This window comes from Astatotilapia calliptera, chromosome 9, assembly GCF_964374335.1.
Source record: "Astatotilapia calliptera chromosome 9, fAstCal68.1, whole genome shotgun sequence".
NCBI classification, from domain to species: Eukaryota; Metazoa; Chordata; class Actinopteri; order Cichliformes; family Cichlidae; genus Astatotilapia; species Astatotilapia calliptera.
In genome coordinates this window covers 3,168,015-3,240,103 of record NC_137430.1, presented here as the reverse complement: position 1 = coordinate 3,240,103, position 72,089 = coordinate 3,168,015, and the positions used below count along the sequence as shown (strand labels likewise).

General features: G+C 42.4%; 1 protein-coding gene and 2 long non-coding RNA genes across 4 annotated transcripts; 2 read left to right on the top strand and 1 right to left on the bottom strand.

Moving 5' to 3' along the window:
• Positions 1–34,777: 34,777 nt before the first annotated feature.
• On the top strand, positions 34,778–35,904 carry LOC113029738 (uncharacterized). Of its 2 annotated transcripts, none has more exons than XR_013911397.1 (3): positions 34,778–35,170; positions 35,256–35,419; positions 35,536–35,904. It is a non-coding gene; the product is annotated as an uncharacterized LOC113029738 (long non-coding RNA). The 2 variants fall into 2 exon arrangements; XR_003273486.2 differs by having other exon boundaries at positions 34,781–35,182; positions 35,311–35,419.
• A 6,968-nt stretch (positions 35,905–42,872) lies between these two features.
• On the bottom strand, positions 42,873–46,511 carry LOC113029842 (uncharacterized). The gene is made up of 3 exons (XM_080306307.1): positions 45,171–46,511; positions 43,981–44,857; positions 42,873–43,629 (listed from the first exon to the last, which is right to left on the bottom strand). Exon 1 carries the CDS (start codon positions 46,441–46,443, stop codon positions 45,925–45,927), a length of 519 nt encoding a protein of 172 aa, XP_080162433.1. The 5' UTR covers positions 46,444–46,511; the 3' UTR covers positions 42,873–43,629; positions 43,981–44,857; positions 45,171–45,924.
• A 13,783-nt stretch (positions 46,512–60,294) lies between these two features.
• Positions 60,295–61,473, top strand: LOC145431021 (uncharacterized). The gene is made up of 2 exons (XR_013911398.1): positions 60,295–60,625; positions 61,225–61,473. It is a non-coding gene; the product is annotated as an uncharacterized LOC145431021 (long non-coding RNA).
• The last annotated feature ends 10,616 nt before the right edge of the window (positions 61,474–72,089 follow it).

Below are 72,089 nucleotides of genomic sequence, written 5' to 3'. Positions count from 1 at the left end.
TGTGAAGAAACTGGCCTCACATGGCCAAAAGCACTTCCCCTCGTGCCATAGTGCGTATGCGCCAACCAGCGTGCAGCCTGTTACAGTTGCTCCTGCTTTTCTCTTCGTTTAGCTCTTTTTTCTTACGTATTCTTTTTTTTCTGACTTGTATTTTCCTCCGTTTTCTATCTCTTACTCAATCATGTGGATTGAGAGAGTTTTTGTTCTTCTGGTGGCCGTGGAACTGTTACTTTTATCATGGAACGGGACCGCGGCACATCTCCTACACGCACGGACTGTTTACTCCAGAGATCAGCTGATCGCCCTGATGCCGGCTCGCTGGCCAGGCCCGCAGAAGTACCAGCTGAAATTTGGAGGAAAACACATCGGGGATGCAGAGGTCAAGGACAGAAGAGAAGAAAAAAGGTGACGGTGAGACAGCGGAGGCTCGAAGCGAGGAGGAGGTTTAAACCGTGTCTGCCGTCTATCGTGATGGGAAAAATGTGCGATCGTTGGCAATTAAAATCGACGAGCTCTCAGCACTGGTACGGAGTCAGAGGGAATACCGAGAGTGTAGCCTGATGTGTTTCACCGAATCATGGCTGCACCAGGACATTCCCGATGAGAATGCTTCCGTGGAAGGCTTCCACACTGTTCGGGCGGACAGGGACAGCATCGCTAGCGGTAAGCGTAAAGGAGGTGGGCTTGCTGTTTTAGTTAACAACCGGTGGTGTAACCCTGCCAACATAACAATCAAAGAAAGGATTTGTGGCCGGACACTGAACTGTGTGCTGTTGGACTCAGGCCGTATTATTTACCCAGGGAATTCTCTCACGTCATCTTGGTGGCTGTTTATGTTCCCCCCTCTGCTAACCCCACAGCTGCATGTGACACTATCCACTCTGCCATAGCTCGGCTACAGACTCAGCACCCGAGTGCCTTTATTGTGATCTCGGGTGACTTCAACCATGTATCACTGGACAATACACTACCAACATTCAAACAATATGTGGACTGTCCCACCAGGGGAGAGAAAACTTTAGACTTACTGTATGCTAACGTCAAGGATGCATACAGCTCCTCCTCCCTCCCCCCACTTGGTAGGTCAGATCATAACCTGATTCACCTCACCCCCCGCTATGTGCCAATTGTGAGGAGGGAACCTGTGACCACCAGGACTGTCAGGAGGTGGTCAGAGGAGGCAATAGCGGAACTACAGGGCTGTTTCGAGGTGACCAACTGGGAAACACTCTGTGAGCCTCACACCGATGACATCAATGGGCTTACTGAGTGTATCACAGGCTACATAACTTTCTGCACCGACTCCATTGTTCCAGCTCAGACTGTTCATTGTTACCCAAATAACAAGCCGTGGGTGACTAAGGACATCAAAGCCCTCCTCAACAACAAGAAGAGGGCTTTCAGAGGGGGCAACAAAGAGGAGGTGAGGAAGATCCAGGTGTTACTAAAGGACAAGATCAGAGAGGCTAAGGAAAATTACAGGAGGAAGCTGGAGTGGAAACTCCAGCAGAACAGCATGAGAGAGGTGTGGAGGGGCATGAAGACCATCACTGGATTCAGGCCAACCAACAGCAGGGGAGCTGAGGGAGGTGAGAATAGAGCCGACGAGTTGAATCTGTTTTTCAATAGATTCGACACCACAGTGTCTGCTCCCACCCCCACAACCTCACCTGCAGTCAGCCTGGAATCCAGAGCCACACCACTGTGCCAGCCTCTCTCTTCACATGTTGCCTCCTGTGAGATTCCTGACACCCCTCCCCCACCCATCACCTTCACTCAATACCAGGTTGAGATGCAAATGAGGAGACTTCACTCAGGCAAGTCTGCTGGACCAGACGGAGTGAGTCCCCTTGTCCTCAAGGCCTGTGCCCCCCAGCTGTGTGGAGTCTTTCATAAACTCTTTATGCTGAGTCTGAGTCTGCAGAGGGTCCCGGTGATGTGGAAGACATCATGCCTCGTCCCTGTACCAAAGACGCCTCGTCCCAGTGGCCCCCAGGATTACAGGCCCGTGGCACTGACCTCCCACATCATGAAGACCCTGGAAAGGCTCATCCTGGACCAGCTGCGACCACATCTGGATCCCCTTCGCTTATCAGCCTCGTCTCGGAACAGAGGACGCCATCATCTACCTGCTCAATCGTGTCTACACCCATCTGGACCAGCCGGCGAGCACTGTGAGGGTCATGTTTTTTGACTTTTCCAGTGCTTTCAACACCATCAGGCCGACCCTCCTGGGTGATAAGTTAGCAGCGATGCAGGTGGATGCTTCTCTGGTGTCCTGGATTGTTGATTACCTGACAGGAAGACCACAATATGTACGTCTCCCACAGTGTGTGTCTGACAAGGTGATTAGCAACACAGGGGCACCACAGGGGACTGTCCTCTCCCCCTTCCTCTTCACCCTCTACACCACAGACTTCAGCCACTGCACAGAGACCTCCATCTTCAGAAGTTTTCTGATGACTCTGCGGTGGTTGGATGCATCAGCAGGGATGATGAGACAGAGTACCGGGCTGTGGTCGACTCCTTTGTCATGTGGTGTGAGCAGAATCATCTGCAGCTCAACGTGGCAAAGACCAAGGAACTGATCGTGGACTTCAGGAAGACCAGGAAACACTTGACCCCTGTTTCAATCCAGGGGGTCAGTGTTGACATTGTGGAGGACTATAAATACCTTGGAGTTCACATTGACAATAAACTGGACTGGGCTAAAAACACCACAGCACTTTACAGGAAGGGCCAGAGTCGTCTCTATTTTTTGAGGCGACTGAGGTCCTTCAACATCTGCCAGAAAATGCTGAGGATTTTCTATGAGTCTGTTGTGGCCAGTGCGATCCTCTATGCTGTTGCATGCTGGGGGAGCAGGCTGAGGGTCGCAGATGCCAACAGACTTAATAAACTGATCCGTAAGGCCAGCAATGTTGTGGGGATGGAGCTGGACTCCCTCAAGGTGGTGTCGGAGAGGCGGATGCTGTCCAAGATAAAGACAATGTTGGATAACACCTCCCACCCACTCCATGACATGTTGGTCAGCCACAGGAGCACGTTCAGTGAGAGACTGAGATTACCGAAAAGCACCACTGAACGACACAGGAAATCTTTCCTGCCTGTGGCCATCTCCCTGTACAACGCATCCACTTAACACACTGTTTGCTGCTACAACTACACATGTTTCTTTTCCAAATATTTATTTATAAGTGACTTACAGTGGGGCAAAAAAGTATTTAGTCAGCCACCGATTGTGCAAGTTCCCCCACCTAAAATGATGACAGAGGTCAGTAATTTGCACCAGAGGTACACTTCAACTGTGAGAGACAAAATGTGAAAAAAAAATCCATGAATTCACATGGTAGGATTTGTAAAGAATTTATTCGTAAATCAGGGTGGAAAATAGGTGGGGGAACTTGCACAATCGGTGGCTGACTAAATACTTTTTTGCCCCACTGTATGTATGTATGTATGTATGTATGTATGTATGTATGTATGTATGTATGTATATATATTTATATATTGTACTATTCTTAGTTAGCGTATTGTCTGTCTTGTCTTAATGTTGATTTAAAATGGAGCACTGTAACAAAAAATAATTTCCCCCAGGGATCAATAAAGTATTCTGATTCTGATTCTGATGTATGTGCGCACGCGAACCAGACCTCCAGCACACCTCAGCCCTTATGAGGTGTTGTATGGACGACCGGCCAGAGTGGGGGCAGAACCTCCGAACTGTCAAAATCTTTCCAGGACTCTCTCGCAGGTACACAGAGCAGTGAAAGCAGCCCTACCCAGGCCAGCAGAAGGACCCCTCCACCTGTTCAACCCAGGGAACTGGGTGCTAGTGAAGGATTTCAGGAGGAGACACTGGAAGGCGAAGCGGTGGCTGGGCCCATTCCAAGTTCTACTGACCACACAAACAGCGGTAAAGGTTGGAGAACAAGTTACTTGGATCCACGCCAGCCACTGTAAGGTGTTTGGAGGAGAACCACCCGGAACGGAGAAACAACCAGAAAAGACAAATGGGTCAGAATAATCCCCGCACCTCATTCAGGTAGTAGGCAGTCTACCCTCTACCTGCAACAATGCAACAAGCCAGGAAGCAGCTCATCACTGGGGTAGCTCTGATGCCCTTTAGTGGGCTGATGATCGCCCTCTGGTGGAGCCTCTGGAGAGATCAGCAGCTGAGCACCATGCCAACATCCAAGGAGGTTCATGCAACAGAAGGAGCAACCCACAAGCTATGGTGGGTCCTCTGTGCTGCATTTTCATTCCAAACAACACAGCCTCAGATGACACTGTAACCAGAGCCTTGGAAGGTTTGTGAACACTGTCATCCCAAATGACAGAGGACTCCAGCATTACTAACCCCTTAGACGGGTGGTTCAACAGACAGTTTGGGAAGTATAAGGCCATAGTAATGTCGTTGCTAATGTCCATAGCCACTTTTATTGCCATTCTCACATGCTGCGGTTGTTGTCTGATCCCATGCCTCCGTACCCTATTGAGTAGATTAATCACAGTGGCACTGACAAGAGAAAGCGAGTCTCCCAAGTTGCAGCTTCCCCTATTGCAGGCTGAAGATTACATTGATGATAGCAAAAGCGAGGATGATTGTGATGAGTGAAATTATTTTCCTGACACTGTAAGAATGATGCATATTGTGAAACCTTTTGAGTGTGCCATAACAGGTAACACAGTTAAGGTTTCAGAAAAAGCATTCTGTTGTTTGTTTGCTTGATCATGCTTTAAACACATCAAAATGCATAGTGGGATTATAATACAAGTGAATACTGTGACAAGCACTGGTACTTTTTTTTTTTTTTTTTTTTTTTACAAGCACTGGTACTGAATCACTTAGCAGCAAGATGAATCGGTGATGCATTAGTGTGGTCTGCACTTCCTCTTCTTTGATTGGGTGAAATGAGTTGAAAGAAATTGGATGAGGGAACCATGGGGTGTGCCCTGCATAATTTCAATAAAACACAGTTTTAAACGCTGTTACAGCTGACACAGAACGCCGTAAAAAACACAGTTTTTGTGTGTCTTTGAACGGCGTTTTCTGCCGAGTGACGTAAAAAGCGGCGTTCAAAGACAGACGATAACGCCGTTTTTTCCACTACTCGGATGGTGCATTCAAGGTGCCATGTAAGTGGCGGAAAAAAACGGCATTTGTCCCAATAGAACGCCGTTTTTTCCGCCATGGCGTTTTAAATAATTAAACGGCGTTTTTTTTAACCAAACGGGTTAGAAAAGGGGTGCTATTTGGCACTAATGGCTTGCCATAAAAAAAACGCCCCAGACACCCCTAATTTCACGCGTGCACATTCGCACCTTGAGGTGTGTCCAACACAAATCAATCGCGCCTCAAAATTGCATATGTTGACGCGCGTGAACTGGAAATGTGGTAGGAATGTGGGAGGAAGTTGTGCCTGACGGTATCTTTGCAAGATGGTAGCTGTCGAGCTAACGCTTGAAGAGAGAGTCTCCCATTCTCTATTTACTGTGGAGAGCAGAGCAGCGGTGTTAAGGACGTCCTCGCCGTACCTGGGTCCATCAGGTCCTCCAGAGGCGTGAGCAGTTTGGTGAGTTTCACCATTTGCTCCAGGAGCTGCACCTGGACGACGGCTGCTTTCAGCGGTACCACCGTCTGTCCCTCGCCCAGTTTGAGGTGCTGCTGTCCCGCGTTGGTCCCAGCATCGCCCGCCTAGACACCAACTACAGGCGCTCAATCCCACCTGCAGAGCGCCTGTCCATATGCATGCAGTTAGTAAAAGTGTTTAATACGGTAGTCCTTTATTGATACCTGTGCTAATATATGCTAAACCATCCATTTATACACTGCTAACATGGATGTGGTATGCTAACAGTGAATCCCGTCGGTGTTTACTGAAAGCAAACTGTGGTATGGAGACGACTGTTTATAATATTTCCAGTGATACTTGAAAGATCTCATCAAGTCCAGATTTAATTTGATTTATGGTGAAAGTTGAAAGTAATTGGATGAGGGAACCATAGGGAGTGCCCTGCATAATTTCAATAAAATGCCGTTTTAAACGCCGTTACAGCTGACACAGGACGCCGTAAAAAACAGTTTTTATGTGTCTTTGAACGGCGTTTTCTGCCGAGTGACGTAAAAAGCGGTGTTCGAAGACAGACAATAACGCAGTTTTTTCCGCCACTCGGATGGTGCGTTCAAGGCGGGGTTTTTTTGGCGTTTTAAATAATTAAACGGCATTTTTTTATGCCATTTCTTAACCAAACAGGTTAGAAAAGGAGCGATATTTGGCACTAATGGCTTGTCACACATTTTCGCTCGCGTCGTTAGAGCCGGATGTTTGACGTGAACGACGCGAGCCGGCTCCTTATCACGAGCCGTGGGTTGTTGTTGTCCTCTCACCCTCTCGCACTTTTTTTCCGCTTCACTCCGCACACGAGCCTTGTGCTTTGCGCTGGGAAGAGGTTGGAGGGGTGGTAGTTACACTCTCAGTAGCACAGGAACAGAGTGGGAGAGAGGGACAGAGAAAAAGAGCCAGGGACAACAACGTCACATTACAAAGGTATAGTAATCATCCACAACTATTTTCAATTGCGGATGATAAAGGATTCAGAAAGTTTATTCATGCAGGCCCATATGACAGAGAATGTGGATCTTCTTTTTGTTTTCATATTTTAATTTATATTTAATTGTGTTGTGGTTTGCAGTGTTTTGTGTTGCTTTCACTTTAAATTTGTTTAAAAGGAAAAAGCTGAAAATTTAAATAGTTAAAAGTTGAAATGTGAATAGTTGTTTTTTGTATTATATGATTTATTTATTACATTTTATGTGGGGTGAATAAATAAAAGTATATTTACGGTGGCCCCTAGAGACAAAGCATGTACAAACTCCAAAACACGTAAAAACTCCAAAACACGTACAAAAGACAACAGAAGTGCTCCAGGATGCTAGGGCGCAGTGTTGAGCTTTTGTTACCTAGTGGCTACACAAGCCAGGAAGTACCAACGACCGGATTCTGTGTGTGGTAGTAACAGGTAAATGAACTTGTGTAATTTAAGTGATCTGCTCCGTTTTGGATGTTCAGTTAATGCTAGAAATGTGTTTTGGAGTTTGTACATGCTTTGTCTCTAGGGGCCACCACATATATTTATATATAAACATATATAAATAAAACCACTTTTTTTTTTACATTAGTAATTCCTTCTGTGCATAATTTTATATTATTGTTAATAATAAATTAATTAAAGCAACAAAACAACCCGAAGAGCCGGTTGGGAGCCGAAAGAGCTGGCTCTTTTTTTGGGTTCGGTACGCATATGTATCGAACAATACAACATTTTTAATTTATTTTATCAACTTTTCTTCTGACGATGCTGTCTGTGTTGAGAGCTCAGTGGATCTGCGTTCGACTACTCTGCCTAGGCTGCACTGTCGAGTGCAGATCCACTGAGCGCAGCGCAAGCTAGCGAGTTAGAAGCTAAGCTCGTTGCAACATGGCAACTGCCTCAACACTACCCGAAATTGAACCTCCCCCACCCTCATTCAGATCTGGCGTTTCGAACTATCTTGGTTTTCATGTGAAGCATGACCCTGAAGGTAAGCGCGTCATGGACAAAAGAAAAACAGTATGTCGGATGTGCCACGCAATGCTCACTTACATTGGTGAGAACTAGTGCGTTAGCGCAGTTAGCTTGTTAACGTGTTGACAGCGTCGAGCCCCACACACGGGGCGATCTGCGGTAACTCGTTAACGGAGATTTGCCGTGTTGTGGCGTTAACGTCATTTTAACGAGATTAACGCTGACAGCACTAGTGGGAACACAACGAATATGACTGCACATTTACGTCGACATCATCCTAGTGCAGGGGTCAGCAAACCTGCGGCTCTTTAGTTCTTATACTGCGGCTCCGCGTGGTTTGGGAAAATAAATTAGAAGTATTTAGCTGAAGTGTATTTTATTTATGTTAGTTCTTTAACTTGTAGTTCTAAATTGGAAGATTATTGTGATATTGAAATACAAAAATAAAATGATCTTCTATTAATTTTTCATCGCTCAAAATAAGCGTCACACTCGCGGAAGTGCATTTATCGAGACTTTCAACCCCAGGTAGGCCAGTTATGGATCTTCGGATCCACATTATGTCAGCAGCTGTTCTCAACCGTGAACCATGTTAAAAACAAATGCCGCTCACGCCTCACAGAAAACAGCTTACAGTCCTGCATAAAGATGAAAGTGACTTCGTACAGCCCCGATTTTCAGACGCTGTGCGCAGAGGTTCAGGAGCAGAAGTCCCGTTGTAAACATACCACGGCAGACCCGAGGATGTTTGCATGAACACGCTTTTCAGCATCTCTTTATTGACCACTTCTCACACATGGTTGCTGTACGCATACAGCCGGCTGTAGCTTTTCAGCTCACAGCCCGACATATACCAACAACAACAGCATAGATGGCACAGACGTTAAGGCGGCGAGGTGTGATTGCGGGTGCGGCTCAGGTGCGTCCACCTCCCCTGCAGCGGCACTGCAGACCACGCCCCGCCACACACATTAACCTGGTAAAATACATATTTAGGCAGAATTTTGCAAATATCTATTTTTCATTTTTCAGCAGCATCGTGCTTTTTTTCCAATTATTTTTTAAAAGTCAGAGGTAAGTGGTGAGAGGTAACCGGACTAACTAAATGAAACCATATCCCACTTTTAAAGACAGTAGAAGGCGCTCTGGCTAGATGGAAATGTCTACCCATATCACTCATGGGAAGGGTTGCCGCTATAAAAATGATGGTCTTACCGAAAATAAATTACACTACAAAATACACTACAAAAGACCAAGGATAAAGGAAGATTAGAACTACCTAACTTTCAGCACTACGTCTTAGCCAACAGGCTTCAGTTTATCTCAGGATGGCTAAAACATACACTGTAAAAAAAATATCCTGTTGATTGTACAGAAAGAATCTGGCAGCTGTGGTTGCCAGAATAATTCTGTAGAAAAAACTAGAAACTAGAAAGAAGAATACTTAAAAAGCTGTAAAAATTACAGTTTAAAACAGTTATAATTTCTCCCAAAAATACATTTCAAGCCAGTACATTCAACAGCCCTTTTATGTCAAGTTAGCATGGCCAAACTGCTATTAAACACATTTTTCCTGTAAGATTTACAAGAAAGTTGCTGCTTGTTGTACACTAAATCTCAGTTTTGCAGAAAAAAATAAAAAATACAACAGTATTTTATTGTGAAAGCTTCATTATAAAACTGCTATTTAACAGAATTTTTCTGGTCTTTTCTGGTTTACTCAAAAGAGGTCTCTGATGTTCTGTACTTCTAGCAGGTCTGCAACTTTAATGCGTCACGATAACATCTAATTTATTTTTAAATTTTCATTGTAAGTTGAGTTAGAACCCTGTTCTGACTTCTAACAAAGTGAAAATAGAAATAACACTATGAATTTATTGCTTTAAAATGTTATTGGTCTAAAAATCCAAATGAATATATTAAAGGCAGTAACCCAATGGACAAAATTGGAAACCAAACCCAGATATAAGTTTAAGATTTAATATATTAAAAAGCTTAGGCCAAGACAATTTACAATTTAATTATTTATTGATCTAAAAGAACAGTGAACTGTTACATCAGTCTGAAACACAGATTGTTTTTTTATGAACACATTTCATTGAAACAAAACCACAATGACAGAACCCCTGGCACTACTTTTAATTAATAAATGTAAGAATTGTTAAACAGCCAATAAGAATTACTGTATTGCCTTTTCAAAATAGAACAGTTGTACTAATATAAATATTTCTTTTTCAAATTAAGGTACAGGAATGCAAACAAGGAACTACATAACCAACAATCATACAGAACCGAATAACATTGTCTTTAACTTTTCTGTTCCTCTTAGGCTATGTTAACTCTGCAGGTCTTAATGCTCAATTCCGATTTTTTGATCAAATCCGATTTTTTTTGTCTGCTTGTTCACACTACAAATAAAATGCGACAGCAAACGCGCTCTAGTATGAACGCTCAAAGCGGCCGCATGCACAAAAGAAGACGTCACACACAACGCGCTCTGTTTAGACCCAGAGCAAACAATATTGTTTGACTGATGGCCTTAATATAAAGACTTCGGATTTCATGTTTCCCAATTTTTGCTTTAAGTTATTTTGTTATTTACATAATAATGCAGATAACCTAATAATGATCCTTATTGCTGTTTTAGAGCGGAGCGGTGCTTCAAAGGATAGCTGCAGATTTCTGTCAGAATCTGCAGATTATACAGTACAAATAAAATGTTCACGTTTCTCCAACGTTGTCTTCCCAACAGTTTCACCGGATGGCCAGGAAGCGTTCGCGATGTCTTATCGGCGCTGATAATTGGCGTCTGTCTTGTGTCAGTGACGTAAAAGACGGATTTAATGCGACTTAACCATTCAAACAGCAGTCGCTTTCTGAACGTCCTTCTAAACGTCAGTAAGACAAAGGAGCTGATAGTGGACTTCAGCACTAAGCAGGAGAGGAACTACCAGACCCCCGTCATCAACGAGTGCCCAGTGGAGAGAGTGGACAGCTTCAAATACCTCGGAGTTCACATCACGCAGGACCTGTCATGGTCCTGTCACATCAACACCGTGGTGAAAAAGGCCCGACAGCGTCTCTACCACCTCAGACGCTTGAGAGACTTCCAACTGCCCTCCAAGGTGCTCAGGAACTTTTACTCGTGCACCATAGAGAGCATCCTGACGGGAAACATCTTAACCTGGTTCGGGAACAGCACCATGCAGGACAGACGAGCTCTACAGAGGGTTGTGCGGTCAGCTGAGCGCACCATCCGCTCCGAGCTCCCTGACCTGCACTCAATCTACAGCAGGCGGTGCTGGACCAAGGCCAGGAAGATGGTGAAGGACCTCAGCCATCCCAACAACAGACTGTTCTCTCTGTTGAGGTCAGGAAAGCGATTCTGCTCCCTGAAGACCAACACAGAGAGACTGAGGAGGAGCTTCTTCCCGCAGGCGATACGGTCTCTCAATCACACCACCACACAGTACTGACCCACACATATGGTTCTTACACACACACTGGACTTTCTGGACTTTGGTTTCACTTCATCACTTTAAGCATATTTGCACTGCAGAAGACATAATGTGGATCGCACAACACTGGTCACTATATTCTTCATTTCCGGTTAATACTTGTACAGCTGCTGTTATTGTGTATATATTTATTTATATTTAGATTTCTTCATACATTCTTATATAGTTCTATATTGTGTATTTTGTTGTACAGTTATTTTATTTTCAACTTTAATTTATATATTTTATCTTATTCTTTCCCAGTTAAATTTACCCTTCATTCTAATTTGTGTTGTACAGTTATTTCATTTTTAACCTTAATTTATATTTTATTCCTTCCTAGTTAAATTTACCCTTTTTAATTTTTCATATTTATTTCCTATCTTATTCATAGCCTTTTCCTTTTTTGTTTTCTTTAGGTCACGAGCAGTTGTCCAAGCATTTCGCTGCATATCGTACTGTGTATGACTGTGTACGTGACAAATAAAATTTGAATTTGAAACATCGGATATGTATCGGATTCAGTACCACTACGAAAGTGACCTAGATCGGATTTGAAAATATCGGATTTGTGCCGTTCACACTGTCACACCATGATCGGATATGGGTCGCATAGGGTCAAAAAAAAAAAAATCGGATTGTATGCGCTTTCGCCTGCAGTGTGAACGTAGCTTTTAGCTTGAAGAACTGACCTGATAAAGGGCTGAAATAAACCTTCATGCTGTGAGTGTGGCCCCTTACATAACTCTTAGTGTGTTTAGACATCACGCCATTCATAATCTGAAAGTTCCTGTATCATGGTAAGGACTCTTGGCTTCACCTGAAGATGGGATGTGTTCGTTTTCTCCACTTTAGTGCCCTTCTCTCTGGATTGATGGAGAAAAAACATCTTGGAAAAAAGAAAAAACAGATTAGTTGAATTTTATCAAGAACATCTTCACATCAATAACATTATATAATATATACAATAATAACTCTTTATTCCAACAATTACTTTAAAGGTATTTAAATGGCAAAATGAAGTCCCCTAAACTCAAAGTCACTTCAACTACTATTTTTTCCAGTTAAGTGCTGGCTAAACTAATCCAAAAGAAGTACCTCTGCAGAAACTCCAGGGTTGATGCCAGCTGTGATGGGAACTGAAAATCATTATTTGTCTATACCCCAATTGATTGTAAGGTTTCTTCAAGAATATCCTTTGTCACTTCTGGAAGGTCAGGCAGGACCTCATTGATTGCAGTCCTTAGCAACATTGGTTCAAAGTCAGTCATTCCTGGAATCAACGAAGAATGACGCGCTGACAAAAGGCAAAAGTAATATTATATTTAGTTAAGTAACACGGTGCATATATAAGTTATCAGTTACTTCCGGCGCCGCTCCGAGCTGGCAGCCAGCATCAACAGCTCCGACCTGACCGAGTCCTTTTTTCTCTTTAATATATGTTTCTCTGTACAATACTCTGTATATAGTAACCATTGTCCTTAATGTAAATATGTAAGAAAGATTGTGTATGTTTCTGTTCCGTGTCCTGCATACTGTTTGTTTGTATATGTGTCTTTTTAGCTGCTGTTACAACCAAATTTCCCCTTGTGGGACAATTAAAGGATTATTCTATTCTAAATAAGATGAATTTCTGCTTTCGTGGCATAATACGAGGGATGGTTTACACCTTTTATTTTCTGCATATATAAAAGGTATTTCACTTTCATTTTTCCCCTCCCATCACAACATTTTCTTTTTAAATCATTGTAGCACACATGCATTTTAATATGGTTTCCCAACAACAGTGGTGACATAAAAAAAAGAAGCTTATTTTGACAACACACGGTGTTTAAGAGGAATGACTTGGTGGCTGTGAAGTAGTCAGACTCGAACGTCAAGGAAGGTGGTAGGGAAGCAGACTATGCAGACATTTCAGGTTTCCAAGGTGAGCAATTTATTTACACTGAACTTAATTTAATGTAACTTAACAAAACTTCCCCCCCAAATAAACTCTATTAACAAAACATAACATGGCATGGCCGTGGTAACACGACTCACCTCTCCTCTCTCCTGCATCTTGTAGAGACTGGCTTTAAATAGGGCCATCAATTTCCCTCCAATTGCCCAGCCAGTACCACTCACTCAACTGAGGGATCTAAAACTCTACACAGATGATCCAAAAACACAAAACCTCTACATACTTCTAATATGCACATTTACACAACTAAATGGCGGTATTAACGAAAGAAAAAACATTCAACAAATCCCTTTAAACCTTAACACAAACAAAAGGAAGCATCTCTATGGACAAAGAAACCCCTCCACTTGGTTTCACCTGATGATGTCATATGTGACATCATCAGGACTTTAAAATGAGGAAATGCCAGGCGGGCGTTTCCCCACACCTGACCCTCATGAAGACTGAAAAGACAAACAAAGTATGAACAAATGACTTAATCTGTAACATAATAAAATATAAAGAAACATCTACCTGAGTATTTGCCTTAATTTGCAGAATGTTTGATTTGCCAGCAACAGAACGCTTACACAAACAAACCCGGGATAGTGAGTGAAGCAATGTTACATGACAAACAGCAAATCATAGCAAATACATAGAAACAGAATAACGTGTACAATGTGCAAAAAAAAAAAGGTAAACGCATATGGGACAAATTGAGAGCATTGCAACTGCTCCTCCACTTTGTCACAGTGGCCATTAACAAAGTATGATGGTAATGGCTAAAAGTCAACCAAGTCAGTGATGTTAAGACATCGCAGCCTTGTACTGTCCTTTGTCACGTGGTATTCAGAAAGATACTCAGCTTGGTGTGCATCCAACACAAAATACACTGCTGCATCATTTTTGATTAAAATAATAAGAAGCTCTCCAAACTCTATGGGCTCCTCATTTTTTGACACAAGGAAATTCCCCTTTTTATATGATGTACCTTTATACTGTATCTCTGTGCAAACACTAGTATCATTTCCTGTAAAGCCAAACTGTCTCACTGCATATTTGATGGCATCACTGTAGAGGTCGGGGTAAAAGGTGCAACTGTCTTTCACTTGCAGAAACTGACTGCATCCTGGCCCAGCTGAAAGATATGCCTGAAACATCTGATGTCTTTCAGATAAGGTTTGGCAGATGTTTTTAAAGTTTTTCAAACTCCTGGCACATCTTTTGAAGTAACTATGTTTACTTTCAAAACTCATAGTCCATAACCTAATCAAGGGGCAAAATAAGTGCAGGATAGTGACGGAGGAAATGGTGTTTAGGTTTTAGTACACTCTCTGGAAATAAACACTTTCTTGAATCCAAATATTCATGGATTATAATGTCAAGATAGGCCACCTGTGACAGTGACATGTTTTGTACACAAATCATTTCAACTGTGTCTTTAAGCTGGAGCATTAGCTGCCGTACATAATCCTTTGGATTTTGGACTTTATCACCAATTAAAACAGGTAGCAACCTTAAGAAATTCCAGTTCTGAATGGCTTGACCTGAAAGCTTGGTTAAATCTGGGTTGACAGCACATGGCTTTGTTACCGCATCAGCTCCTTTGTACTTGAACTGTTTCAAAAGTGCACATGTAAACCATTTCTTTGTCTTAATAAAATACTTCAAGTAGAGTGCACTATCATAGGCTAAGACTCCCTCAAATATGTCAGGGCCAAGACAAGGTGGTAAACCAGGTTGGCAAACATGAAAAGATTTCAAGGTATTAAAAACAGAGTTTACCTTTATCCCTTTGATTCCTTGACTACCTTCAGCTTGAAGATCGCCCACAGCAGAATTGTAGCTTTCAGGTGTGCGCTGTGGACCACAGACATTTGGATCATTACTCTGAATACTTTTGCAGATACTGTGAAATCACACGAAGTGAGTTTCAGAGTGACTGAAGTTCTCAGTAAACCCACCAATGTTGTGTGAACCCAAATTATCACCAGCAATGCTGTACAAAGCTGCTTTGACTATTTCATCACCAGAAATTATACCATTTTCCACATTTTTTAAGGTCATTCTCTCCACATAGTAAGACAAGGGACATGTGATCAGTATTGGACTGCAGATGAGCAGGCAAATTTGCCACTGACAGAGACTGCAACCACTTTGTGTTTTTTATTAGCGGAGCCAAGAGGATTAACGATTTCAAATGCATCCTGGTACAGAATTAGCTTCAGGCATCCTGGATTTTCAATAAAAAACTTGTTGGACTTAAAGCTTTGTCCATCACTTATGTCTCCCACAGCCTCAGAGTCAGTTTCACAAGACTGCTGTGACACTGAATTCTTCCATAATTCAGATTCTAATAAGCTGCTTAATGTTTGTTTCACCGGTATATAGTAGGCAAACCGTGGTGTCATATTTTCATCATTTCCTAATGTTAATTTTTCAGGCTCTACGTATTTAAATATCTTTTTGAATGTCTGAGTTCTTGTGTATGTTGTTCTCAGTGGGCCCTTATGACAGGTAGAAAACAGATCTGACTCCTTAATACAATCAGATTTTAACAATAGTGTCATCTGTTAGGCACAAGTCATTTGCATCTCTTCAACAATTGTCTGTATTGTTGAAGCTGGAAGAAGGAGGTGGCCTCGCAGTTTTAGGTAAAACAAACACACATTCCTAAGGAAGGCCTCACTGAAATTATGTGGCAGTTCGGTGCCTTCATTTGTTGTTGCCTCATTTAAGCTCTGGGGAGCATCTTCACCTGCAAATACAGCAGAAGACTGCTTTACATGTTGCTTATGCTTTCAAGAGCATTCTCTATGTTTTCTGGACATATGCGCAGTAAATGACGATTTCACAGAGAACATACTTTTCCACCAGTTACTGAACATGTCACAGGTCGCCCCTCCACTATATGCTGTTGTAAGTGCGATATAAGTTCTTTCACTGTGTGAAATTGGCGCTCACAGAGTGTAGTGGCACATTTTAAGTCTGTAAAAATGGCGCTACCAGCAATAGGGGGTGCAGGTACATTGTGAACCCGATAGAAACGGGCTTTAAAGGCTACGTAAGCATAAAATGTACGCCTGCATTCACTACCGACGCATTTGAAAGAATGATGGGGGTCGTTCCTGTGAACTCTACAATGCAGCACATAACCCCTCAACGTCTTCAGCGTTTTGTTGCAAAAAGAGCAGGAAATCATTGCAGCTGTCGACAGCACATTTGTTTTAGGTTACTAACTATGACCTTTCAATAACCACTGCTTGAAAACAGCAAGGAAAAAATAGGACTAGCCTATCGCTCGGTCAGACGCCATTAATACTATTACTGGAAAACATACACTCATGTATTTAAAGAAAACAGAAAATGCAATGTTAGCTTACCAAAACTTTTGCTCGTGTTAAAATAGCTGAATATCTCAACGTATACACATCTCCACCACTCTGCTCGCAGACTGAGCACGTAATGACACGGGCCGCCAAGCTTGCTACTCCCGCAATAATTTAAGTAGTCCAATCAAAGAACAGAAACAAACTCTCACGCTCAGTGATTTGCCAAGGTAGAGCTCGTGTAGTTTTAAATACTAACACACTTTGGGCATTAAAAAAAAATAAACATTTGAGCAAATGATTAATTTAACTTTTACTAAATCTGGCTAAAATTGATTGAACGTGGTGCAAAATTAAAGAAATGACTAACATGGAGGAGATGACCAGCTGTCTATTTGAAAGATTTTATAATTACATCACAGTCTGGCCAGTGGGCTGCCATAACTTTTAGGTCATTTTTAACATTTATTTATTACAATTTAAGACTAAAGACTTATGCTGAAGGATTTCATTTATTTACTACAGCAGTTTGTCTTTAAAATGTAGAAAAACTGACAAGTACTGTTGAAATTGTACTGTCATATAAAGATATCTCTGATAACATCTTTACACTGACAGAATTTGTACTGGTCTGATCCACTTAAAAAGTGGTCTGTATGTGACCAACGTTGTAAATGAGTTTGAATGAATTTGTAAAATGTAATACAGATACTTTCTGAATTTTTAAAACCCCCCAAAAAACATTATTTTGTTACCGTTTCAGTTGTACGTGTTGACTTTTAAATTACCATTTTTCAGTGTTTTTAAAACAGTAAACTGTAAATTCAACAAGGACATTTGACATTTAAAACGTATTCCTACTGTAAAATTAACACTTTACAGGTATATATGTATTATTTACAAAATGTTGATGTAAATTAAACATTGCTTTTTTGTTTTTCTATTTACACATTTTTGATGTCACGATTTTTCACAAACATTTTTTACAGTGTGGTAGAGCAGATCAACTAGTTATTGAAACTTTGGTGGTTTCATTCCTGGCTCCCCCAGTCTGCATGCCAAATATCCTTGGGCAAGATTATTACCTGTCGTGGTTTTCGGTAGGGAAAGAGACGACATCTTGTAGAGCAAACAACTTCCACCTTTATTATCTCTCACTTCCGGTACCCAACACACTTTTCACCATAAAACCGGATATACTTAAACAGATAACACCACATCCTCCTTTCGCAGAAAACAACAACTTATTGAAACATTTACTGCAAATGGGAAACTGTACTTTCGTTACTTCTTAGAACCTATTGCAGAAACATAGCTACTCTATTTTTAACTCGAGATGCTTTTCTTTATTTAATCTCACAAGTTCAACCTTTGTGGTTTTATGACAACTCTGCCAGCTCTAGTTCTGACAAGACCTGGGACTTCTGTCTTGGGAGTCAGAGTTGTAGACGTCGATAGGTTGGAAGCTGGCAGGGTATTTTCTCTGGGACTGACGGGGGTAGATGGGGTCTGTAACTTTGGTGTGGACTCTGGTAATGGCTGGAGGTGACGTCTATTTCTCCTGATGGCTCCTGAAGGAGTCTCAACCATATAGGAGCGGGGTGTGGAGTGAGAGGAGATGACAGTCCCTTCACGCCTAGTGTCTGTAATCCACACTGGTTGCCCCGGTGCGAGTGGGGGAAGTTCAGTCGCCCGATGTCTCCTGTTGTACGCATCACTGTCCCTCGCCCTTCTCTCTCGCTTTTGCCAACACTGTATTCTTATTGGGCAGGCTGGGATTGAGTAGGGAAGGAAGCTGGGGAACTGGCGTGCGCAGTCTCCGTCCCATCAGTAGTTGCGCCGGGCTATATCCATTAGCCAATGGTGTTGCTCTGTAAGCTAGAAGTGCAAGATATGGGTCTTTTGCCTTCTTTAGCAGGTTTTTCACAGTTTGGACATGACGCTCAGCCTCGCCATTGCTCTGTGCAAATCTAGGACTGCTTGTTACATGTCTGAACCCATAAGTTGCTGCAAAGTCTTTGAACTGTTGTCCTGAAAACTGAGGTCCGTTGTCAGTGTAGAAAAGCTCTGGAATTCCATGTCTGGAAAAGACAGATTTTAGGTGTACTATAACATCTTCCGATCTGGTGGGGGTAAGTTTGGCTACTTCCACAAATTTCGAGTAGTAGTCCACCAAAAGCACATAGTTGCTGTCATTGAGTGTAAAAAGGTCTGCACCAACTTTTTGCCATGGCCTCTCCGGGAGTTGGCTTGGCATTAAAGGTTGTACTGGGTTAGTACGCTCTTTGATGATGGTGCAGTTTTTCACAAGTTCGTTTATTTGCCCACTCAGACCAGGCCACCACACTGCCTCTCTGGCTCTCTCTCTGCATCTAGACATTCCCTGGTGTCCCTCGTGTAGGGCACTTAGGACAGAGTGGCGCATAGCAGTGGGGATTACTAGTCTGGTGCCTTTCAGTAGCAGATTGTCATGTACAGTTAAGGTCTCTCTGTGTGGCCAATATGCTTTAATTGGGCCTATGAGATGGCTGTATTCTGGCCAGCTGCTCTGACAAAAAGTCATGACCTCTGAACATATGCTGTCGGTTTTTAGCTGTTCTTTTACCTGTGTGATGTATGTCGAGGTAGCAGGCATGCATTTGACAATTTCATCCACATAAATATTTGTGTCTTCCAGAAATTCAGCTGTAGCTTTTGAATCAGGGTCTTGGTTAAGGGGTGCACGTGACAGTGCATCTGCTGTGAGGAGTGCTTTACCAGGAGTGTGTGAGATGGTGTAGCTGTACCCCATAAGCCTTAGGCGGAATCGTTGGATCCTGGGTGGAAGCTCGGTTAGAGCTTGTGGTCAGTCTCTAAGGAGAAGTGTCTCCCGATGAGGAAATCTTTGAATCTTTCACAACCCCATGTTAGTCCAAGCGCCTCCTTCTCCACCTGTGCATACCTCTGTTCTGTTTCCGTTAAAGAACGAGACGCATATGCAACAGGTCTCCATTGCTCTCCCTCTTTTTGAAATAGGACTGCTCCCAGTCCATAGGAGGAAGCATCTGCAGACAGTTTTAACTCTTTGTTTGGGTCATAGAGTGCAAGAATGGGAGTTGACGTCAGATCGCCTTTCAGCTGCCTGAATGCTTTTTGCTGTGCGCAGCTCCAAACCCACTGATTTTTCTTCGAGAGCAGGTCTCTTAGGGGCTTATCTTTTTCAGCAAGTCCTGGGATAAATTTGCCTAATTGGTTTACCATCCCAAGAAAGCTGCGCATTTCACTGACGTTTGATGGCTCTTTCATTTCTGAGATTGCTCTAATTTTGTCTGGGTCTGGCTGTACTCCTTCCGCAGACAAGATGCGTCCAAGAAACTTCACTTCCTGTTTGCTCAGTGTGACACCGGCCTCTTGTAGTTTATTGAGCACTGTGTGCAGTCTGGCGTTGTGTTCCTGCTGATCCTGTCCCCAAATGAGAATATCATCCATGTGACAGACCACGCCTGGCAGCCCATTAAGGATTACTGACATTCTACGCTGAAAATGTTCTGGGGCAGACGCTATTCCAAAAGGAAGTCTGTTGAAGTAGAAGCGCCCAAAGGGTGTAATGAATGTCGTGTAGTGTGCTGACTCTGGTGACAATGGGACCTGCCAGAAGCCTCTGTTTGCATCCAACTTGCTGAAGACTTTAGCTCCCGCCAGAGAACCTAGAGTCTGTTCAACCGAAGGCAGGATGTACTTTTCTCTGCACACTGCTTCATTGAGGTGAGTGAGGTCACCACAAATACGTACTGAGTCGTTTTTTGCTGGCACCGGGACCATTCCTGCGCACCACTCCGTTGGTTCTTCTACTCTGCTGATTACTCCCATTCTTTCCAGTTCCTGTTTCACTTTTCCTAACAGTGGAATGGGGACCCGTCTTGGTGTGGCCAGGGAAAAAGGCACAGCCTCAGGCTTCAACTTAATTGAATAAGGTTGTTGCATTAAGCCTAAACCCTGACACAGTTTCGGGTATTTTTCGTGCAGCACATTCATGTCAATACTGTCGGCTCTACACACTAGGTTCAGCTTGACACTTGCCGGCCTGCTTAACAGTGCTACGTGCAAATCTTTGATAATGTACACATTTTCCTGTATTCCCTGTTCACCTTTGCAAAGTGTTTCTCTGCTCATACCCAACATGTCAAGTGGGGAACCACTCGGACCAAACAACGGTCTATCTGGTTTGCATAACCCTGTCTCGTTCTGGTTTATGCTGTAAAACGTCTGGGCAGGGATAACAGATACGTCAGCTCCTGTGTCTATCTTAAATCTGACTTTGTGGTTTCTGATAGTGAGATCTGCATACCAAGGATCTGAGCCTACGTCTACAGAACCAAGAAACACGGGTGTAACATCGCTTTCTTCGGCTTCTATCACATGCACAGATTTACACACTTTACTGAAATGACCTCTTTTACCACATGAGTGACAAGATACATCTTTCGCTCGGCATTGATCTTTACCATGTACAGGGGTTTTCCCACACCTGTAGCATGATCTCCCATTAGATGTTTTGTCCTTTGATGTGTATTTGCGATCTCCACGGGGTTTGAACATTGAATGCCTTTGTTCCTTGTGCTTAGCTGACACAGCGTCTATTTCCATTTTATTTTCCCCTCTGATGTCTGTCTGTTGTTTTTTGATGACTTCAGACTGCCTGGCTTGGTTAACCGCTTTCTCCAACGTCAAATCTTTGTCCAATTGAAGTCTCTCCGCTAAGCTGATGTCCCTCAGACCCACAACGAGGCGATCTCTTATTAACTCATCGTGCAGCGCACCATAACTGCAGTTTTCAGCTAAAGCGTAAAGTGCAGTGACAAACGAGTCTACAGTTTCATTAGCTTGCTGTGTTCTCTGATTAAAGCGGGCTCTCTCGTAGATAATGTTTTTCCTGGGAACAAAGTACATCTCCAAAGTGTCTCTTACTGCTTGATACTGCTGTCTCTGTATGTCAGATAACGCTTGTCCTCGGAGGATATCATCTGCTTCATCCCCCATGCAGTAGATGAGAGTGTTCACCTGGTTAGCCTCGGAGCTAAGGTGTAGGTTGCTTGCGAGTCGAAACCTTTCAAACCTCCGTATCCATTTTTCCCAATGCTGTGGCTTCGAGAAATCGAACAGCTCGGGGGGCTGGATGGTGAAAGTGGCATTCGGGGGTAGGTTAGCGTTAGCATTGTAGCCGCCGTTAGCTCGCTGGTGGGGCGGTGGCGTGCGAGGCCGCGTAACTGTTGCGCTAGCTCCCGCTTCTTCGTCCGACATCTTTCGTCTCGAGAAAACTCTTTACCACTCCCAAAGTCGCTTGCTGTCCTCCCCGATGATAAGGCACTTACAACTATCCCACTCCTGACACCATGTCGTGGTTTTCGGTAGGGAAAGAGACGACACCTTGTAGAGCAAACAACTTCCACCTTTATTATCTCTCACTTCCGGTACCCAACACACTTTTCACCATAAAACCGGATATACTTAAACAGATAACACCACAACGCAGTTCCCATGCCTTTTTGCATAGGTTATAACAACTCCAATAATGAAAGATTATAATGAATCATTTTCAATGATTTCAGATATGTCATATGTAATTTGTGAGCATAAGTTATGAATTATGCCTTAACTGTTATAACTGCTTTAAATGTGGTAAGAATGATCTTGCTTGTGTGGGAACAGCAACAACAAAATACATAAAAATATAATTTAAACATCTATTATATTTGTAATATAGAGTAAGCGCTTTGTAAACTTTTTAAACTAAAACATGTAGTTCTTGATTTACCATACTATACTCATAAGTTAATAATTTCACTCAGAGATTCTTTCCCTTCCTTTGGATACATGTTCAAGTCGCCACTGTTTCCTTGATCCTATTTCCTCAAACAGGTTGGATTTATTTTTTACATTACTTTGAACTACTTTCACTCGATTAAAACAATGTCTCTGTTTAAAAATTATCTTTATTTGACAAATCAAATGTTATTCAAAGGATGTTTGGGAGGCCAGTGATGATAATGGCATTGTCCAAAATGTTTCTTCTGAATCGAAACAGCCACAAACTGACGTGTCTCCATCAAGATCGTCTTCATCCCTCAAAAAAGGTAAAGTATTTTTCACATAAAATAATAACTATTGATTATGTTGCCTTCATAAAATTACATCGCCTATTATTAATCACATTTTTTTTTTTACGTTACAGGAGTGTAGTACAAATTCATCCAACAAAAGTGACAGTAGTAATGCTACAAAAACTCTTTACCACAGCAGCCATTTTTTCCCCCATTGACCAGAAAGACTGGCAAGACCTTAAAAAAAAAAAAAAAAGCCACACAGAAAGGGAGGCTTTTCAAAGGTATGCAGTGGACTAATGTGGTAGCCACTGGCATTAAGTCAGTACACCCATTTTGCAGTTTTGGATTTAAGAGGCATACCATCAACACCAGTCAGTCAAGGTCTAAGACGGCTGTATTCTCATGTAAGGCATACTGCCGTTTTAAGGATTGTCCAGTGACTGTGAAAGTGCAGGTTAAAGACGAAAAAACCCTGAAGGCTGATGTGCGCCACAAGACCTGTGCATGGACAGTCCAGAGATGTAATAACGGAAAAACTTGAAACAAAAGTCCTTAGCTGGATTCTCTAAATCAAATACCAGAACAAGTTTTCCAAGCAGGGTGTCAGGATGAGGCACCATCTAAAGATGTCTTGAAAAATATTGCCTGGTTCCACAGAAAATAAAAAACAGAGACCTCATTTAAATGAGATGGTCAGTCTGCAAATGTTAGTAGACAGACAGCGAGGACTTCCAAATGAAGTCCTTCAGAGAGTGCTCCTGCATCCAAAAGGGGATAATGCTGTGGTCCAAAAAAAACCAACCCCTTTCAGTGTTTTACCAGCGGTGCAAAGACGATGTAGTATATTTTGATGCAACAGGAAGCATTATCTCTAAAGATAATGCTTCTGCTACTCCGTACTATGTGTATGAAGTTATAGTGAGAAGTCCCTTCAAGCGATCATCACTTCTACCAACAGCAACATATGTAACGCGTGACCATACCACTGCTTCTGTTACATATTTTCTTCAAGCATTTCAAACAGAGCTTACCAGAATGGAAGCAGGGCAAACAAAAGGCCAGGAATGATCATATGTGGCTCACTGGTGCTTCTCCAGTCCATTGCTATTATATTCTGCAGAGCAAGTTTGGAAGACCTTTTGGAGCGATACTTCCAGGTTATCACAGGACAGTTAGACACAGACAACTTCAACATACACTGTAAAAAAAGTCAGTAAAATATACAGCAAAACACCGTCAAATTCCAACGGTAATGGAGCGTAAAACCAAAAACTTCCTTTTACTGTATTAAATAGATTGAATAACCGTTAATTGTGAGACTGGATAAAACTTTGTTTTTTACTGTAATAAAATGTTGAAATTATAAATATTTTCTGTGAAAACAAATAAATATGCATACATTTTACAATTACATATTGTAATGTTGAAAATGTCTGAAAAACTTAGATTTTACAGTATTATTTGAGTAAAACTACATCTTTTGGGGTTGTGCACATTGGAATTCACAGTATAAAGCTGTAGATTTTTAAGCAAACAAAAACATTCATTTTTACAGAAGCAAGATGTTAAAAAATAGGGTCCACCGTAATAATACAACCAGTAAATACCATAAAAAAAAAAAAGCAAATATCAGCAGTGAAAGACAATAAAACTGATAGTAGAGCTGTGCGATAGAACGATAACGATATGTATCGCGATATAACTTTTTCGCGATAGACCTCGCCGCTCTTGTCCTCTTAAAAAAAAAAGAAAAAAAAAAAGAACAGCCAATCCAAATTAAGTAGCGCAGAGCCGAACTAATCACAGCCGCAGCGTCACGTCACGTGACTTGTTACGTACAGCACAAGTGCCAAGCCGCACATGTGTATTTGTTTGGGAAGCAGCCAGCCACCGTACCACCCGGGTAATGGAGGAAATGAGTGTGCCGACTAGAAAAATCAACCGAGCGTGACCGAAGAGAAAACAGATGATGGTTCCAATGCCGGAGAGATTGTCGAACGGAAGAGCCAAAGAAGTTCCGTAGTGTGAAGGTATTTCGGCTATTTCAAGTCTGACAAAAAACAGAGTAGCGTGCACTGTAAATTGTGCCGAAAGCAAGTCTGGAAATACAACAAACTGGTGCATGCGCTACGTCCACACGTACCCGGGCATTCTTGAAAACGCAGATCTTTCTATGCGTTTGCACCTTTCGTCCACACGTAAACGCCGTTTTTGGTCACTGAAAACAAAGATTTTTAAAAACTCAGTTTTTGCAATTACGTGTGGACTAGAAAAACGGAGAAAACGCAGCATCAAAGGTGTGCGCATTTTTTGACGTCACACTGTGCGCCACGTTATTGTTTCGGTGAAATGAATTTCTACAATACTGTTACTGTTAATTCTACTCTCTGCAGTGTTTAAATGCTTACATATACACACAGTTACTGTCCCTCCACACATACGACTCGGTTCTGCTTCTATGCCCCAGCTTTGTTTACTTTTTCCCACCGAGGCTTCTAGACTTCTGATTGGCCAACATTTCTGCACGGTTAGGAATCTAGCGCCACCTGCTGCTTTGGCATGTTCATAGCAGCGTTTTCCTTCATTTCTGCCTTTATGTGTGGACGGGATTATTTTTTAAAACGAAAACGGAAAATCTCCGTTTTCAAAAATACCCGTGTACGTGTGGACGTAGCCTCAGTCTCTGACTGGAAGCGCTAATTCGTCATTCGGCTTTTGTCAGACTAAAGTAACTGTTAAAACTGAAAAGCTAAGCTATACAACAAGGAGAGATTGAGAATTTCCTTTTAGTTCTCAGTTTATTTGATATTGACAAAAGTTAGTCAGTTTTGTCTGTTCTTCTGTAAAACAAACTAAGATTTATTTTTAGAATTAATATTTTGTTTCTAAGTGGAATTGACAGTTTAGTCTGTTTCGTTTGTTCTATTTTGAAACTTAAACGCTTTAGTGGCTGCCTTTTGGGTAGTTTGCAATATTTGCCTTTATTTATCTGAAAAAGTCTCATGTTCCTTAAGTACATCTACCCTGTTGAACTTATTATGGGAAATAAATATTTAAATAAAAACAAGCTGCTGATTATTTCACATTTTACTTGTGAGCAACGGCACATTTAAATCTTACAAATATAGTTATTTGGCTTATATCGTGATAGATATCGTTATCGCCTGAAATGAAAAAAAAACATATCGTGATATGAAAAAATCTTGTATCGCCCAGCTATAACTGATAGTATTTTTTTATTTTAAAATTCAGATACTGATATACAGATTAAAAGTTAGGCCTGCAGTATATCATTGTTAACCTTCTGATAAAAAAAAAATCAACAGCAAAAGAAGATGTTAAAAATAAAGTTCATGGTTGTGAATAAAATTGATTTCAATAATCTTTTTTAATTATTATTTTAAAACAACTTTATGTTGTTGTGTTTCACGCCATATTATCAGACCACCTTAAGTGGGTCCGCCTTAAATTTTGAGTTTGTGTGATTGCTGTTGATTGGTAGCTAAACTGCTGGTAAACTGTGTACAGACGTTTTATGTTTGAATTGCAGAGAAAAAAAAAATCTGGTAGCAACATTGTGCAGTATGAGCGAACCATTTCACCAAAAAAAGGGGAAGCAAGGCAAGACGTGGCTGCAGCGGTCTGCAGACATGACTTCTGATCAAATTCGAACCTCCTCCTAAAGAAACAAAGAGCGACGTTACATTGCGGGATGACGTCACCTGAAAATGACCAATAGCGCGGCGCGCTGCTGAGCTGTGTGCCAACCGCTCTTTTTTTCCATGCAGGAGACTCAAGTTGGCTTCGCTAACGGACACAGTTTTGAACTCGTATATTAGCGCCATTTATTGCTGCTTGGACCACAGCATCTTCGGAATTTGTAGACATCCTGGCAGCTTACAATTAGTTCGAGGTGAGGTGAGTACATGCAACTTCAAGTTATCTCTGTTATAAAAATCCACCAGCCCAGCATTTATAGATAATTTTAGCAGTTCGTTTTTTTATGAGTGAGGTTGTGAATTTAGTTAGCATTTGTGAGTTGAGTTAGCATTACTGTTGCGAGGGAAGCATTGCTCTGGATTAGTTTCTGTATATGGCGTGCTTAATTCGCTAGGGAGGAATTACCAAAGTACATGGAGTTATGTTAACCTGTAATTTCTGTGGTAAGGTAGTTCAGTCATCAAGGGGCTGCGTGCTTCATTGTAAACTGCATCGGAATGAGCCACGTTGTTTCTTTCGGTGTATTGAAGCAGGCTGCAAGCAGACATACACCAGGTACGGCGCGTTTAAGGCTCATTTTTACCGAAGACACTCTGCCCCCACCCATGTCACTGGTGTGGCGGTGGTTTCTTCGTTTACATGTGCAATGGCGATGTGTGAACGTCAGTGTCGGAACTCTAAAGAGTTAATAGCTCATCTGAAGAGCCATATTGTGGAAGGACACGTGGTCACTTGTCCAGTAAGAGGATGCACAAATACCTTTAGAGTTAAATCATCTTTTACTGCTCACATGTCACGTAAACACAGAGAGTTTTCAGACAGCAGCATTGGTGATTTATATAGAGAGTCTGCATGTCAATCATCATCTGTTCCAACCACATCAGATGACTTTGTACCCTTGATTTCCGAGCCTGCTGCACAGTCTATTACAGATGAAGATAACATGGAAATGCCCCCTGAATTCTGTGATCTTTTTCTGAGAAACGTTTCACTATTCTACTTTAAATTGCAGGGTCAGTTTCTACTGCCTGCTTCAACCATACAGAACATTGTGGAGGAAATGCAGAACATACATGAGTTGGGACAGACATACAGTTTGGGTAAACTTGCATCACTGTTAAAAGATGACACATCATTATCAGAGGAGGACATCTGTCAAAAGCTATGATCTTTTTTCTGCATGTCATACCGGGCCATTGAGGACAGTGCACTCCAGAGCTCAGATCTTTAAAAAAGCCTTCAACTATGTGGAACCAAAGAAAATATTTTTAGGGAGAGATGAAAACAGAAAAGATAGGTTTGCCTATTATGTGCCTTTAAGAGAGACTTTGAGATGTCTGCTAGAGTCTGATCTGTGGCAGAAATCAGAAGAGCCCTCTACTGAGCCTCCTGCTGATGTTCTGTGTGACATAAGTGATAGTAAGCTGTTTAAATCAAATGATTTTTTTGGTCAAAACCCATCATGTCTCAAGCTAGTACTCTACCAGGATGCCTTTGAAGTCGCTAACCCTTTAGGCTCTGCAAGGACAAAACACAAGGTATTAGCTGTATATGCATCAGTGGCAAACTTGCCACTTCATGTACGCTCAGACACAGATCACATGTTTCTTGTCTTACTGTGGAGGGAGAAAGATTTTAAAGAGTTTGGTCATGCTAATGTGTTCTCTGAATTACTGGCAGACTTGATCGGTCTGACTGGAGAGTCCGACTCGGTCGGACTCTCCGGGGAAGCTCCAGCCGTGCGCTTTCTTTTCACGCCGTCTCACCCCTTCTGAAAAGAACTACGATGTGGGAGATAAGGAATTATTGGCCATCAAACTAGCCTTGGAAGAGTGGCGCCACTGGCTGGAATGAGCTGAGCAACCATTTCTCATTTTAACAGACCATAAGAACTTAATCTCAGAACAGCCAAAAGGTTAAACTCCCGCCAGGCTCGCTGGTCTCTATTCTTCACCCGGTTTAACTTTACTCTCTCCTACCGCCTAGGCTCCCGCAACATCAAACCCGACGCTCTCTCCCATCAATACTCCCTGGATGCGGAATCATCGCCGCCAGCAACTGTCCTGCCCACTGCCTGTGGTGGGGGCCCTCACCTGGGAGATCCCGACCCAGGTACCGGGCCTCCTGGGCGACGTTTTGTTCCTGCCACCGCCCGTTGAGCCGTCATTCACTGGGGTCACACCACGCGATTTTCTTGCCACCCTGGCGTGAGTAGAACTATTAACCTTCTAAAACAGTTCTGGTGGAAATCTTTAATAAAAGATGTAAAAGACTGTGTCGACCTGCTCCACCTGTGCCCATAATAAACAGTCCACCAAACACCCAGCGGGCCTGCTCCACGCTCTCCCAACGCCACACCGTCCCTGGTCCCACATTTCTTTGGATTTCATAACCGGCCTCCCCAGCTCCTCAGGGAAGAGTGTAATTCTTACAATCTCTGATAGGTTTTCTAAAGCCGCACACTTCGTCCCTCTGGCAAAATTACCCTCTGCCGCTGAAACTGCTCAAGCCCTAGTGGATAATGTTTTCAGGCTCCACGGCATTCCCTCCGATATCGTTTCTGATCGGGGGCCACAGTTCACCTCGTGCATCTGGACAAACTTTTGTTCACACTTAGGAGCCAAGGTTAGCTTGAGCTCCGGCTTCCACCCACAGTCAAATGGCCAAGCTGAGTGGCTTAATCAAGAGCTGGAAGTTGCGCTGCATCACCTCGCGTAATCCCTCCACTTGGGCGTCCTATCTCTCCTGGGCAGAATACGCCCACAACTCCCTTACCTCCTCCGCTACAGGACTGTCACCGTTTGAAGCCTCCCTCGGATACCAGCCACCGCTTTTTCCCGAGAATGAGCGGAGAATGAGCGTCCCGCAAGTTGGCTCCGCGCTTCATCGGTCTATATAGAATAGAGGCTGTCATCAATCCGGCTGCTGTTAGTCTGAAACTTCCTGACTCCTGGCGCATACATCCCACGTTCCATGTCTCCCAGGTCAAACCGGTTCGACGTAGTCCTCTGTCTGTTTCTGTTGCAGTTTCCCCACGGTCCCGATTACGGTGCTCCTGGGCTCCACGCTCCTCGTTTCCCCCCCCCCCCCCCCCCGTGGCATGAGCCTTAGTTTTTTGTTTCCTTAACGTTGTTAAAAGATTCTTCAGTTCAATAAAAACTTGTACATAGTTCTGAGCTGCGGTGTGCTGAGTCTGCTTTGGGGTCCTGTTACCTGAATGCAATGCAATGAATACTTATAAGCCTCTACACTAACATGGTGGGTATTACCACTGTGTGTTTTTAACACAAAGATCTTCTTTAGTAATAAAAAGGTTGTACTTAGATGATATTTAACTTTATTTCAGACAGATATAGGTCATTCATCACTTAAACAGCACTTTGCTGAAGTAATTGCCAGTGCCCCCCTTGATGTGACTGGACCACCGAATGTGTACCATGCACCAGCATTCATTTCAAGTATTTCAAAATACTTTCTACCACATGCTACCTTGTGGTCAGGAATGCTGCTTGGTAGGTCTTGTTCTGATCAATCAACACGTATATGTAGTTCTTGAAGTGCTTTATTGATTAAAAATTCTGTTTTTCTTCAAGAGACCTTGGACGGCATGGGAAAGGCCCAGCGTACAGCTTTCTCAGTAAACTGTACAACCATGTGTCGCAGTTGATGAAGCAGGTAGAATAAGTTAACACACTAAATGAAACATTAAGCTGTATTGGGACAAAGTCTAAATGATGTAATTACCATTTTCAGAACTACACTGAAGACAATCAAACGCAAGGGATCATGGAAAAAAGTCAATGGGACCTGAAAATGATTTGTTTTGCACGAAGGCGTCTCACTAGACTAGATGACTTTGTGCAGATATATCAAAAGAAACATGATGCTCTTCTCCGAGAATATGGCGATGTAGGGAAACAAAGGAAGGAGGTGAGGTTTAAATAGGAGAAGTAAAAGTTCGGGACAGATTTTGTGCGTTTTTTTTTTCACAACGAAAGTCATTCGTACATATTTCTCAAATATGTAATGCATATTCTCATTCCCATTTGAAATTGTCAGTTTTTTGTGCATACTTACTCTAAAATGTCTTTGTTACTGTCGTTGTGACTATGTGTTATTTAAAAAAAACTTTTTCAGAAATGCATTGCAAGTGGTCAGAATGACATTTCTGATGTGATAAATCAAGGAGATTGTTTGAGTAACAACTGTAATTCAACAAAAGACAGGAAGCATTAAGCATTTTATGGTCCAATAAATGTGGGATTACAGTCAATGTCCTTGACATTTTGCATGTTTGTAATCTTTTGTAAATGAATATCTGATCTATAAATTATTTGTATTTATATCAAAATGATACTTTTCAGTCTTACTGAGTGGAGGCCGAGAAGTGGAAGAAAAAAAAGTAGAAAGCAAGCACACCATTGGTTTTCTTGTGACATTACCAATAAGTTTGATGTGTCACATGGCCCTCTTCCTATTGAAAAAAAAAAAGTTGTATCCAAGATGGCCGACTTCTAAATGGCCGCCATGGTCACCACCCATCTTGAGGAGTTTGCCCCCTCACATATACTAATGTGCCACAAACAGGACTTTACAGTTTTTCTCAAATGTTAAAACACAAAAGCCAATCCTGTAACCCAAATGACCAGTAGTCTAAACACATTTACTAAATGTAGCCACCATATTCCAGTACCATAAACACGTCACATGAAGACACAATTCACAAAACACAACCCTCTGTACTCATAAATCCAAACACATTTTTCCTTGCTAAAACACATGTTGCAAAACAACTCTGCTCATATTCTCAAATGAAAGCCCATGTGATGCAAAATGCTTGCCACAGTCACCAATCTTTGAACACAGGGAACACACCTGGCGTCAGTCACTACACACAACGACTCAAAATTGAAGACACCTGTTGCTAATGATGTGACCCCACCTATAAAAGCATAGTTTGGTGAAGATGCCAAACAATCACAATGGATGAAGGCATTCGAGCGTGTGGAAGGAGAAGAGCTGCAGGCCAAAGAGGAAGAGGGGTTGAGATAAGAGGTGAAGGCCTAAGAAGAAGAGGAGTTCGGAGTAGAGGAGGAAGAGAAGGAGGCCAACAAGAGAGAGGAGAAGGTCCAGGTGGGAGAAGAAGACAACCTCGCACCATCATAACAGATGATATGCGAGCAACAGTAATTGATCATGTCCATGGACAATGACAATGGCTGAAGCGGGACGAAGAGTACATCCAAACCTGAGTAGGTTCACCGTGGCCACCATTATCAAGGCATTTAGACAACACAACAGGTATAGTACGCTATTGCTTTCTTTGTCACACTACAGTTTTACAGGCCTGTGAAAGTGGTCTGTTACTTTACATGTAGTTTTACATATAAATCAGTCAATTGACAACACATGTTTCTTTCTTTAGAGCTGAAAGAATGCCACATAGAGGTGGGAGGGTTGCCATATTCACAGCGGCACAAGAAACCCTCATTGCAGATATGGTCCATGAGAACAACTGCATTAGACTCCGCGAGATCAGAGACAAAGTCATTGCAGATAATGTAAACTTTGAGAACATTGATGCTGTCAGCGTGTCCACAATAGACCGAGTTCTCCGGCACCAACAGATGAGGATGAAACAAGTCTACAGGGTTCCCTTTGAGCGCAACTCTGCGCGACACATAGAACGTTACGAGTATGTGCAAGTACGTATACATCCATGTCCACAGTACAGTTAGTGGACATACTGTGTTGCTTAGTGGCCTACATTACTTCTGGACAATACTGCGCTACCTGATTGACCGTTCTGAACACCTGTACGCTTTTCCATGTTCACAGAGGATAATGCAGTTGGACGCGATGGCCAGACCTCATGAGTACCTCTTCCTGGATGAGGCTGGCTTCAACCTCCAGAAACGAAGGCGAAGAGGCCGTAACATCATTGGCCAAAGAGCCATCACTGAGGTTCCTGGCCAACGGGGGGGTAATATTACTCTTTGTGCAGCTATGGGTACGGAGGGGTTTGTCCACCGGCATGCTGTCCTTGGGTCTTACAACACCCAACGTCTCCTCACCTTCCTAGAGGAGCTAAAAGACATCCTCCTGGACCGTCAACAACACCATCCTAGGCTAGCACATCACATGTATGTGATCATTTGGGACAACGTCCGCTTCCACAAAACACACCAAATCAGAGAGTGGTTCACCACCAACAGTGACCACTTTTTAAACATCTGTCTGCCACCCTACTCCCCTTTCCTGAACCCTATAGAGGAGTTCTTCTCATCATGGAGATGGAAGGTGTATGACAGACAGCCATACACAAGAGAGAACCTCGTACGGGCAATCCGGTTGTTCAGTGATGACGCGACAAATCCTACTTCCGGGTCTAAAGTAGTCTGCGTTTAATATGGCTTTTGTGTTGTTAACATGTTTAATGTTATGTATTTTCTTCTATTTGATCTCAAAAAGCTCCTAAAACAGTCAGTGATCACTGTTGACCTCCCTCGGCTTTTATTACCGCTAATCATTTATTTAAGCTCAGTTTTTAAAACCTTAGGATGTAACTACAGCCCAGCCCATGCAGCAGTATATGAATGACTAACCTCGTATTGTGGATGGATTATCTCAGTTGTTCTCCTGGCTGAAGTTTGGTCCCTTTACAGCATCCTGCCATGCGATTACATTTGTTCCTGACCACCGAGAACACTCACGGTAACTTTTATCCAGTGGAAAAAAAGTTAGCTTGTTTATATTATGCTAACATAGCTGTGTCGCTAGCGGTCACGTAGCACATCATTATATACCAGCTAGCCAAACTTCAGTAATCCTACAAACGTCACTGCTGTTTAGTTTTCTGTCTTCATTTATGTTGGAAGTGATAACAGAGCTGTACGTTTTAATTTGTTTCCAAAACCCCGCAGTCAGGACATGCTATATTGTATTTAGATAGAAGCTAACTTCTAACTCCGTTAAATGTCATAAATTCCGTTTTCATGGATGCCTGGATGTTAAACTCAATTGTTACACCTGGTAGAGTAGAAGGCTGATCATTTTATTAAAGATTAAAGACTTTAGACAGTTTTTCAACTCTCAGTAATGCCACAGTGATCGTTTGATATATGGACCTGCAGCAGAGTTTAGACCCAGACACGGCTAGTGACGTCAGACTGAACAACCGGATGGAGCTGGCCTGTGCTGACATCCCAGTGGAGAAGGGTCTGGCTGCAGCCACTGTGGAGCTCCACAGTAACCGGATACACGTGACCTCCACAGTAGCCGGAAACACGTGACCTCCACAGTAGCCGGAAGCACGTGACCTCCACAGTAGCCGTAAACACGCATGGATACCGTGGAAGTCTTGCAAGTTGATCGCAAAGGTTGGTTAAGTCTTTCTTAAATAAATTTGCCGTTAGTGATTTCATAATTCTAGGAATCGTCTAGTTTTCTTACAATGATCATGTTGCCACTTTTTTTGCGTTACAACAACATTCCTCCTTATTTTAATGTTTTTCATCGTGCTCCATGGCAGAGAAACACACAAATATGCTTTTTACTGGGCCTGGTTTAAGTAAGAGAGCTGGATTAATGGCTTCTGTGGGCGAGAAGAAGCAAAAACCACATTTTGCATTAGAGTATGATTTATTGTTGGCGTCAGAGATGCAAAATAACGAATACTTCAATACTGTACTTAAGTAGAATTTTCTGGTATCTTTACTTTACTGCTGTACTTTTTTGTGCCTACTGTATACTTCTTTATACTTCTACTTCTCACATTTTAGCACGCGTATCTGTACTTTGTAATCCGTACATTTGTAAATAAGCCCCCCGCACGCGTGCTTTGGACGTAAGATTACTTCAAAATTTTGTACATAAATTATATTTTAGACCCTGTACTTCTTACTTCCACTTGACTAAAAAGTCGAGTCAGTGCTTTTTAAACAGAGGTATCTAAACTGTAGTAAGGAACGTGTGTGCTTGTGACACCTTTGGTTAGCGTCAACACTGTAAATTTCGTCACAAACAGATTTATATATTTCTCAATACTTCTATTCGCCATTCTTTTCTGTACAGCTTTTTTTATTGCCCAGATTTTAGTTAGCCTCTGTTCAATTGACTGTTATATGTCAATAGAAACATGTCTCACAAATTAAAGTGTCTTGTAAAATATTTGTGGGGGGTTTTTTTTCAATAATTTTCTTCCCAAATCTATTACATGCCAACTGTAAATTGTTATTTCTGCTAAAACCTTAACTTAAATGTATATATGGTGTTTATCTGTTTCTCTCTCTGTTTTAGATGCACACATCAATCTGGAATTCGGGCTTAAAGCCAGAACTGCAGGAATGCAACACGTGTTGCAGAGGACTCTTTCACTGCCCTCTGTGCCCCACTTTCAGCCCTACTGTCAGGGCAAAGATTGAGGAGCATCTAAGTGTGCATATAAAAAAATGCTTTGACTTTCAAAGGTATGTTTGTATTAAATATACTTTATAGTTATAAATATGCACTTTTTTAAGCACTTCTGCAGTATCTTTGTTGACTTAAAAGTTGCTGTTGATATTGTACAGTTCAGTGCATTCATCTGCAACAAAAATAGTGTTTTTATAAAATATTTTTATTTACTTTTCACCACTTTTCTTGACATAACTTTTGTGATCCATACCATTTTGCTTTCATTATTGAGGTTGGCTTGGATGTTTTTGTTAACATGTACAATCTGATTGTTAGACAAATTGATTGCATTCTATACAACTACATTTAAATTACATCTGTTTGTTTGTTTTTTTTCTCTTATAGATAAAATGATATGCCGGTGCAGGCTGCCTTGTAGGACAACAGGACACTTTCACTGCCCTGTCTGTAAGATTACAATCATACGGCATGGGGATATGGCAAGGCATTTATTGTCTTGTCAGCATTCTTCAATGCCAAGTCAGCCACCATTATCAGGACTGCTCCCCGCTGAACTCTCCGAGGAGACCCGTATTCCTCTGGCAGTACTCTTCGAGGAGCCCCGTCTCCCCCCCCAAGGTTTTGTCTTCGGTATCTGAACCATTTTCTGAGTCTTTGTTAGAACATTCATATGCTCTACCCTCTGTGTTCAATAAAACTGCAGCTGATGGAAAGTCCATGAAAATGACATGCCCTCACTGTGGCCTTACTCTTCGTAGCTCTGGCAAGCTATTTGCACACTGGAGAGAGGAAGCCAAAGCTGTGCTTGAAGGACAACACGTGCCCATTTTCAGACTGAAAAAGCGCAAGTTCCAGGAAGTCAGTCAGGTCAGTATTCACTCTAAACAGTAGTGTAATTACATGGTTAGTGAAATTTGAATAACTGTTAAACTGTTCTGCAACAGAGAAATAACTATGTTTTTATCCCCGTTTGCCTGACACAGGAGCCAGCAGTTGTTGAAGATCTGCGTCCTGCTGTGCAGTGGGTTGTCCAAAATAAGGCACTTTTCTGTGGACATGTAACAATGCCCAAATATCTGTCCTTAAATCAAGGGGACCAGCAGAGGGTCTTAATAGACATGTCAGAGGAAGAAGACACTGGAGCAAGGGACTTGTTCCTCTTTGTTTTTCCAGTTTGCAAAGGACATGGAGCTCTTTTTGAAAGCATGTGCTGATGAGCAGGGACTAAGGGTCAGTGCTATGTTTGACATGTAATGGACAAATGAAGGCACTGGCTGTGTTTGTTTAATATGTTGTTGTTTGTTTTGTTTTTGCATAGTACAAAATTCCAATTAAACTTATTTCAAAATGTTGTTCACTTGATTCTGTGTCCATACTTATAATAAAGGATTACAGTGAAACAGCATTAAATGTAACAGCATTTTTTTTTTAAACTTGTAATTTCAAAATAAAAAGCTTATTGTTGATATTAACAGTAAAGAATTGTAATCAATAATATTATACATTTTAAACATTAACACTCTGGGCTCTATCCTGGCCATTTGTGGACACTTCACTTATTCTTTTTTTTTTGACTACTGCAGTGGACCAAAAGAATGACACGGGTTTGATCTTAAGGATCTAATAGTTGTATGTGTTGTGCATGACATTGCCACACAAATATGTATTTGCAAGATAGAGTAGAATAAATTATGACGCATGAAATATTACACAGGCTGCAGTGACTTTCTGTTGATACAGACTGAGCTTTGAGTTTCCCAGTCAAACTTAGCTTTGAAGCACCTGCTAAAAACACTTTTACTCTTGTACATTTCATAACAAGACACCATAGCAGAAAAATTAACAAAATATATATTATTAAAAAATTCAAAGCTGCACATACAGCAACAAACACAGTTAGTAAATGTGTCCTGGAGTTTATGCAGGTGCAGAAAGTGCTGCTGCTGTAAGTCAGCCTAACAGCTTCCAGATCACTTATTTTTCTGGAAAGATGGTAGGAAGGGCATCACTGCTCATTTCTACAATCTCCCAGATCTTGGAATACAATCCCTTTGTACCATGAAACCACTTCGCAGTACTAGGAGTCCACTAAAACCTATAAAGAGAGTGATCCTGGAAGAAATGGACCCTCCTCAGACAGCGAGTGGGGAAGATATTACTAATCTCTGGCAGACTTGTTCCAATAATTCTGCCAGCTTCTTTAACCACCCGCTGGAGTGCTTGCTGATCGGCCTTGGTGCAGCTGGGGAACCATACTAGAAATCCATACGTCAGAACGCTGCTGATGGCACAGTTGTAGAAGTTCAACATCAGAGATCTGGGAATGTGTGCGCTCCGCAGTCTCCTCAGGTAGTAGAGGCGCTGTTGGGCCTTCCGTGCAACTGAGGTGATATGGTTGCCCCAGGACAGGTCCTCGGTCACAGTTACCCCCAAGAATTTAAAACTGCTCACCCTCTCCACCGCCTCACTGCCAATGAAGAGAGGCAGATGGTTGTTATGACCCCTCTTCCGGAAATCAACAATGATCTCCTTGGTCTTTTTGGTGTTTAAGACCAAGTTATTGTCGTGGCACCATGACTCTAGTTGTTGCACCTCTGTCCTATAGTTTGTCTCATCATTGTTGGATATAAGTCCGAGCACTGTAGTGTCATCTGCAAACTTAACAATGAGATTGGACGCGCAGGAGGAAATACAGTCATGGGTGAAGAGAGTGTATAGCAGAGGGCTCAGAACACACCCCTGAGGGGCACCGGTGTTGACCACAAGGGTGGAGGAGGTGTTCTTACCCACTCTGACACTCTGTCTACGGTTAGTGAGGAAGTCCACAATCCAGTTGCACAGAGAGGAGTTAAGTCCCAGTTGGTGGAGTTTGGGACGGAGTTTGTATGGCCGGATGGTATTAAAAGCCGAGCTGTAGTCTACAAAGAGGAGCCGTGCATAGGTGTTCCTGTGTTCCAAGTGCTTCAGTAATGTGTGCAGCACTGTGGCGATCGCATCCTCGGTTGACCGGTTCTCCCTGTATGCAAACTGGTGCGAGTCCAGGGATGGTGGAAAAGCAGCTCTGATGTGTTTAATGACCAGTCTCTCCAGGCATTTGGCGGGAACGGGGGTGAGTGCCACAGGTCTGAAATCGTTCAGACATGTGACATTTGACTGTTTTGGGATGGGAACGATGGTTGCTGCTTTGAAACAGGATGGTACCAGTGAACAGGACAACGAGGTGTTATATATAGAGGTGAAGACGTCCGCCAGGTCCGCAGCACAGTCTTTTAGCACCCGGCCCAGCACTCCATCTGGCCCGGCCGCCTTCCTGGTGTTAATGCTCCGGAACACACGCCTCAGCTCATGAGTGCTCAGGACTGGAGCAGGATCGGTTGAGGGGAGAGGGGACAGGACAGGGTCGGTGTTCTCCCTATCAAAACGGGCATAAAAGAGATTTAGATCCTCAGCCAGAGTAGAACTGTCGGCTGAGGGTGATGGTGTTCTTCTTTTGTAGTCCGTGATAGCCCTGATGCCCTCCCAGACCTGCCTTGGGTTTGTGTTGTTCTCAAACCTGGCCTCGATACGCCTCCTGTGCTGCTGCTTGGCAGTCTTGATGCCTCTTCTCAGGTTGGCCCTGGCAGCACTGTATGCCTCCTGGTCCCTGGATTTGAAAGCGTTGTTCCTTGTTCGAATAAGTTGTTGAACTCCGTGTGTCATCCAGGGTGGATTATTAGGGAACACACGGAATCGTTTCCAAGTTGTTACATTGTCCACACAGAAACAGATGTAGTCCAAGACAGTGGAGGTGTAACTGTCCAATGCGACACGATTGTCAGTGTCCTGCACCTTGAATACATCCCAGTCTGTGCAGTGGAAACAGTCCTGAAGCATCAGAATAGCATCCTGCGGCCATGTTCTCACGGTTTTAGTGACCTCAACAATTGCAAGACAGCCTTTTCCCCGATGCTCAGATGGGGAAAAAAAGGAAGTTTCATGAAAACATTAGTACTTTATCACCGTTTTATCTGAAAAGTTAATGGTAATATATAACCTAACTGGCTATAAAGAGTAAAAAAAAATTAGATACAATTTTGATTTTGATGAAAAGGACTGGTGCTATTTTAAAGAGTCACGTCGGTAAAAGTAGAATTTTTTTTTAAGAAATATACATTTTATAGCATTTTGTGAACATACACAAAAAGTGGCCATTTTTGGCAACAAACAAGCTGAGAGTTTTATATTTTTTGCTCTCCTTGAACAAAAATAATAGTGCATAATGTAACCAACACAACCATTTGATGTAACCAAGATGGCGCCGCGGATGGTCGCCCTGGTGCTCCAGTGCGTTACTTTTGTTTTGTTTTTGTGCATTTCTTCTGTGTCTGGGCACTCCTCTGGATATTCGTACACCAGAGAAGAGCTCCTTAACTACAGGACTACAACGCCTGTGGATTTATTTCCAATATTTGTCGCATCTGCGGCAGATTTACTGCTGTCTCTGATCAGGAAAGCGAGACGCCGAAAGAGAGGGAAGCGAGCCGGCGCACTCGTGCGTTTGAGGAGATGCGGACTGCGAACCGCTCTTCCTGGGATCTTCCTTTCTAATGTACGCTCACTCGGGAATAAGATTGACGAACTGGCCCTGATGAGAAGCATGAACAGAGACTTTGCCTCCTCCTGTGTCTTATTTTTTACGGAGTCATGGCTCAGTGAGAACATCCCAGACTGCGCGCTCAAACTGGAGGGCTTCCATCTGCTGCGCGCGGACCGGCAGGCCGCTCTCTCCGGTAAGTCCAAAGGTGGAGGTCTCTGCTTCTACATCAATAGTGGCTGGTGCACAGATGTGACAGTGATTGCTCAGCACTGCTCTTCCTCTCTGGAATATCTTTTTATCCACTGCAAACCGTTTTATTCTCCGCGGGAGTTTGCTTCATTCATCCTGGCCGCTGTTTACATCCCGCCAGACGCAGATGCGCAGGCAGCTCAGTGCACACTCGCGGAGCAGATTCTCCACACGGAGCGGACATTCCCGGACTCTCTCATCATTGCTCTTGGGGACTTTAACAAAGCCAATCTGAGCCATGAGCTTCCAAAATACAAGCAGTATATTAAATGCCCGACCAGAGAGGAGAGGACATTGGACCACTGTTACAGCACGATCAGCGGGGCCTATCGCGCGGTGCCCCGCGCTCCACCCGGACTTTCTGACCACGTCATGATCCACCTAATCCCCGCGTACAGACAGAGGCTGAAGCTCTCCAAACCTGTCGTGAGGACTAAAAAACTGTGGAGCAACGAGGCTGTGGAGGAGCTTCGCACGTGTTTGGAGTCTACAGACTGGGACACAATGAAGGCTGCTTCTAACAGCTTGGACGAGTTTACGGACACGGTCACCTCCTATATCCACTTCTGTGAGGACAGCATTGTGCCATCACGCACCAGGGTGATTTATAACAATGACAAACCCTGGTTTACTCCTAAACTCAAAAAGCTGTGGCTGGAAAAGAGAAAGGCGTTCAGAAGCAGAGACAGGGACTGCTACAGAGAGGCCAAGTACAGGTTCACTAAAGAAGTGGACATTGCTAAACATCAGCACTCTGAGAAGATGCAGCAGCAGATCTCAGAGAATGACTCGGCCTCTGTGTGGAAAGGTTTTAGGAATATCACAAACTACAAGCCTAAAACCCCCCACTCCACTGATGACTTGCTCTTGGCCAACACCCTTAACGACTTCTACTGTCGTTTTGACGAGCCATCACGCAGCCTTCACACCTCCAACGGCCCCAACAATAGAGACACTTTGGACACTAATTCCCCCACCTCTCCCCCCTCCATAGAGCCATCACCACCTTCAAACCGTTCACCTACAACACCCCCCTCCTCACCCCACACAAAAGAGGATTTCACACCACCTCCTCCCACCACAACTCTTCATATTCATGAAGCAGATGTGAGGAAGCAGTTTAAGAACCTGAATGCTCGGAAAGCTCCCGGCCCAGACGGCGTGTCTCCTGCCACCCTCAGACACTGTGCAAACGAGCTGGCCCCAGTGTTTTCTGGCATTTTCAACTCCTCACTGCAGGCATGTCATGTGCCTGCCTGCTTCAAGTCCTCCACCATAATCCCTGTCCCCAAGAAACCTAGGATCACTGGACTAAATGACTACAGACCCGTGGCTCTGACATCTGTGGTCATGAAGTCCTTTGAGCGCCTAGTTCTCTCCCATCTCAGGACCCTCACGGCCCCCCTCCTGGACCCCCTGCAGTTTGCATACAGAGCCAACAGGTCTGTAGACGACGCCATCAACATGGCCCTACACTTCATCCTGCAGCATCTGGACTCCCCAGGAACCTACGCCAGGATCCTGTTTGTGGACTTCAGCTCTGCCTTCAACACCATCCTTCCAGACCATCTCCGAGACAAGCTTTCCCAGATGAATGTGCCTGATCCCATCTGCCGGTGGATCACTGACTTCCTGACGGACAGGAAGCAGCATGTGAGGCTGGGAAAGAATGTCTCGGACTCCCGGACCATCAGCACCGGCTCCCCTCAGGGCTGTGTTCTTTCTCCTCTGCTCTTCTCCCTGTACACCAACTGCTGCACCTCCACCCACCAGTCTGTCAAGCTAATCAAGTTTGCAGATGACACCACCGTTATTGGGCTCATCTCGGACGGGGACGAGTCTGCCTACAGGAGGGAGGTTGAACGTCTGGTGTCCTGGTGCAGCCACAACAACCTGGTGCTGAATGCCCAGAAGACAGTGGAGATTATTGTGGACTTCAGGAAGCACACAGCCCCACTCCCCCCCATCATCCTGACTGACACCCCCATCACCTCTGTGGACTCGTTCCGCTTCCTGGGTACCACCATCACCCAGGACCTGAAGTGGGAGCCCACCATCACCTCCGTCATCAAGAAAGCCCAGCAGAGGATGTACTTCCTGAGGCAGCTGAAGAAATTCAATCTGCCAACACGGACGATGATGCAGTTCTACACTGCAATCATTGAGTCCATCCTCACCTCCTCCATCACCGTGTGGTACGCTGGAGCCACTATCAGGGACAAACAGAGACTGCAGCGTGTTGTGCGCTCTGCTGAGAAGGTGATTGGCTGCAGACTCCCATCTTTGCAGGACCTGTACACCTCCAGGACATTGCGGCGTGCAGCTCGGATCTCAGCTGACCCTTCTCACCCTGGACACAGTCTGTTTGACCTGCTCCCCTCAGGCAGGAGGCTCCGGTCCATCCGCACCAGAACCTCTCGCCATAAGAACAGTTTCTTCCCCTCTGCTGTTGGACACATGAACAATAACCATATGACTGTCCCCGCCACTAACACATGACCCTACGCTGTGTTCACTGTATCATTCCATGTTTGGCACTGATCACCACCTGCACTCATGTATATATATCTTTCAACGTAGCACTCTTAATTCTTACTCTCATGTATATATCTCATGTATATCTCATGCACATATCTTTCCACGTAGCACTTTTAATTCTTATCCCTACTTTTATTTTTTCCATGTCTATTTAAGTGTTATTTATGACACCATGTTTGCACTGAAGCACCGCAGCAATTTCCTAATGTTGTAAACCTGCTCAACATTTGGCAATAAACCCCATTCTGATTCTGATTCTCTGATTCTGATAATAATCAATGTTGATGTTAATCAATTAGATGTCCCAGACACTACTATTAATAATACAGCAGCCCCTCGTTTATCGCTGGTGTTAAGTTCTAAAAATAACCCGCGGTAGGTGAAATCCATGAAGTAGCCAACTTTATTTTTTACAATTATTATAGATGTTAAGACTGTAAAACCCCTCACTACTTGCTTTATACACTTTTCTCAGACAGGCATGAACATTTTCACACTTTTCTCTTTTGTTTAAACACCCTTAGAGTTCAAACCTTCGTAGAAACATAAGTCCAGTATTATGGAATGAAACCTAAAGGTGCATTTGAGGGTGCAAAACGTTTCGTCGGCATTGTTGTGTTTGTTTGGGAGAACACTTCCAAACATACAGTACAGCACTTCAGAGTTACACTGCTAGCGATCAAAGATTTATGTAAATTCGACAAGCTAAACGCATTCTGTACTGTACAGCAGGAGTCCCCAACCGTTTTGCACCACTAGGGTTGCCAACTCCCTGAAAAAAAAAATAAGGGACACCTAGTGGCCAGGGCCGGGCGACCCAATTGTCTTCACCCTTCCCTGTGTGGTGAATTTTTTTAGCTCTTCTTTTTTGAGTGTGAAATTTTTTTTTAACCATTTGACTTGAAGTTGATTTAAGTAGATGTGTATTCTTTGTGATATGAACACATGGGAAACAAATGATCATTTATCCATTTATTTTTAACACAAAATGACAACATTAACACAATAAAATAGGTCTCTTTCCTAAACGAAAGACTGGTACGCTTCACTTTTTGTGCAAAATGACAAAATTAACACAAAGAACTCTGTCCTGCTTAACCTAAAATGATATAAATTAATAGAAAACAATAGAAAGAAAAACATTCTTGTAACAGTGCACATTTAGTGCAATTAGAAAAGTGCAAAAACAGTCTGTGGAACACCTGTAAACACAATATTTGTGCCTCAAAGGCCTTGACTGTAGCTGAAAGTTGAAGTAAAAAAAAACCAACAAACTCAAGCTCAATGCTACATTATGTGGAAACAGACTACTTTTTCCATTTGTATTTTTTTTTGAGCTCTTGCTGCAGTTAGGAGTTGTTTGTCTTTCAGTACTGCAGAGTAAAACTCTAAGCAAGACATATCATAATTTAGACTGACAATGAGCTCACTTCTAATTAATTCAGTAGAACATTTGTTCCGCACATCAGTCCACTTATTCTTCATAAGAGAGAAAATCCTCTCCTCAAACCCAGTGGAAGATGGGATGCTGAGTACAAAGGATACAACAGCCTGCATATTGGGGAGGTCAGCTGCCTGAAGAATTTCCATCCACTTCTCTGCTGTTCCCTTGGACTGCCACTTTTCCTTCTCCTGGTGTTCTTTGGTGAGGTGCTTCAGAAGGCTGGTTGCAGTGACACACTCTTCATAAAGCTCATCCATAGAGATGTTTAACCTGCCAATAGAGATGAGAAGTTGACCTAAATCCTAAGTGGTACATAGAACATTTACAGTGGTAAATAAATGGAAAAAATGTATTGTATATGTTTGTAACGTTGTATAGCATTTAAACAATACAATAAGTATAGTTTATGTATTTATCCATCCTTATATTAAGTATATGAACTCCTTGAATTTGTAAAATAGTGTATAAAAGATTGCATGCGTGTGTATATACACTCCAAACAAAGTTAATGATTATGGTTTTATTTATATATGTTATCTATCAATTGTATTTGTTTATTTTTAACCATCAATACTATTAAAACATGGTTTATCATTTCACTGCTAAATGTTTTCTTCTTACCTGCCAGCCAGGTGAAGCCGTTCAATGATCTTCTCCATGTCATCAAAGGAAATCTTCCCAGATGCTAGAGAGAGGGGCTGCAGGTGGAAAAGCCAGTTTTCTTCTGAAAAGTCAAACCACTTCCGGACATAACTGATGGCAGTGTCTAGGAAGGCTGTAAACTCCTGCCTGGCACCATCAGCATCAGATGGCGAGAGACGCTGGAGCTTTTGTCTTGTTAGGTACCCGTAGAACCCATTATCTCTTCTCTGAAAAAGTCTTTTCAGGAAACACTCCATGATGGAATAGAGGTCAACAGACGTGGTTACATTCTTCTCCAGTTTTTTCACCACTTCTTCAAACAGACACATGACATTATTACAGAAGAGGAGGTAGACTTCCACAATGTCTGCCTCTCCCTCAACTCCAGCAGCATCTTCTGTCAACTTCAGCAATTCCTTCAGGCGCCTTGGACATTCCTCACCAATGCTGATGAGATATGACTTCAGCGGGTCCCAGTTCTGCAGCAGGCGGGTGATTGCAGGGTTGAGTGACAGCCATCTTGTCACAACATGGCGCAGGATATCATGGAATTCAACGTCACAAAATTCACAGAACTCTTTCAGGGACTCTCTCCTTTTGGCAGAGGTGGAAAAGAAGCTGTATATCTTCAGGACAATATTTTCCACATCTACTGAGAGCTTGTCCAGGGCTTTTTTTCACAGTGTTATGAACAATATGTGCATGGCAGTTGCCACGAAGGATCTCACTGTTGGTATTCTGCCCTCACTAGGGTGTAAAGCTGGTTTCTAGCTTGGCAGATAGCTAACAGGTCCACAATAAACATCCAGGAGTCAGCGGATACGTTTTAGATGTTTACTGTTGAAGCACTGTAAAACTGGTACAGAAACAAAAATAAAATATTACATTTCTGCTGTAATTGCATTTTCTTTACAACATCAAACATTAAGCCATGCACTACAATGTATATAACACAAACACAAACTTATCCAAACCCTTTCACTGGTTATCAGGCTCACGCATTTAGCGATTAGCTTAATGCTAACATTACATGGGAAATCCCATAGACGGGCTAACGTGTTAGCATCGCGGCCGTTTTTCTTCACAAAAGAAAGTTTTCCACACAAACCTCTAAACTGCTACACAAAACTATCGCGGGAAAGCTTACAAAACAGATAGCAACTACTTACAGGCATGTGCTCTCTCAGGCTCAGCAAGAAAAAGTGAACAAAAAGTGGAATAGACGACAGTTTGTCTAAAGGACTGTTTTTCACTGGTGAGGTACTACGGCAAGTCTGCTGGTACAAAAAAACACACACCCAAATGATCATGCCTGCCACAGTTGGTCTCTTTCAATTTTGTGAAGACTGAGTTGTGGATGCCATAATTTACATTTGCATTGTCAGCACTGAATGCAGAAACCTGATCTAAGGATAGCCCCACGTTTTCAAGAGAGCTTTGTATTATTTTTACTATTCCCTCTGCAGACTCATCTGGATTTTCAACAAAATCCAATATCTTGTTGACAACTCCAGCCTCTGGTGTAAAAAACTGCAAGGCCAAGGGAAACATCTACCGATTTCCCTTGTTTGAAGCATCAGTGTGAAGAGAGAATGGGAGTGGAGTTGCACCACTTTTCAATTTTTTGATCACCTCTTCTATTGCCTTTGGAGACAGGACATCTGTGACAACTGCTTCAGCTTTCGTCCTCCCACAGGACATCTTTTTGGCAATACTGGAGTCATTCAGCATTCGTACAGTCAGTTTGAGTGCACAGTCACCCGAGTTATAACTTAAGCCGTGCTTTACAATGTGGTAGACATGGGTCACCTCTGCAGCAGTCACCTATAAAATATATATTTCAAAAAAAACAAAACAAAACAAAAAAAAAAAAAAACACCCAGCACGCCCCTGCGGGCGGTTTATCCTTCAAGCTCGGGTCCTCTACCAGAGGCCTGGGAGCTTGAGGGTCCTGCGCAGTATCTTAGCTGTTCCCAGGACTGCGCTCTTCTGGACAGAGATCTCCGATGTTATTCCCGGGATCTGCTGGAGCCACTCGCCTAGCTTGGGAGTCACCGCACCTAGTGCTCCGATTACCACGGGGACCACCGTTACCTTCACCCTCCACATCCTCTCGAGCTCTTCTCTGAGCCCTTGGTATTTCTCCAGCTTCTCGTGTTCCTTCTTCCTGATATTGCTGTCATTCGGAACCGCTACATCGATCACTACAGCCGTCTTCTTCTGTTTGTCTACCACCACTATGTCCGGTTGGTTAGCCACCACCATTTTGTCCGTCTGTATCTGGAAGTCCCACAGGATCTTAGCTCGGTCATTCTCCACCACCCTTGGGGGCATCTCCCATTTTGACCTCGGGACTTCCAGGTTATACTCGGCACAGATGTTCCTGTACACTATGCCGGCCACTTGGTTATGGTGTTCCATGTATGCCTTGCCTGCTAGCATCTTGCACCCTGCTGTTATGTGCTGGATTGTCTCTGGGGCATCTTTACACAGCCTGCACCTGGGGTCTTGCCTGGTGTGATAGACCCCAGCCTCTATGGATCTTGTGCTCAGAGCTTGTTCTTGTGCTGCCATGATTAGTGCTTCTGTGCTGTCTTTCAGTCCAGCCACTGGTAGGATTTCTGGATATCAGCCACCTCCCCTATCTGCCGGTGGTACATACCGTGCAGGGGCCTGTCCTTCCATGATGGTTCCTCGTCTCCCTCCTCTTTCTTGGGTTTCTGCTGCCTGAGGTATTCACTGAGCAATCCAAGAATACATTGGGAAGATGGCCCCAACTGACCGAGTGCTCAGTGAATACTCCAAGAAAAAAAAAAAAAAAAAAAAAAAGAAAAAAAGAAATAAATATATATATATATATATATATATATATATATATATATATATATATATATATATATATCCCTCATCCTATTCATGTAGCCCCTTCCGCCAGGGTTACTTGCGTAGTAGCATTCCAACAATGCCCTGTTTTCGTCTCTTGCCCACCGATGCCTTCTTGTTCCAGTAGCCCACTTTTCGTCAGGGTGCCCTGGTTCCTCACCACCTGACGCAGACCTTGTTGATCCGGGCGACGTCCGAGCCGGCATGCCTTCATATTTATCTGTCTCGCTCATGTCTGCGGTAGGCTTGCTTAGCATAGGGGGTCTAGCCTTAGGACCCTTACTGGATACAGACGCCCCAGGCAGGAATCGAACTTGCGATCCTCTGTTCCAAAGGCGTGTAGTCTAACCACTACGCTATCCAGCTGCTTCTTCCCAATGTATTCTTGGATGTTCGTTGTCTCATCCTGGACTGTGGTGCTGACACTCACCAGTCCCCGGCCCCCTTCCTTCCGCTTAGCGTACAGCCTCAGGGTGCTGGATTTGGGGTGAAACCCTCCATGCATGGTAAGGAGCTTTCTTGTCTTTATGTCAGTGGCTTCTATCTTCTCCTTTGGCCAGCCTATTACCCCAGCAGGGTACCTGATCACGGGCAGGGCGTACGTGTTGATGGCCCGGATCTTGTTCTTACCATTCAGCTGACTCCTCAGGACTTGCCTGACCCTCTGCAGGTACTTGGTGGTTGCAGCTTTTCTAGCGGCCTCTTCATGGTTCCCATTCGCCTGTGGGATCCCCAGGTACTTGTAACTGTCCTCTATGTCTGCAATGTTGCCTTCTGGTAGTTCAATCCCCTCAGTTCTGACTACCTTCCCTCTCTTTGTTACCATCCGGCTACACTTCTCCAGTCCGAACGACATTCCAATGTCATTGCTGTATAGCCTGGTAGTGTGGATCAGTGAATCGATGTCTCGTTCACTCTTGGCATACAGCTTGATGTCATCCATGTACAGGAGGTGGCTGACAACTGCTCCGTTCCGTAGTCGGTATCCGTAGCCAGTCTTGTTAATGATCTCACTGAGGGGGTTCAGGCCTATGCAGAACAGCAGTGGGGACAGAGCATCTCCTTGGTAGATCCCGCACTTGATGGTGACTTGTGCTATGGGCTTGGAGTTGGCCTCTAGTGTTGTACGCCACATCCCCATTGAGTTCCTGATGAAGGCTCTTAGGGTCCCATTGATCTTGTACAATTCTAGGCATTCCAGTATCCAGCTGTGGGGCATTGAGTCATAGGCCTTCTTGTAATCAATCCAGGCAGTGCACAGGTTGGTCAGTCTGGTCTTGCAGTCTCGGCTGATTGTTCTGTCTACCAGTAGCTGGTGTTTTGCGCCTCTGGTATTCTTGCCAATTCCTTTCTGTGTCCCGCTCATGTATTGACCCATGTGCCTGTTCATCTTAGCCGATATGATGCCTGACAGGAGCTTCCATGTAGTACTGAGGCAGGTTATTGGTCGGTAGTTGGAGGGGACCGGTCCCTTCTTGGGGTCCTTGGGGATCAGGACCGTCCGGCCTTCAGTTAGCCATTCCGGGTGTCTCTCGTTAACTAGCAGCTGGTTCATTTGTGCTGCCAGACGCTCGTGGAGTGCAGTCAGCTTCTTCAGCCAGTAGGCGTGAACCATGTCGGGCCCTGGTGCTGTCCAACTCTTCATACTGGAGACCCTTTCTTGGATATCTGCCACTGTGATGGTTACTGGACCCTGTTCAGGGAGGTCGCTGTGGTCTGCCCTCAGATCCTCTAGCCACTGAGCATTGCCGTTATGGGTTGCATCCTTCTCCCATATGCTCTTCCAGTATTGCTCCGTCTCCAGCCTTGGTGGTGCTGTTCTCTTATTGTTCCCTTGCCACTGAGAGAATACATTGGGAAGATGGCCCCAACTGACCGAGTGCTCAGTGAATACCTCAGGCAGCAGAAACCCAAGAAAGAGGAGGGAGACGAGGAACCATCATGGAAGGACAGGCCCCTGCACGGTATGTACCACCGGCAGATAGAGGAGGTGGCTGATATCCAGAAATCCTACCAGTGGCTGGACAAAGCTGGACTGAAAGACAGCACAGAAGCACTAATCATGGCAGCACAAGAACAAGCTCTGAGCACAAGATCCATAGAGGCTGGGGTCTATCACACCAGGCAAGACCCCAGGTGCAGGCTGTGTAAAGATGCCCCAGAGACAATCCAGCACATAACAGCAGGGTGCAAGATGCTAGCAGGCAAGGCATACATGGAACGCCATAACCAAGTGGCCGGCATAGTGTACAGGAACATCTGTGCCGAGTATAACCTAGAAGTCCCGAGGTCAAAATGGGAGATGCCCCCAAGGGTGGTGGAGAATGACCGAGCTAAGATCCTGTGGGACTTCCAGATACAGACGGACAAAATGGTGGTGGCTAACCAACCGGACATAGTGGTGGTAGACAAACAGAAGAAGACGGCCGTAGTGATCGATGTAGCGGTTCCGAATGACAGCAATATCAGGAAGAAGGAACACGAGAAGCTGGAGAAATACCAAGGGCTCAGAGAAGAGCTCGAGAGGATGTGGAGGGTGAAGGTAACGTTGGTCCCCGTGGTAATCGGAGCACTAGGTGCGGTAACTCCCAAGCTAGGCGAGTGGCTCCAGCAGATCCCGGGAATAACATCGGAGATCTCTGTCCAGAAGAGCGCAGTCCTGGGAACAGCTAAGATACTGCGCAGGACCCTCAAGCTCCCAGGCCTCTGGTAGAGGACCCGAGCTTGAAGGATAAACCGCCCGCAGGGGCGTGCTGGGTGTTTTTATATTACAGTATATCTGTATAGTTTGTGTAGTTTATCAACTGACTTTAAAGTATAAATTACGCATACAACTTGTAAGAAATGGGTATGGTCATATATATGTATGTTTTCAATATAATGTGTATTCTTTATATATATTCAATTCAGTAATAATTTCCCTCTGGGATTAATAAAGTAAGTGTTGTTGCAGCTCAGACTAATCAAGTCTTCAAAGAGTTGTTGAAGACCACAATCACTGTGGGAAGGAAGGATCTCTGCCTTGCCTTGAAACTGAAGTCTCTTCTGTGTCAACTTATTCGGGCTTTGTGGCTTCAGTTGAGGTATTATTTCAGCTTTTCTAATGCTAATCAGCTGCTCCAGTTTGTAAACCCGCTTGTTCCCATGATTACGCATCATAACTCATCATCATTATTCATCTATGTATTACTTTTATGTATTAGTCATCTATTCGTTGTAATCATCTATCCTTGTTTATTACACAAAACAAATTATATTATCAAACTTCTGGCCACATAGCGCTGATATTCATTGCACATGCCCATATTAACCTTAACCAGAGGGTTTAAAAACAACAACAACAACGTTTATGTAAGGTAGTGACTGGAATAAGTCACAAGGTGTCGCTGTTGAGCTGCATATATGGTGTAAATGTTAGCAATTTTGGCCATTCGTCCTCTGCAGGACACCGTACTTTAGATTTCTTGTTCGCGCGGGCGCCATCTTGGGTCAGTGTTTGCTGTGATTTGCGAAGGGCCAGCAGCAGAGTTGGAGTGGTGTTTGCCCCTGCTTCCGAATAAACGGCGCGGTCCGAGCCACAAATTGAACACCTGTGTCCGACTGGTCTCTCTGCGGTGCACCCCAATCCAACACAATTTAACACAACGCAGAGTCCGGGGTGTAGGGAGGCCCCTGCACTGGTTGGGTTACATCTTTGGTGCCGTGACCCCGGATTTGTGGCACTTCGAGACCGAAGAGAAAGCAATGCCGACACCCCCCAGCTACGCAGCCATAGTCCTGGTTAAAGTGTGTCATGTGGAGGGGCGAAGCAAACTAGGAGACAAGTGGAAGTCACGTCCATACATTGTGGTGAAGAAACAGCCAGACATGCCGGTGTATGTGGTGCGATCGGAAAATGGTGATACAGAGAGAGTGGTCCACCGCAACCTACTCACGCAGTGCATGTTTCTTCCCGTGGAGCAGGTGGGAGAGGAGGCAAGAGAGGAAATGGAGCTTGACGTGGAGGAGGTTCATGGAGGAGGGATTGAGGACAGTGGAGAGCAGGCTGGTGAAGTAATCAGACAGGATGAAGAGTCGGACATGATCGAGGACGGGGAGACTGATAGCCTGGAAGGAGGTGTGGAGGGAATTTCACCTGAAGCAGCAAATGGATCACTTGCCCCCACAGGACCGGAGGAAAGGGACCCAGGGGCAGCACAAGAGAGTGAAGATTGGAGGGGGAATGAGACTGCCAGGGTCACCCACTCACCTCCCAGACCAAGAGAACCAAGGAGGAACTTGCCGAGGAGTCGGCATCCCCCAAAGAGACTGACTTATGGGTTGAGAGTTAACGAACCAGGGGAGGATCAGGAGAAGATAGAAAGGGGATGGAAGCTGTGGCAGAGGGCCAAAGCAAGAAGGGCTGCAGGAAATACATAGGATACACACATAGACATTTTCACATTACACTGCACATCTTCCACCACCATTATTCTTGTGTACATAGTGAGACTGTTCTGTTTTATTTTGTTTTGTTTGATGACTGGGACGCCATCACTTAAAGGAGAGGCGGATGTAAGGTAGTGACTGGAATAAGTCACAAGGTGTCGCTGTTGAGCTGCATATATGGTGTAAATGTTAGCAATTTTGGCCATTCGTCCTCTGCAGGACACCGTACTTTAGATTTCTTGTTCGCGCGGGCGCCATCTTGGGTCAGTGTTTGCTGTGATTTGCGAAGGTAAGCACTGCCAGTGGCGAACTGCATCAGTTTTGTGTTGTATTCATCGCGGAGACCGTGGAATGTTGTAGAAGGCACGGTTATTGTTACTTAATGTGTATTCTGTGTATATGTGTTGTTGTATTTTGCAATGTTGATAGTCACGGAGTGTTTGCTGTGATTTGCGAAGGGCCAGCAGCAGAGTTGGAGTGGTGTTTGCCCCTGCTTCCGAATAAACGGCGCGGTCCGAGCCACAAATTGAACACCTGTGTCCGACTGGTCTCTCTGCGGTGCACCCCAATCCAACACAATTTAACACAACGCAGAGTCCGGGGTGTAGGGAGGCCCCTGCACTGGTTGGGTTACATTTACATACCATATCTGCTTCTGCCGTGGCCTGGTGGACAAATTGGTCAAGGGTTCCTCTTTCTTTCACGCCCCTCATATTCATCATGTGCCCACAAGTAGAAGCATGCTGCTTAACGTCAGTCAGTCCACAATGGCAAATGGAAAAAGTGCGCCGGCACAATGTGCAGTGCGCTTTATACGTGTTATCGTGCACTTTTCCCAGCCAGTTGTTTTCATTTTCCCATTCCTCCCTGTATTTTTGCAACTTTTTTATTCTTTCTAGGAGGGGAACAAGCACTGTTGTTCAAAGGTGTACTGTCGTCCCAGAGTCGCGCCACAGTGTCAGTGTTTGTCTCTCTGTTGGCCATGCTGATCATCTGTTGTCTTCCGGTATCTTCTCCGCACGTGACCTTTCCTCGACCAATTAGATAAGCGGTAATCTGAATTGTTATACTCGTGCTAAGTGTGCTGTCAGCTCATTGGTCACAGAGCAGGAGAGGGGCTGGGAATTATGTTTTCAAACAAAGCGTTAAATCCATTAACATTTATAGACTTTTTGTGATTCTCCCTGTATTACGGGACAAAGTGCGTCCCTTATTAGCTCAATACGGGACGTGTACTTTTGTTTCTAAATACGAGACGATTCCGTATTTTAAGGTTGGCAACCCTATGCACCACAGACCACTTTAATGTCAGACAATATTTTCAGCGAACGACCTTTAAGGTGTCGCGGATAAATACAACAAAAGAATAAAAAAAAGAAACTGTGGTATTTTGTAAATATAATAATAAACGTGACTTGAGCTGTGCGCCAACAACAATGACAGTGACATCCTCCTCTCTGCTTTTTAACGCTCTCTGGTCGCTATGGTAACGCGTAAATAGTTCTTTCAAAATAAGACACAGAAGCTACAACCATACATTTCACACCGGAGGATCAACTCTCCCGGAATGGTACCAAAGGACTAAAGGGCCTATTAGGGACCGCTCCTGTACAGGAGACACTGGACTAGATTGATTGACAATGGTCTACAGCAATCAGAACGCACAACACGATGTACTGTAAAAATAATAATAAATCAGCGAAACAGCAAGTGTCACTTTTGGCCACGAACAATTTAGAGGATGGTGAATTTTTTTTTAACAAACCCAGAGTGTTTAAAAAAAAAAAACAAAAAAAAAAACAAACACCCCACTTAGAACCATTTTATAGTAACAAAAACGCAATTTAGTTTTCGCTGTCAAAGTCAATTTAACCGAAGTTACGCGTTTCCGGTTACTGTGGAGGTCATGTGTTTCCGGTTACTGTGGAGCTCCACAGTGGCTGCAGCCAGGTGCTCTTGTGCCAGCGGATATCTTCCAGGGATGGATTCGCCATTCCAGGGCGTTTTTCCCGCGGTGCCTAGCAAGGGACAATATAGCCTGTGATGTGGCCCAATGCAGCTCGGCGACATGATGCCGCACAGTGACTGTGTGTAATACTGTAAAAAGACCGTGTAGACAATAAAAAAAAAGACTTCACACCCTGATCATGTTTCCGAGAGTACTGTTGTGTGCGATAGATTCTCTTTTTGCATTGAGTTGTGTTACAGTAGTGTACGTACATGCAGGATGTTTTTATAGATTTATAGTCTTCATGTGAAACTCACAAATCTAAATGCCTAATCCTCTGCAGGGTTCTATGACGATCCGTTACTGTACAGTTTATAAAAATATGCATTGGCAGTTATGAACCAAAGAACCTTCTCACAAATTGAGCATTGTGTTTTCAGTTGTTTTGCTGTAGTGTGTAATGCTGTGTATAGTGTTTACAGTTTTGACAGCTTCGAGCTGCTCTCTTGGTGTGGGAGTTTGAGTTTTGCAGTGGGAAGGTGTGGTTGTGTTTATGTAGCTTTAGAGAAGGGTGTTGTGTTTGGACATTGGGGGACCTGGTGGTAACGTTTGTGACATGTGTTTTAGCATTTGAAAAAAAACTGTAATATCACCAACCATTCCCATTTTATTACAGTGTATCCATATAAATGGCCCACCCTGTACAGTGGAGTAGGTGGATAGGTGCACTGAAAAAAAAAATGCAATAGGGTGGTTGTTGAATTTGCATAGAATTACTTCATATATCCAGCATGACTAATTTAAATTTCACATCTAAACATATTTGTCTTTTAATTTTCACATATTCTTTAAGAATATTCATTCTTTTAGAACAAATCATGTTGAAAAGAAACAAGTTAGTTTTGTTTTATCCTCAAGCTCCGTCCCCTGGAAAGAAAAAAATCGGCTGCACTGTCTGCCATTTTTGTCTCTTGCTTTGGAAAATCTACTACCATCTGGAGTTTTACACTTTAAGGTAAATAAGATTTTAAAGCTAACACACCAGTGAGAAAGAGTGTAGACCCTTTATATATGTGGACTTTTACTGGGGTGTTGTTATTTTACAGGTATGTGGGCTGTTTATCGAAAACCATGAAAGGCCAATGTTAATTTCGGTTACCATTAGGTAACTGGAGCCTATGCGATAAGCAAATTAGTAATTAACATATATAATGTGAGTTAATATTGTTTGTTAATTTAGACTGAAAGAATATACAGACTATTACAAACTTGCATCGGTGTCTGTAGTAAGTGGTGGTACCTGCAGTGTCTTAACCATTAAACAAGCTAATGTAGGGCCGGGATATGACTAGTTTGTTGAAACATGTCTGCTGCCAATGTGACTGCTCACACACGGTAACATTGCCAGCACATAGCCACAGCCGCTATAAACATGCTGAAAGGTCAATCTAGCTTCTGTAGTCAACAGCTGGAAGACTCAACACAGACCCAAGATTCAGTGTAACGGTTATCTAAATGTTGTGTGTCCTGTTTGTAAGCCCAGAAAAAGAAATTAAATAAAATGACAACCTTGAGCTTCAAGCTAATGTAAGCGTAATGCTATAGCATAAAGCGACTAATGCAATGATGAGGTTGTTAAATTAGTAAAAATACAGTAAATATATCCAACATGAATCATTTATATTTTTGGTCTAAACATAAGTCTCACGCCTTTCACTTGTTTTAGAAGGATGTTCAGTCTTTTAAAACCAGTCATATCAAAATAACAGAAAATAGTTATGTTTTCTGTTGAAACTCCACCCCCAGGGTGTGTTTTGCGAGGGAAAATTCACTGTGGCGGTCCGCCATTTTTTGTCGTTGCTTCGTTTACATTTGGTGCTGAGCTTTACTTTGTTGAGGTAAACTGAAAACTACATGTTTGAGAAGAAACGAAGAAAACATCCATTAGATGGGGAAGTTTTTCTCATGAATTGCTGTTGAGCAACATAATGGAAAAAAACAAGTCATTCCTTAAGTTAACTAACGATAATGCTAGCTTAAGCTGCGAGACAATATTATGTGCATTAGCTTTTTTTTTTTCAGTGTGTGCCCAGTCACATCCGCTTGTTTTTTCTCAGTGAATACAGACTAACAAACTTGTGTCCATTTAGTTAACTGGTTGTACCTAAAATGTTTTAGTTATACAGTTAAATAAGCTAGTTTGCCATGGGGTGGGCTCTGTGTGTGTTGGGGGGGGGGGGGGGGGGGTGTCTTCACTAAAGTCGGTTTATTTAGGGCATGACACCTATGCAGTACTCATTAGGAGAGGAACTGCATGACGTGGGGCTTTATTTCATGTTCTGGGGCAGTGAATGTAATGTACTGATAACATGTTAAAGACACACAAAAACCCAACAAATTATTTTAACTGATTTATAGAGAGACTGAGAGGAGGGCTTAAAGAGATAAAAATAATGACAATATAAACATGTTAAATTTATTTTTTCTGTATCGATATATGGTGCTTATCCCTGCTGAAGGGCAGATTGGTGTTGCTTCAGAACAATTCTCTAGCGCTGTTACGTAGAGGTGTTACAGTTAAGGTTTTAATAACATTATTTTATTTACTAGTGAAGATTTGCATATGTTATCTCTCATTCTGTAAGGTAAATTTTCTGGAAAGGTCAAATTAAATAATTTAACTAAGTATTAATGAAGGACCTTGATGTATTTATGACTATAATAGATGTAGTTTCTGGGTCATTTTGCAGAACTGCAAAATGGCCAGAAGGAGGCAACTGCTGTGGTTGCAAACAGGCTTTGGGTGGTATGGAAGCAAGGGCAACTATGGAACTGCTCAGCAACATGGGACCCATAGCTAATAAATAGTAATATGTAATATAACTTTGTGTGGATGTAACCTTGTGAGATTTTGACAGCATTTTTATGTGACAACTTCTCTTTTTAGATAAATGCAGAGTTTAAGCGCATTACCACCATGCCACTGCAGTCCAGATTACTCTCGCAGATAGATGTGCTATCTGACAAACTAATAAAGGTCTTCAAAAGGCGCGGAGGACAAATAGGAAGAAGACTTCAGAACATTCTGGAGCCCACGGCCCAGGTAAGAAAAAAATTAATTTGTGTATACACTTTAGGGAAAATAATAATTTAAACAAAATGCTGCTTGTCACTCTATGCCAGGAGTATGTTGAAAATCACCTGGGATTTTCACAATTTACCATGGGTGCGGTTTTTTTTGTTGTTTTTTTTAACCTGCATTAGAGCTATGTGTGGAGTTCATAGTTGAACACCTCTCTATGCTCTGACAGTATTCTGCTTCTTTGCATGGAGATTTCACTTCATGCATTACCTTTGTAAGCATTCTGAGGACTCAAGTCACATGCTGTAATGAATCCATTTTTGTTCACCTAATGTTTTAATGTTAACATTTTTTGGAATAGTGACACAGACCCTCAGAGGTCCTTAGGGACATTTGTTTTTTGCATTTTTAATTTTAAACCATTTTCACTGTGTTGAGTGGAATATAGCCAAATTTGTCAAAGAATTTTCTTTTTAATTATATTTTATAATTGTGGTGTAAATTCATTGAATTAGCCTAAAATGGCTAAGCTACAGAAATGCATCCACCTTAGTCCCTTTGGACAAAAATGTCCCCATTGAAAACCATTATAAACGCTATTTTTTACCCCTAATTTATATTAACATTAACAAATGCAATTCTGGACTTAAGGGTTTTTCTGGGTAGTGGGGGGCTTAAATTTATAATTTTTTTATTTGACCAGTAGGTGGCGCCATTTTTTCACATTTAAAGCGTGCATCACTTTTCACCCTTTTTGCAATGGCTTATGCGTCACTTTTAATGCTGGATAATTGCAGGTGTGCTTTTTTTAAAAAAAAAATAAAGGTCTTTTTGCCTAGAAAAAGAAAAAACTAATATGTCTGTGTCTTTTTCTAACTTTATAAAGAGTATTTCTATGTCTGAAGTCAGAAGTCTTTTCTCTCTGAAGTCCACACTTCAATATAAACAAATCAGACTTTTTCTTTTCTTCAAGCTCTGGTTGTTTACACAGGTGCACTCCAGCAGAGGTTATAAGAATAAACTTTAGCGGGGGTGGGTAGGCATTTTAGCGATGGCAGGCCGTTACAACACGCAAGAAGTTATCGACATCCTAATGCACTCTGATAGCGAGGATCTCCCCTCGCCACCGGCCGAGGAAGACTCCTCATCACCCGCCACCCTTTCCGGGGATGACACGGATAATACCTCCGTGCACACGGATCAGCTGGAGTCCTCCTCTTCCTCTTCCTCTGACAGCGAAGAGGAGACGCACGACGAAGCAGGATGGACCACGAAAAACGGGAAGCTTGTTTGGTCCCCCACGAATGAAGAGACGCTGCGCTACTTGCCAGCAGCCACGGGGCTAATTCCCAGACCTACACACTACGCCGTCGCCCGGATAAGTGACCCGATCTCGAGCTTTATGTTGTTTTTGACAGACGAGATCGTGCAGCATATTGTTGTTATGACTAACCAACACGGCAGACGGACACTGGACGCCTGGCGGGATTTGGATGCGGACGAAATCCGGGCTTATGTGGGGCTCATCGTTTTGGCCGGAGTTTACCGGTCAAAACATGAATCTACCGTCAGCCTGTGGAGCGAAAAATCGGGACGCAGCATTTTCCGGGCAACGATGTCACACAAACGGTTTCGTCAGATCTCCAGGGCAATGAGATTTGACGACAAGCTCTCCCGACCAAGACGCCAAGATGACAGGTTGGCTGCATTCCGCCAGGTATGGGACCTCTGGACTTCACGCCTGAGCATGCTGTTCAACCCCGACCGCAACCTCACTGTAGACGAGCAGCTGGTCCCCTTCAATGGCAGGTGCCGCTTTAGGCAGTACATGCCGAAAAAACCAGCCAAATATGGCATCAAAATTTGGGCAGCATGTGATGCGAAAACTTCATACGCCTGGCGGCTACAGGTGTATACGGGGAAAGCAGCTGGCTGTCCACCCGAAGTCAACCAGGGGATGAGAGTTGTGCTGCAAATGACCGAGGGGCTCCAGGGTCACGTTATCACTTGTGATAATTTTTTCACCTCGTATGCACTGGCGGAGGAACTGCTGAAAAGGAAACTGGCACTTGTGGGCACGATTCACCAGAATAAGCCCGAGATTCCACCTGCTTTGCGCCAGGCAAGAGGAAGGGAGATTTATTCATCCACCTTTGCCTTTTCAAAGAAGCACACGCTGGTCTCGTACATTCCACGACGGGGCAAGAATGTGCTCCTGCTCAGCACGAAGCATCGCAGTCCGGACGTCACTGACGAAGAGAAAAGCAAGCCCGTGATCATTGAGGATTATAACCGATATAAAGGAGGTGTAGACAACCTGGATAAGGTGGGTGTCATTACGCATCAGTTTATTAATTCTTGCTATTATTATTATTATTATTATTATTATTATTATTATTATTATTATTATTATTATTATTATTATTATATTCTTGTGTAAAATATACATAGGTTTTATGTTTTCGTTTTTTGTTAGGTTGTTGGCACGTACACATGCAGGAGGAGGACAAATCGCTGGCCAATGGCCCTGTTCCACAACATGGTAGACGTGTCACTGTATAACGCCTATGTGCTGTGAATATCAGTGGATCCATCTTGGGAGCAGCAGAAATCCCACAGGAGGAGGCTTTACATTGAAGAGGTGGGCGAAAGTTTGGTCAAGCCACATATGATCAAAAGAGGGCGCCTTCCCCGCACACCAGCCGCTGCAGAAATGGTTACAGCTGAGCGGGCTGCTGCCGCAGGCCCGTCTGTATCGACAGAAAGCAGCAGGGATAGGAAGCAGTGCGAGTTTTGCTGTGACAGAAGACGAAGAATTGGGAACACCTGCTACAAATGTGGGAGGTTTATCTGCAGAGACCACAGCCAGTTTATCTGCGGCCTCTGCTCCAGCTGAGCAGGACTTTTTCACCCAGCCACACACCCCTCTCTCTCCCTTGTTCTCTCATACATTTCCCCATTCCCAACAACAGGTTCTGGTTCATCTTTGGAAAATAAATGGTTATCTGTTTCAAACTGATCTTGTATTTTTATTTACATCACGTTTATTTTATTTTAGAAGGCAACAAGGTAAAACGTATTTATGGGCAAGAGTGAAAAACATGATGTATGATCACATTATATTTACTGTGGTCCTGCAAAAAAAATAAATAATGGCAGGTCAAAATGAATGTTGGTGCCAATCTTTTGTCCATCTAAAGGCCTAATTATAATAACAATCAAATATTACTTCAAATGTTATTTTTGGAAAATATTGAGTTTTTTTTGTTTTTTGGGGCTAAAAAAAAAAACAGTGCGCTCATGAAGTAAAACTGGGATTTAAAGGGTTAAAACAACAAAAATATAATTAAAACTTTACATGAATATTTCAGGGAGAAGTAGTTTTAAAAGACTGACCAATTTAAAGTGGAAAAAAAAATATTAATACATAATATTTTTATTGCACTTTTTGGGGAATGGACATTTATGTCCATTAGGGACCAAGGTGGATGCATTTTTTAAGGATCTCCAAGGGATAAAATAAGATTTGGTATAATGTTCTTTAACCAGTGTTCTGTTTAATTAAATTTTGGAATTCTGCATTTTCTAGGCCACAGATGAAGCCATTATCCAACGATTTAATAAGGAAACAACCATGGGAATTTACATCATAAAGTCATAAGCCAGCACTGGTAAAGTTGCAGTACATAGTGAAACTTATTTTTCTGGCACTTTTCAACTTGGGGCCTTTATTACTGCAGTTTTCACTTTTCAAGCCATGGCTCTTTAAAAAAAAAAAAAAAAAAAAATCCAAACTTTGAATGTCCATTTTTCTCAATGGAAATGGTGCCTTGCACCAATTTCACCAGTTTGCAATTTTTTTTCCCAAGGTGCACCACTACAAACAGATTGCATCGTCTAGTATTAGAGATTGTGATGTTTAATGATAGAAGCAAGCCAATACACAGCAAATTCAAAAGTGTTAAATGTTTTGGTGTTAATAGTCTTCTTGCAAAAGTAGAGTTAATTTTACTCTAAGCAGAGTCACATTCTTTTAATGTAACTCTGAGGTGTAAAATGATAGTAGTTAAAATCGAGTGTTAAAAATGAGTGTTTCTCTGTCAAATCTGGAGGTGTTACAATGGAAACATTAACTCTTGACCTCTTAACTCTGAACTCCTACAGGGGCTATGACACCAACAGAGTAAATTCACAGACTCCGCCCCCTCCGCCTCCAATCGAAGCTGAAGTGAAGCCGTTTCAGAACATTTTGCTCTACATATTTGAGTTGTTTGCCATGCTTGGTAAGTCATTTTTTCAAAGTGTTTCAATTGTTATTAGCTTTTACTTCTGTGGCTCTTTGGAGTTGAGACAAAGCTGTGTGAAAGGCATTAGCCATGTTGCTCGCTGATAGCATAATATTCTGTTTTAGCTAGCTGAAAGGTATTGTTTGCGGACAAATACCACAGCCTTGAAAAAAGCTTGCATGTGAATTTTCAGTCAAACTTTTGGTCAAATACACCTAAAACAATGTCTAGAATGTGAAATGTTGGTATAATGGTGCTGCTTGAAGCCTGAAAACGATCGCCCATAAAAATAAAAATAAAAACCGAGCAAACAGCAGTAGCAGACGTCCTGACTGGGTTCTACGTTAGCATAGATCCCTCCAGAGTTTTGTGCACACGGTTTAGGTAAAAATGAAAAAGGTTGAGGTTTTACATTTAGTTCAGTATTACCTGTTGCCTGTGTCCTTGTCTTTTGGGAAAATACTTTACACAAGTAATGGCTCAAAGAGGATTCCTTTTTTTTTTTTTTTTTTTTTTTTAAACTGTGCTGCAATTGTTTACTGGATTATTTGTGCCATTAATTAATGTCAACTAATTTTTATTCGATCTCCGCACAGGATATGCTTGTGAAGATGGAATATGGGGGAGAGCAGAAGTGCGTTGAAGTTCCACAAAGGGATGAATGAAGGACATGCATATTGTATTGAAGAAATAAGTGATGAGAATGCTGTTATTTGCATTTACCATGTCAGACCTTTTGATAAACACAATTCTAATGAAAGTGAGAACATGTATACTGTTACATCTTTCAGAAAATGTTTTGAAATTGTGGTGCACAGTTCAGAATAAATGTTTTTCAAAAACCATTGCATCTTTTTAGTAAATGTTTATTTCCAAAAGAAATTTCTAGAAGTTCAGAACAGTAAAATTCCCGCTTTTTAGAATGAATTAGAAGATAACTCTTACGTAGTTAAACTAAAATACTCTTTGAGAGTTAATATATAAACTCTTAACACCAAGTGTTAAATTATCAACTCCAGACAGATTTGGTGTTTAACACTAAATCAGAGTTAACGTACCAACTCTCCAAAAAGAGTTAAATTAACACTCTCTGGTGTGGACCCATAGACACACTTTAATAGTGTTGAAATCAAATCCGACAGTGTTAATTTGGACATGCTGGATTTGCTGTGTACTAATCAGTTTAGGTCTCTTGGTTTTGTGCCTGTGGGTTATAATGTTATTTTAAGTCTCTTCTTTGTGTCATTTTAATAATTACACCCCTGTTGCCATATTACCTCATGGCTCTTACATTTAAAAAAACTATTTTTTTACATAAGCGCGATGTCATAAGGCCCCACAATGTTGAATTCAGGTTCCAGCAGATAACTTTGAGGAATGTTGTGGAATGTTTTTCAAGAGATGCATTGTACAAATATGACTCATGTATATTTTGGAAGCCTGAATTGAAAGTCCATTGTTACAACTGTAGTATTTTCAAAAATACAGGTCATTGTTCAAAAATGTTTTGCTTATTTCTTTGATTGAAGAGAAAGTGTACAGTACATACAGTAAGATCAGCCTTAATTTAGTTTTATTTATTGAACACTCAATTATATATTAGATTATATATTAGAAAGTTGTTATAAAATAAAATAAGCTTACCATAACATAATCTTGTCAATATAACACATAGTAGTCCAATACAATTAACACAAAAAGTTCATGTCTGATAAACAAGTGGTTTCTATAAATATTTGACCGGAATGAAAAAACATAACATAGTCATGTTCGTGTTACCAGAAAAATGTGTGCAGGGATAACGAAAAAAAAAAAAAAAACTAAGGTTAACCAAACATAACTTAATTTCGTGCAACAGATTACAATAATTTTTTTATGTTTATCCCACTGATTATTTTTTTCAGTGTGTAGGTGAGGGAAATGGACCAAAATTGTGAGTGAGCTCCTGGAGTTCAAACTCCACAATCGCCATCCTGAGGGGTCAACCAGCAGAGAAAGATTTACAATCAAGAGAAGAGCTGAGAGCTTCAGGATAAATGGTGAGTACAAAGGATAATGTCATGTAAACTATCAGAGTGTAGTATTGTGCTTTCATGTGATCATTTGTTTTTTGGCCTTACATGCTTCATGTAGATGGAGACCTGTTTTTATATATGCAGGTGGAAGAAAAACAAAAGTGAGCACTTGGTGAAAGTGGTCTGCTCTGCCAAAGAAGCAAGAGACATTTGAGGAATTTCATTCCAGCCACTTTGGTGGACACTGATGGGAGAAGACCCACAGTGCTGTCATGGCACGCTCTTACTGGCCTGGAGGGGGACATTCAAAAATGGGTCAGCACATATTTATATATATTTAATTGTGTTGTGGTTTGCAGTGTTTGTGTTGTTACACTTGAAATTTGTTCAAAAGGAAAAAGCTGAAAGTTTAAACAGTTAAAAGTTGAACCGTAAATAGTTGGTTTTTGTATTATATGATTAATTTATTACATTTTATGTGGAGAGAATAAATAAAAGTATATTTACGGTGGCCCCTAGAGACAAAGCACGTACAAAACACCGGAAGTGCTCCAGGATGCACAGTTATTATTTGGTAAACAAAAAAAAAAAAAAAAAAAAAAAAAAAAACCAAAACCACACATTAGTAATTCCTTTTGTGCATAATTTTATATTGTTGTTAATAATAAATTAAAGCAACAAAAACAACCTGAAGAGCTGGTTCGGAGCCGGTTCTCCAAAAGAGCCAGAAATCCCATCACTACTTCACAGTAATAACAAAAATCTGGGCTGGAAAAAAGCGAAAAGGTGCTGTGGTCAAAAACTGGGCCATACAAGTTATTTTCCAAAAACATTGCAGACTTGGCCGCTGGAATAGAGTTGGAAAGTGAGGAATGTAAACGTTTTCCAAATAAGTGGTCACCTTATTGGAAGGAAATGACTAATGTTCTTCTAGATAATAAATGCCTCGTTGACACTGGTGGGGCAGAAAAATGCTGCATTAATTATCGATTGATAACATCAGTTTGGTCCACAAAAAGGTTTCAGAAAGGCGAGTTGGCTTTGAAACTTTCTCATTTAAGACTATTCATAATTTAAATTTCAAGATCTTCACTTTGTAGCTGGATCTGCTAAAGTATGATGTGAGCTGGGGCAGTCAGTGACAGACAGACACTGTAAGAAATCGTACAACCATGAGACTTAAATGAAATTACTAGGTGTAACACGATTTTCATTTGTTTTAGAAGATCGTGTATCTAAAAGGAGGTGCGGGTTGTCCTTGGGGCAACAAACACAAATGGAAAAGTGCAGGGACGTAACAAGGTGAGCAAAAAGGGTTAATGTTAACCACAGTCATTTCTATTAACATGAGGCTGTTGTAATGAGTGACGATCAGTAACTGTAGTACCTGTTTTGTACAGAGCTCTGGTTAGGAGGAAATGTCCAGCCATTGGTAAATGGACATGCTCAATGGTCACCCATCCTAAACAACAGGACATTACATCCTGTTGTGTCTTTGTATGCAGGGTAGGTAAAATGCTCATGGTGTTTGTACCTGAATGAACAGATTCTAATGAATAGAAAATGGTCAGCTTGCAGAACAAATTCTATCGGGGACAACGAGACGCTACCCTGTTGATGAGGAGGGGGTTGCCAGGCTCAGACTGGACATAGCTCTCCGTGTTCCAACACTCAGGTATACTCGAGAAATGGCCTTTGGGTCTCCATTTAATATATTTGTGTATATCCTCATTGTGGCATAGATTTTCAGATGAGCTTTCCCAGCTATGCTGTGCCTGTGGTGAGAGAAGTTCTGGTGCAGAAACCGATGACTGACTAAGATAACCAAATCAAAGTGGTAGCAGAAAAATTATAGTTCAGGTAATCTGCATGCCTTTGCTTCGCTCAACAGCCTGACTTTAGATGAATGACTGTGACAATCTCATTTGGTACCACACACACTGTGCGTGGACTTCCCCTGTACAGAAGGAGACTACAAATGTTGTGCATGCTAAACAAACAGAAAAAATGATCCCTGCTGTCTCAGGGCTGTGTGTGTTGCGACAGAGGAAAGTAATTAATGTTAGCACTTTAAACATTGTTGAGCTGGATATGGCCGTGTTGTTTGTGTTGAGCTTATTCCTTGGTCATTTGGTGACAACAGGATACAGAGTCAGAGGGCTCTGTGTGAACCTGTGATGGCACAAGTGCTGACAATAAATTGTGCATTTTTATTTTACTGTGAGGGAGAAACAGGAAGTTGGTACATGCAAGAATGAAATGTCCCCAGTAACTAGAATAGAATAGCTCTTTAGTCACTGTGCTGGGTGTGATGACCCAGTGTTTGTGTCTTTGGTTTAATATTCTTTGAATGTTTTCATTTAAGCTCTTATTGATCGTAGTTCTCCCTCCCTCGGTGTTTCATCTTAGCCTTTGTGTCGTCCGTCTCTGTGTTTTCTGTGTCGGTCCATGTCGGCTTGTCTCCTGTGTCTCCCCGTCACTGTTAGTTACTCTTGTCTCTGTCTCCCTGTCTGCAGCGTGTCCTTGTCCGTGCCTTTCACTTTGATAGTCTTGTGTGCTTCTTCCACACCTCATTATGTGCGATTGCTCCCAGCTGTGCTACATTTGTGGCCTGCTGGAGGTTAATGGCTGTGTCCAAAGGCCTTCCATTAGGCCTCATGTCCTAATTTCCTCTCTCCCTGTGGACACTCCAGGGCCAGTGGGTGACCAAAATGAAAGGGAATCGGACACTGATGAGGAAGAGGGTCGGCCACCCACAGCAGGGAGGAAGAGAAGGGATCGGGACGACGAGCTGCTCAATCTCAAAGAGGATATGCAGCATCAAAGGGAGGCCGAGGAGAGCCGGGAGCGGATGGACTGACTCCTCCCCCATTGTGGGACGTTTAGTCTGTAAATGAGAGATGCTTTCCTTCGAATCTTTTCGTTGCATTGTGATATTTGTATTGTAAGTTAAGAGTCTTGTGGTCTCAATAAATTGATTGAAACGAACAGTAATTATCACTGAACCCATTTTATTAACATGTATGAACACAATGCTAACTCTGGGTGAATGGAAAATGAGATTCAGTACATATCAGTAACAATAAAATAAGAATATTTCTAATGCACCAACAACATTTGAAGACAGAATAAAATATTTGCAGCCATTTCTGTCATGAAGCGGCTGTGGCAGGCAGGAAGTGCCCCATTCGGAAAAGATATATATAAATCTTATAAAGTTTGTATCCGTCTTGTGTGAAACTTGTATGCAAAGCATACAAGAGTGAAAACAGATATAAGATCCCTTGAAAAATTACATAAATGAAACTTGTATGTTTTGGATACTTCCTAAAACAATATATGAAAGTGGCCACTTCCATGAGTAAATCATAAGCCTTATATGATTCACTGTATTTAGTAGGCCACATCTGATGCAAATCTTCTATAAGTTTTTTCTATTTGTTTTTCATATGGTTCAGGACACTCAGTAAACTCAAAGAGGCTGCTTTACTGCAGTTACAGGACAAAGCTCCATAAACAATGAACTTGCAAAAACAAACCAAGACTTGAAACTAAACTTTAAGAATTCTGGGACCGAGGAGCAGAGAAGGGAAACAGACAGCACGAGGGGACAACACGACACTGACAGAGAGAAACACAGCGCTCAAAAACACTGAGGGATAACGAGGGGATGGGACACAGGAGGAGAGCACAGCTGGCCCTGATCACACATGACAAGACTAAGGGGAGACAAGGCCAGAGACACAGACCTGACACAAGGGACCGCCAAAGTAAAATGACAAACATAAACATGACAAAAAAGAAAAATAATTTTAAAAAACCCAGAAAACTCAAAAACATTAACAAACACAAAACATAAACATGGAGTCACCAGACACACAGGATTAAGCTGAGTGACCTGTTCCTGCACTAGGGCTGCCACAAACGATTATTTTGACAGTCGACTAATCAGATCATCATCCATTGGACGTAAAACTACAGCTTATTGCACCAGCAGCGTCTGCTCTTATATAACTATCATTAGCTTACAGCTTTAAGTGTTTAAGGTCTGTGCTAACTAAAAATAAAGACAAGATGATAGTGTATTGAATTTTAATGAAATTTGCAGATTGTTTCGGTGGAGTTTAATAAACTCCTTGCTATCTAAACTATAACAGGACACCGGAGTATATTCTCGAGCATCTCACACTTCTCATAATCAGCTGTCTGCTTGACGTTTATTCAGCTGTGTAAAAACTATAACTTTAATCTCAGACAAACCGATTTACTCAGGAACAAATAAAATACTGAAAAAAGCCAAACAATAACATTTTAAGTTATCTAAGTGACTCATATATCATGTTTAACCTGAGTAGTGAAAGACTGCGGTGAGTTTGAAAACGATTTGCTGGGAGTCCGGTGTTCTCACGGGCTCTGGTGACCCTTGACCTCCCAGCTAGCTATCGAGCTAGTGGGTAACAGACGTCTCCGAAAACGTCGGAGCGCTTTTGAAAATATGTGGTGTCCTGATAAACTGAGCAGATATTTGAGGTTTACACAGCTACATTCTTGCCTGAAATATGTTAAACATTTATTTTGTGACACAGAAAGAATAACAAGAGTAATATTAAAACTAAGTAGCTATAAAAAGCTTCAGGAGCTTACAGGAAGTCTCTGGCTGTACTGAGGCAGATGAAGGCCTGGGATCCTCTGGGTTGAAAAAAAACGGTCCAGGACTGGGACACTCAGGTTAATCCTGCAGTATCAGCATCTCGTCTGCTTAAGGAAAAGGTGGAGAACAACATAAACAGTGGAAGAGCATGATTTCATTTATTTTAAGGGATCCAAGCATTATTCTGATTTTTAGGCTTAAGTAAAATACACTAATGCGTTACACACTTCATCTGTGTAACTAAGCTTGTTGTGTTACCCGTTTCAGCTTCAGCATTTTTACTGCTGTTTTATGCACACAAATATGTTACAGGATCCAATGAATGATAAGAAATAAATAGAACATGCTCTCCTCTCAGTTTCAAGGACCTTTAGTTTATTTTATATAATATGGTGAATGTGTACGAATGACCAGCAATCATTCAGTCAGTGACATTATCCGTTAAATTAGCTAAGTAATTCCTAAATGTGTGTAGTTTAGGGTAGATTATTTTACCTGCATATGACTGGCTCTGATGAGCTTAACGTACCAAACATGTTGATCCGGTTTAGTATCTTCTCTGAAATTAAAACAGCACACAACACACGGAGCAACATTTCTCAGTCCATTTTTCAGTTTTTGCGCTTTGGCGTTAGTGAGCAGACAAAAACGGAAGGGCGGACTTGAAGCTAGAAGGCTGTCCAATTTCACAGCTGCTCAGTTTCGTCCTACCCGGCCGTCCAAGGGTCCTATGCACCAACAACATTTGAAGACAGAATAAAATATTTGCAGCCATTAAAGTGGCTGTGGCAGGCAAGCACTGCAGGACACTCAGACGGAGAAGTAAACTCAAAGAGGTTGCTTTTTTATTGCAGTTACAGGACAAAGCTCCATAAACAATAAACCTGCAAAAACAAACCAAAACTTGAACCTAAACTTTAAGAATTCTGGAGACATGAGACGAGAGACGAGGAGCAGAGAGGGAAACAGACACTGCTAGCATCATGGACAGGTTTTTGACGGGGCTCCCACACAAACGCAAAGCAGAAAATGAAACATCGCCAAATATGTTTCCAAACCAACTTCATTCTAAGCCAAAGACTAGAAAATATGATGAAGCAAATCTTCCCTTTGGCTTCACCTGCACAAGTGCCGAGGTAGGTCTCCCCGACAGAATTAGTTTCCTCTGTGTCGGTAGCAGTGCTGGGCTGTTCAAATCATGGACAAACAGGATCCTACATTCTTGAGTTTTAGTTCACACACACACACACACAAAACTAACTACTCATTAAATTTTGGAGATGTTTGCTCTTTATACAGTAACGTTACAGTGGGATACAAATAACATCAGGCTGATCCTGCCGCAGTTTGTTCCTCCTACCAAATTACGGACAAACAGCATCCCACAACTGTTTGTGGTTTTAAACCCGCTTTGCACAGACAGATTTTTCTTTTTAATGTTGAATATTATTACACAGGAGAAAAAAAACCAACTACACGTAAAATAATGACGTCATAAAGATGGTTTGTTTTTCTGTTATTTAAGGCTACGTCCACACGGGTATTTATGAAAAGTCAAGAACAGCGACCCAAAACGCCGTTTACGTGTGGATGAAAGGCCCAAATGCATAGAAAAGCTGCGTTTTCTAAAATACCCGTGTAGGTGTGTGTGGAATGAGTGTAAAAGAGTTAGATTACTTTATTGCTTCCTCTAATTGATTACAGTTTACTTTTATTTATTTAATTGTTTAAAAAAGGTTTGAGGTGTGAAATAAACTGCAAAGGGGGTTGAAAGCAATAAATGGTTGGCTGAAGGATGGGATTGTGGGAGGAGATTTTCTTGTAAAACGAAGGGGGGCCCAGCAAAAAAAAGATTGGGAACCAGTGGCACAGATCCTGGGAAGTGATCTGTGGTGACCAGCTGCTGAACCACTCCTTTATTATTGGAGATGTCTCGCTAATTTCCATCTGTTGTCGATTCAATTTGCACAACAGCAGGTGAAACTGTCAGCCAGTGTTGCTTCCTAAGTGGACAGTTTGATTTCACAGAAGTGTGATTGACTCATAGTTACGTTGTGTTGTTATACTGTTCCCTTTATTTTTTTGGAGCAGTGTATATTCAAAAGAAGAGAGGGGCAGGTTTTTCTCAGTGCACAATACTAACTGTTTACCTGCTAAACATCATGTGCTACTAAATTAAAAAAAAGAAAAAAAGAAATGCAACTCAATCACATTATGTTTCTTATATTTCTCGTACAACACTTAATATAAACATTAAGTATGATTCAAAAAGAATTAACATCACTTCCTGTAATGGAATTAAAATCCAACTTTTATTTTCAAATGCAAAAAAGTATATCAGCCAACATACTGGACACTGCTGCACAACAAACAAGCATATTGCCAGCATTGTAGCTTGTTTTATTTCATTATATTTTAAATATTATCAAATTGAAATTGTATATCTTTGTTTTGTCACCAAAAACCTCCTAAATCTAAAAACTTTTACAGGTATATTTGTGCCAGAAATGAAATGTCCACTGAAGACTGAAGCTGGTGAATCTCTACGCCTTGCATTGATCTCCTTGTGCCTTCATCTAGTTTTGGAGACATTCATTTGACCACACTCTTACATGCTCTGTGCCTACATCACCATCCCTGACAGTCGTAGCTTGGCCCATCAGAGGGTGAAATTAAGTGTGCAAAATGTGTTATTTTGCAAAGTGCTCTCTAGGGTTCCTAAATCATGTATAGCATCATTTCTTTTGAATTATTTTTAATAATCCCTTCTTCTGCTATATAAGATCCTCTCTTGGTTTTAATGGTACTTTGGATTTCCTTACTTTCTGTCGCATTCCCAATCCTAAATAGATGCTGACACAGTAACATGGAGGAGGGAGAGAAGTTGGCAAGGACTACTACAAATAAACCTAATGCCTAACAATGAAACATGTAAAATAAGAATAATAAAGATAAAAGATGAAGTAACACGTGTCTGCTTTAGTTCTTTGTTTACTCCAGACAGCATGAACACAATATGACAGGTGTGGTTGAACTGCATGAAGACTGAAGTTTCTCTTCTGGCAGGACAGGAATGTGGCCTTGTCCTGTGAGCCACCGTAAGGATGTACTTAGAGTAGAACTGGCCCGTCACCGGCCTCAGGCTCTTCACCATTTCAAAGACAAAGCAGTCATTTAGATAGAATATTAGATATAGTTTACCTGCAACTGCACTAGTTTAGAAATGGAATTTTTTTTTATTGTTATTAGCAATTAACCATTACCATCAAGAATACAATACAATACAAAATGAACTCTCGTACAGGATAAAATTACAACAAAAATAACAGCAAGGATATAAGGGGGGGAGGGGGGTCTAGATAAAAATTCACATTCATAAAAATCAATCTAATGTCACTGTGTGTGTCTCTTCTTTTTATAAAAGCCGACTGACACTCGTCATCTAAGTGTGTTAAACATTCATTTAAACAGTTCGCATAAACGTGAGCCAATAATTTATAATCATTGCACAGAAGGGTTATGGGTCTCCAAATATCCAAAAGAAGTTTGTCTTTGTTGGGTTTTGGGATTAAACTGATGAGACCTTGTTTCGCTGATGAGATACATTCTAAGTATGTAAATAGTAAATACACCGTTAGCCCATCAATTCCTGGTGATTTACCCCTGGGCATTTGTTCAATTACAAGTTTACCCTCCATACGATCCTTCACACCTTTGTCCAATGTTCCAATAAAGCCTCTAAGACACAGGTGTCAAACTCCAGGCCTCGAGGGCCGGGGTCCTGCAGGTTTAAATGTGTCCTTGATCCAACACAGCTGATTTAAATGGCTAATTTATCTCCTCAACATGTCTTGAAGTTCTCCAGAGGCCTGGTAATGAACTAATCATGTGATTCAGGTGTGTTGACCCAGGGTGAGATCTAAAACCTGCAGGACACGGCCCTTGAGGCCTTGAATTCGACACCCCGGCTCTAAGACTTTCCAGAAACACATTCTCTGCTGAATAGTTTGACTTGTAAATGTTACTGTAAAATTGAACTATTTCCTCATTTACTTTGTCTTAGTCCTCAGTCAGACCCCTTTGATATTCAGTGATTGAATCTTCGTTTTTGCTTGTCTGTGTTTCTCTAAATTAAAGAAGCAGGAAGAGTTTTTCTCACCCTCTTCAACCCATCAGGCTCTTGAACGAACATAGGCGCCATTAGCTTTCTCTAAGAACAGTTTGCCCACTTGAGTTTGAAACTTGTTTAGATGTATTTGTTTGTCCAGTGATAAATCCTGTTTGCAGCATAACCTGTTAATTCTCTCAATGGTTTGTTGCTCCTGTCCTTTCTCTTTAGCAGTGGATTTGCTCATTTGAATTGCCATCTGTTTAACTTGGAATTTAAACCATTCCCATTTGCTAACATGTGACATCTAATTTGTCGATTTGGGCCATTAGATTTCTCACTTCAAGGCAGAAGTTGTCATTATACAGAAGGCTGTTGTTAAATTTCCAAATAAGGATGTTCCACCTTGGTTAATGAGATGGACAAGGAAATCAAACAGTGATCAGTTAGGGAGGAAGCTAAGATTTCCCACTTGGAGATGTCGTTGATCAAACTGTCAGAGATTAACCAGTAACCAATTCTGGAACCATTGTTAGATGAATGAAACCAAGTATACAGAGACACAAAAGGATTATTCAGCCTCCAATAATCACACAGACTGACTGTGTTGACCAAATTAAGAATACTTTCATCAAAACTGAGACATGAAGTCCTAGATGGAAAACGGTCTAAAGCGGGATCGGGAGC

Coding starts and splice junctions, on each gene's coding strand:
- LOC113029842 (XM_080306307.1), bottom strand. CDS start 46,443: ATGCTAGCAGGCAAGGCATACATGGAACACCATAACCAAGTGGCCGGC.